At 40.3% G+C, this 72,089-nt stretch overlaps 1 protein-coding gene across 1 annotated transcript; it reads left to right on the top strand.

Annotated features, from left to right (window-relative positions):
- The first annotated feature begins 43,929 nt into the window (after positions 1 to 43,929).
- Positions 43,930 to 56,896, top strand: ufm1 (ubiquitin-fold modifier 1). Its single transcript, XM_084373716.1, has 6 exons — positions 43,930 to 44,029; positions 44,133 to 44,189; positions 47,475 to 47,532; positions 50,431 to 50,470; positions 52,599 to 52,631; positions 56,194 to 56,896. Coding segments are annotated over exons 1-6 (264 nt in total). The 5' UTR covers positions 43,930 to 44,027; the 3' UTR covers positions 56,268 to 56,896.
- Positions 56,897 to 72,089: the final 15,193 nt, after the last annotated feature.

The raw sequence follows: 72,089 nt of genomic DNA, 5'->3' as shown, positions 1-72,089 counted from the left end.
CTACGTTCAGAAAACTCTTCGCTCCATGTGCTGCTCAGAGTCTGCTGTCTAAATGATGGACTGGGCAGATAGTTAAGGCAGCACTGAGGAGCTGGTATTTCTACTTTGTCGCCCTGTATTCTTCAGCGCAGTCTCCAACACATCGCTGATTACTCAGCGTAGCTTCTGAATATAGAAAATAAAAAGAAGCGTTACTCACTTGCCTGATGTTGGGGGATTTGCTACTGACAGAGTTTTAAAAATTGGTTGCAACAGAGAGGAGACAAGCTGACTTTTAGCTCACAGAATGGGTCAAGATTAAAAAATGGTGAAATCCTCAGGCAACAGTAAACATCCAGCGGCATTTAAGACAGATTAAATGACACAGGGCTGCATGTTTTCAAAGGGTCAGTAGTACACCTCATTAAAAATTCAGTTTTTCCACATTTATTATCGACTTCAGTTACTGTGTCAGAATAAATGACATGCAGGGGTGGACTGTGAAAACAATTCAGGCCAGGAATCTAACATCAGTTCAGGCCAGTCTGCACATTTCACAACAGACCGTGTATACTGTAAGTGTTCTGTTGAACATTTCTTTTACATTTAGTTTAATAAAACATCCAAAGTAGTCAAAAAGGGTCAAGTGTCTTAGTCCATTGCACTTCCATAATAAAGGGAACAAGAATGAATATTCATATATATCATTTTTGTGCACATTTGGAGTGACTGTTTTGCAGCTGGCATTTTTTTAGGGCAGTGACTGGACTTATTTCAGGGACCAGTGGCCATATAATAATGTTAACAGTTAACGTTTCTGCAAACCACAGATGCATCCAAGGTTGACACCTGTAGCATGTTCACATTAAATGCTTATTAGCCGACTTCTGCGGATCATACCGGTGTCCAGTTTCTGACCTATTCCTTCATTGACTCATACAAAATACACTCACGCTGTAGATATCATGTTCTCTGAAGAGTAGGTGTGTGCCCCAGCTGGAGTGCTACAGTGTTTCCTCTTTCATTTACACATTTGGTTTAGCATTTTTAACACTGCAGGCAAATCAGCTTGCCCGACCATCAGAGATCTGTTCAGTCAGTCCAGGTCTCTTGATACGTTCAGGCACAATCCACTGCTGGAGAAGCTTTCAGACGGAGTCAGTGTTTGGGTTATTGTGAAAAACAGGAATTGACAGCAACTTTATATCTCTGCTGGCACTGATCTCTGCTATTGGCCTGAGCTTTTGTCTGGTTTGCTATCATATCAGAGCTGCAGCATCAGCATTCAACCGATTTAGCATGGCAGCCTGTGTGACCACAAGGGCGATGTAATCACCCGACCATCTGATAAGTATCAGCCAAACGCTCCCCTTCTCTGGCCACTTTTCCAGTATTTTTTGTTGCAATCCGAGCTGCACAATAATTGACGGTTTTAAGATTTAAAAAGTGACATTTCAGGTAGACACTGTCCTGTAGATGTAATACCATAGCACAGTATTAAGAAGTCAGTATTTATTGTTCATTACGTTGAAAGATCAGGCTGCATTGTATTTATTTCCAACTTCACTTTTAATTTAGTCTTTTGTCTGATCCTGTAATCAATGGTCATTTGTACTCAGTGAACAGTCCGTGAAGGGTCCCGCCCAAGGATACTTTGAGCAGATGCATGGCCACTGACACAAATTAGCCTCTGCCTATATCAAATCCCCATTAGACCTAATTTACTGGGCTTCCTTCCTCCTTCTTTCAAGTCGTCAGTTTCTAGTGGCGGGTCTATCATGTGTCTCCAGCACTGGGGAACCACTGCACAATGCACCACAAGAGAAACCGCTGAAGGGCAGATAATGAAGCTAAGGAACCAATATGCCTTCACTTGAATCAAGCTTCTCCAATGCACTTTCAGGAGTAGCTTTTTTAATTGTTGAGATACAAGCATGACAACTGCACCAGTTGTGCGGCTTCTCTTTCACGTCACGTTTTTGATGTTGTTTAGTTAAATAACACCACCGCTGCAGGTGCGCTGTCTAATCTCATCCGCTGTTGATTCCCCCCCCGAATCTCAAGCATGTAAGTAATGCAAATCAGTGGGTCTGGAGGCTTTTAAAGCACAAATCTGTAATTATCTGTCAGCGTCATCCCTTTAATTGACAGGCAAGCAGTGCCAAATCTCTTCAAGATTCAAGGACAAACTGTAAGACAAGAAAATATACTTTTATAGGGTTTTTTTTATTTAAGAGTGAACAACACCAGAATTCAGAAGATCGTTGGGGGATTTACAGTAAGTGCTTGAAACCAGAGGACAAGGAGAGGTGGACTCTGTGTTGCTAACACACAGTCAGGGTTGATGAACGGTGTTTACCTGATGTCGAACTTTTAACACTAAGAAGCTGACGATATTATCATCACCATCTTGTTGCTGCAGTTTGCATTCATCCTGACACAAAATTTAAAAAAATGCACTACATGTTTTTGCATGCATGTATTGAAATAATTATATATATGTTCTGTGTGTGTGTAGCATGAAGGAGTTCACAAGATTTCATTTCAATATGCAACACTGTGTTGTATGACGACAAATAAATCACCTTGAACCTTGAAAATGATCGACAGAATGTGAAGAAATAACAGTTTTGACGTTGTGTGGATGATTTCTTTGGATTGTGCTGGAGAGATATCTACTGAAGTTAACATGCTAACCAGCTAGCCCCTAGCCAGGTTGTACTAATAGTTCAATATTAACAACACCAACACTCCCTCGGTGCTCTGAGCTCCCAGTCCAGGCAGAGTAAGCTTATATGACTGCTAGCTGCACGCTTAACTGAGCTTACTAGCTAATGGCAGCTACAGTTAGCAGCAGGTAGCATTTACTCATGTGATATTCTGCCCTCGGTTTGTTTGGAGAATTAATTCAACAGTTGTCCAGTCCTACATATTGCACCTTTAAGTAATATTTGCTGTATTTGGTCGAACCGTGTGCTATTGTTTTGTTATCGTTGCATGTTGATAATGGGCTTGAGTCACATAAATAAATCAAATTAAATCAAATTAAAAATATATGGAAGGGAACCGATAAGAGATCTGAATGGGAAAGTGGGAAAAAAAAAAAAAAACATCTTGTAGAATGCACAAAAACATCTCAGAGGAACTCTCAAACTTTGCGAGCTGACTATTATAAATCACCATCAGAACATTATAATTCAAAATTAGCTGCAGAAGCACAGTGGTCGCCCGCAGAGTGTAAATGTCGGGATCTTTGCAAATGTAACGTGCATGTTGTTTGAAAACACTTCAAACAATTGTTCTGAGTGTGATTTGTCAGCATGTGTTCAGACAGAATGTAAAAATGAGGGGAGAAATAACTGGCACAACTCCTGTTGCTAAGGCTACTGTTGTCCCTCGAGATGAAGCTTACTGTGACAGTGTGTGTGTGTGTGTGTGTGTGTGTGTGTGTGTGTGTGTGTGTGTGTGTGTGGGGCTGTGGGGTTATGCCTGTATATATGCTCTCAGCGTCAGTGTGTGCGCGTTTGATTTCGTGACAGATTCTCTCACTTCAGTGAATTAATGTGTGAGCTTCTGTGCCCCAAGGGAGCTGGTGGAGAGCCAGGTGTTGCCCCCTGTCTGACCCTCTCTATCAATGGGGAAGAGCAGATGAAGTGTCTAAAGGCCTCTTTTTTTGGTAGCAGTGCTCCTGAACGATATCAGGGAGGTACCCAGACATGATGAAAGCAGAGGGATTTGAGTTAACCGCTCTGCTTGAGTCTCTATATTGTACACCGCCTTTACACAAGCAGTTTGATGAGGAGGTTTTGGCTTTTGTGTTGCATGCTCTGTGCAATTTGTCACCACCCTCTAACTAACACCAGAACTATTGATTTTTGTGATTGCTCTCTTCCCACCTTCCTTTCAGCTCGTCGGACTCTGATTTTAAGACAACACATCGCTCTATTTTTTAACATCCTTCATTTTCAAGTCACGCGACACTGATTTATGCCAGTCCCACGCCCCGAAGACCAAACAAAGCAGGTTATTGAAATGGACTGTGTTGTTTAAGTGCATTCTTTTGATTTGACTTGGTTGGCGGTCAGCTGTCGATCACAAGGTTTGCTGTTTCAGAGTGGAAATAGAGTCTGTAGTCTGTATTCCTCCAACACATGGAGCATTTCAAAAAAACAATTTCAACGTTTGAGCATTTTCCGCTGATTATTCTCAGAAACTGCATATTGCATGGGGAAAAGGTATACAGCAACCTACAAAACTGGCTAAGGTTCAGAGGATTAGCATGGTTACACACTACAGGAAACCAATCTACTGAAACAACTGCTGTTTGATTTGCATCGCGAGGTGTGAAATCTGCAAACTTGCTTATTTCTGTTGTCATTTTCAGCCGTGACTAAGTTTTATCGAAATATAACATAAAAGGATGATCCGACCTGTCTGATGTTTCTGCTGTGCTTATTTCATGTACACCATTGAAATGACATCATGAAAAATGCAAACAATTTGTATGCAAGCTAGTGTGCAGTGCAGGGGGTTTCTGTCTGGTTTTGACCAGTGGTGGTGCTAGAGGGATAATTAATGGATCACCTAAGGGATGACAATTCAGCCAAGCATATCTGTAATTCATCCAATAGTTGTTGAGGCATTTCACTCAAAACCACGAGGGTTGAGGCTGCAAGAAAAGGGATTAGGCAGTCAAAGTCATTAGAAAACATTGTATATCTGCAAAATGTTATGGCGATCCATCCAGTGGTTATTTACATGTAGATGGGTGAAATTTGAACCTGCTGGTGGCATCATATGAGGGGATTACCAGCGTTAGAAGACTGGATAAGACAGGACCATACATGTCTGTACGCAATTTCTTGGGAATCCATCAAACTGTTGTTAAGTTATTTCAGTCTGGACCAAAGAGCCAAAGCAAACACGGCTCATCAGGATCGAGCTCGTTGAAGACATTCATTTCAAAAACAAAGATAAACTCTTTCCTTCCCTTTTTCAGTCTGGAGTTTGCAAATAAAAAAATCCTGCACAACATTTGGAAGGAGACTCTTGCTCATTTTTTGTTGTTTTGCTCATCAGGTATTTCCCAGCATTGCTTTTGCAGCTGCTTTACTTGTTTACTTTGAAAAAAAAAAAAACAAGGTACCAAAGCTATTTTTAATGCTGGAGTCAGCAGCCACGACTGAGTGAGGGGGAAGAAACTGTGCTCGGAGAAAATGGGGAAATAAATCAGTTTATTCAAATGACTAAGTTTTCAAACTGCTCTTAATTGCATTTTACAACTAAAATGCAATCACTGGTGTTTACACAGTGCTGGTGTTTGCCCAGATTTCTGTCTCTCTGACTGGCTAACACACACAATCTGGTTTGCTGTTGAGATATTCTCACACTAGATCAACAAAGGCTTTCAACTATCCCTGCGAGTCGGGGGTTCAGAACAGGCTGACAGACTAACAAATCCTAGGTTACACCGACGCTTTGCTTTCTGAGACGCAATTTCTTTTGTTTTTGCAAAGACAGTGTTCCTGGAGTCGCTGCCAAAATGTTCCCGTAATTGATGTTGCAGAGAGCTCCTGCTGCACATGGAGCTCATGAAAGCTCTGTTCAAGAAGCAAAACAGTGCCCTAGTTGCGGCTTACTGAGGCATTGCTTTGAATTGTGGTGCTTCTGATTTTAGGTGCTCAACTTTTCCAAACTTTTCAAGCAGGGAGGTAATTGGGCAATAATGAAATATTCATGTCTAAGTTGGTTACTTGATTTTATTAAATAATATATTTGAAAGAACGTAGAATACCTTCCTGACACACTCGTAGGATTTTGAATCATGAAAGGGATTTTTGAAGTGGGGTTGTGTGAGGTATCCATAGTCAGTGTATCACTGACAGTAAATGGTGGTCGGCACGCCCCCAGTTTGAGGAAGCAAACGGGCACTGTATGGATCCAACAATGAAATCTGGATACAGTGTTGGAGGAGGAGTCTCGTCTCACTCAGAGTGATGTGCATTTTGGGGTCACTTGACGTTATAATTACACAAAGCCTGGCGCTCGTCCTGGGGGCTGGGAGCCCTGGTGTAAGGACGCCAGGCAATGTATTGCTGTAGACAGGGTCAGCAGCACATTAGAAAGGCTTGTCAAAAAAAATTGACATCAGTTTAAGTTTACGCAAGGTTGAGAATATTTTCACCACTTGACCTTGTCATCAGACAGCCCTTTTATTTGGAACTATTTTTCTTTTTGGGTCTGAAGAGACACATTTGGTTAATGATTTTAAACAGAGGCTGAACATTAACTTGTGCACGGCGCTGGTGAGCAGTAGCAACTTTTCTTTGTTTGTTTTGATTTATACCACAAAATCCATATATTCCACATTTTAGTAACATCTCTACATCATTTTTTATAGTACTACATATGACGTGAAAGGATTGAAGATGTGTGGAGAAGAACCAAAGAGCCAAACAAATGAAAACAACAAGAAAATAGCAAAACTAACAAATAATAAATACACAACAAAAAACCTTAACAGGTACATTAAAAAAGCTAAAGGGACATTTGGCTTTCTATTTTTTATTACTTTATGTCTTCATGTTTGACATGGCTGATACCCATGGTGGCCATGTATCCAAAAAGTCTCCATTTTCAGCTGTGACGTTCTTCATGATGTACGCCTTGTTTGGGGGTTGTGACTGCAAACATTGGACTGTAATAGGTCTTTTGGCAATTAGAGTAAAGGTCCTTAATAAATACATTTTCTATTTCACCATTTGCCTCTCTGGAGGATAAATCATTTTTATATCCATTTTATATCCAATTTTTATATACCTTTCATAACTATAACTTTTTAGACCAACCCCAGATAAATTAGGCTTAAAAGACACAATACCGAACTGCCAATACGGCAGATTCACAACTTGTTCTAATAACCACCATTTAGAAGACGCGATGAGCAAAAACAAATCCGGTAAAGATCAGGCCGCTAAAGCCCAGTGCTAATCTTTGCTTTTGAGTCTGGACAAGATTCCTTTAAACCTCTCTCAGATACCTGTGAAAGCAGAATACTTGTCCTCTATAAGTGGTGTCTGCACACATGGCTCGTAAATATGATACACTGGCTTGAATTTAGATTTGCTTCCCCTGTGCAGGTCCAGTGAGGACATACTTTGTTGTTGTTTGGATGCTGCTGACACCTGAACTCCTCTCCAAGGGATAATATATTGAGGACTGACTTGAAAAGAATTAATGCAGTGAAGGTCAGATGACAAGTACCTCAAGTTTACACTGAAGGTACTCCCCCTTCATTAGTAGTGCTGCCACAGGGTTGGTAAATAAATCCACTCGCAGTCAGCAGGGATGATGTACTGTAAGACATCTCATCATTTCAGACAACCGTGTAGAAAACACTTGAGCTAGACTTGTTTTTTTTGTTGGCTTCTGTTCTTGTTGTTTAAGCAAAATATTGATTTCCAAAGGAGTAGGACTGATTGTTCCATTTGCTTGAAAATTGCGGCCATACTTGATTGTCGCTCTGTCGATGAATGTAAATGTCACCCGCTGCGATCCCGTGTAGGAAGGCTGTCAGCTGGCGTGGTGATACCACAAATTTGTGTAAACATATCAAAGTTAATCAAATCAATCAAAAGGGCACACGCGCTGGAGTGTTTGTTCGTTCGGCTTTATCAGCCTTAGCTTTAACAATACATGAAGCTGTTCTGGTGCTCTGGAGTAATTTGATTGTGGATGTGATTGTGATCTGTCCATCATGCACACCCACCCCCCACACACATTAACTTTAAGCTATCTCCAGTCATGCTTGCAGTAATGCTTTGGGAGGCTCATGGTAATTACCCTCATCGACCTCTGCAGCTATCAGAGTCGTGGGTTATCAGACCAAGGATCCAATCACAATGCAAATAAAGGTAAGTTGAGCTGACTGATGTAAGTCATGTCTCATGTTTCATTTCTTCTCCCACTTGCCTTGGGTGAAAAAAGCGGGGAAATCCAATTATTAGCTCAAACTGCATTGATTGTGTCCTCTCCTAATAGGGTATTAGGCAAAGCCACAGGGAAAGGGCAGGCAGTGTCTACCTCAAAAATAATAGCCTGCCGAGAGGAAGTGAAAGAACAACAGATCGCCAGCGAGGGCTTTGTCATCTAATCAAACAGACATTCGGTATCCTCCAATGCCCCACTGAACCTTTGATTATCATTCGACATTTGAACCAGTTGAGCGATTATACCCACCACGTGTGAGACAAATCAAACACACCATGTGTGCACAATACAGTAAATCAAACATTTACTGTCAGCCACAAGCAACAAAAAAGCATAAATGAGTCCTAAAGGATGTTTGGTGACATGTGCCGCATGTGAAGATAACAAGCCCCGCGTTGACCACCCACATCAAACACACAGCCCACATAGAAATGAAATGCACATGAATGAGGTACTGCCAGCAACACGTGTGCTGGGTATTAATCAGTTCATCATGGCCGCATGCTATGTATGCTTCTGTGTGATCGTGGACAGAGGGCGAGAGGGAGAATATACAGTGAGGGGCTGCAGTAAGGAGGAGATATTCATGTCCACATATCAGCAACGGAAAAAGAACAAGAGGGGCAGCTGAATATGAATGTCATCTGTTAAATGAAAGATACCATTTGCAAAAAAATGTACATAAACCTGGGTGTATAGAAATTCCTTTTCCCAGGACCTCTTAGTTGCGACAGAGCATGTGTGTAGGTTAAACTATAGGGGTGTAACAATACAGCGACTTGGATCAATATATATATCTGGATATATAATCAATTCATATCGCCACCATCGTTAACATACGTCTTTATTTCCGAGGGCACGTTTGTGTCACCGTTTCCGTCCATGCGCAACTCCTTTCTAAACCGTGCTTTCTTTTTCTTAAAAAGAATAGATTGTTTTCCATTGTAATGTCTGGAACCACTGATTAGAGTTCAATAATAAAATTGTCAAATCCTATTTTAGCTGCTTTTTGTGAATTAATATAAATGTAAACGATTGTGTACGATATCATCTCATATTGATCGCAGAATCGAATGAAAATCATATCGTGGCAGACTTTGTGTATCGGTAAATATTGTATCATTGTCCAAAGAAGCGATATAATATTGTATCGTGATGAAACACCAGTGCGATTTACACCCCTAGTATGTATGAACAAGTCAGCAGCAGTTGTAGCATGGCTGATGCTAGCCACGTTAGCCTCACCTTCTGCAATTTGGCCAGAGGTTTCTGAGGTGGAGGGTTTGTCAAAGTCTCATGCTTGATAAGTTACAAATCAATCCATCGTAGCTCACCAGAGTATCTGCACACTCGGGATAATAATACAGGTAACTGGCCAATATGTTTTAATAATATTCAGTTAGATTACAAGATCCTCGTTATGGATAGATGTCACATAGTGATTTGGTGAATGGTTGGGTTAGCTAGTTCATATGACTGGAATCATGGGTAGAATAACATCATTGTTGGGTAAATTAAATGGCGTTTTTTTACAGTTACACCCTGCCCTGGTGGTCACAGACCAGACGTGTACAGCCTGTAATACAGGCGATCCTCAATACTACATATACAATGACTGTCCTGTGTGTGTAATATTATCATGGGTGTGTTTTATTTGGCTCACTTAGCATGCTCGCTGCATGCTGCATTGAATCAGTGGCTAATTAAGGTACCTGCAACCTTTTCTTTTTGCTTATGCTCTGTCAGGCACAATAATGCTAATTTGAGCCATAGTCATCCTTAATTTTATGGTACTGTTCAGCACCTGCTAGATTTAACCCAGGTGTGACTTCACCTCTTACACCTGCTGACACTCTGTCAGTGAGCATATACAGTGCAGAACATTTCCAACACGTATCTTCATCTGAGTGCAGAGTGTCAACTCTCTGGAGCTCTGCTCTCCTGTGGCAGCGAACACAGCAGCAACTTCTTCTACTTCTCCACTCCAGCTGCTGATTTGGCTCCTTTTCCTCCATTGCATTCTCTGACAGTTTAATGTGACATTTTCATGTGACCTTTGTTGTTTTTACTCTCTATTACAGGTCTGACTTGGAATGTAGCAAAGCACAAGACTTCAGGATATGTAAAATGACGTTGGTACACTAACGAGGATAAACATACTTTGTTAATTCCACGCCATCTATGAACAGACACATGCTTTGTTTTGTAGGAAGCCTGCTGGCGGAAGTCCAGCTGGGACAGATATAACCATGCAGAATGCTATATTGTTAAATCTGACTCTCACTACGCAGTTACAACGTTCTGTGTTTGAATCTTAGCCCACATCTTTTTTTGTGCATCGTTTGTTTGTGTTGTCATGAGGGTTTTCTCCAAACACTCTGGCTTCCTTCCACACCTAAAAACCCCACGTTAAGTATTAGAAATCAACCTACCATAGCATTGGCATCTGACACTGGTGCTGTAAAATGGCTGCACACTTCTCTTAAATAGGTCTGAAGGGGGCAAATCCAAATGATGAACTTCTTCCACCCGGAGCAATTAGCTACAACTGCATTTAGATTACAGGGGTTTACACTTTGGCATTATAGTGCTGACAGACTTGTATTTAGAGTAACATTTAGTGTTATGAGTTTCCCTATTACTGTAATGACTTAGGCGGCAAACGCTGCAGTTCCAGGCTAACAGTGCGGTAATACAAGTAAGTGAAAACAGCTCTGGGTCTGCACTGAAGTTGTGGGTCTGAAACCAATCATTAAAAATCAATCACTGTCCATTTCTCTGTGTGGCTGGGAATTTGTTGTTCCCAATTTCTCATCTGTCCGCTTTGATATTGTTCTATAAAGTACCATAAAGGTTTATAGCCTTTGCTTTATAAGAAGAGCATTTCAGTTTTTCACACTCACACTCTTGTAACACTTTACTGCTCTAGAGAATACAATGTCCTCGAAGGGGCATTATGTAGTCAAACTCTGATATTTAGAATATATATGAGGTATTTATACAAGCTTAGAAATAAAACTGAATAAACTAGCTATTTTCAGAAGAAAATTAGCTAAACCACTGTTTGTTCAGTTAATTCATTCATGAAAACGATTGACGTTTGTTTGTTTGTTTGATTTATGTTTGTTTATTTAGCTTGTTTAGGCATAACAAAATCTGTCCATAAAGATCTTACTATTCTGATTAAAATGTGGTCCTCAAAACTACATTGTGCACCTTTAATATTTTTTTCCAACACTGCAGTATGAGGTGGAGACTTGGTGGGAAATGCAACAGGATACTCCAATAGCTCATTTGACAAAAGGTAAATTGAGGTGACAAAACCTTTTAAATGAAGTGAAAATACCAAAAACCTTTTCTGTGGTGTAGAAAGATAATCCTGAAATTACTCATATTCCCAACACAGAATCTACGTATCCTACAAACTTTTATGAGATTGTGTTGGGGATTAAGTGCCTTGCTTGACAGCACTTTCCTAATAACCTTCCTGACTTGAGCACTTTATAATACAAAGCCTATAATTGGTTACAGAGGAGGTTTACTCAACTTTACACAATTGCTGGTTACATAAGGGATAATAGAAAGAAAATTGGTTCAAAAATAATTAATCAAGACAGAGAACTGAATATAGAGGGGGCTCAGGAGTCCTTAATGACTAGAATGTGAGCAGAAACCACATCCTCCTTAATAATGGTTCAACCTATTCATGTAACTCATTTTCAATTTAACAATTCACAGGAGTCAAGGTTGAGCAGGACAGAGATACCAGCTGAGAATATTAGCATGCCCTGCTGGTTTTACTCCTTTCTTTTCGCACCTCTTCGATTATGCTACTCTGCTTGTTCAGTGTGAGTTGAGGATTTACTCATTTAACTGCACAGCTGGGCTCCTCACGATTCATCCTGCATGGTTTTACTGTGTATTTAATACAGATGGGTACAAAACAACATGTTTAAAAAGTATAATCCAGCACCTCAGGAGGAGCTCGCTTTCAACAGCATCTCAGAGGACACCATCACCATGGAAATGACCAGTCTCTGAAAATAACAGAAATTATCACTGCACTGTGATTATAGGTGTAGAAGCACACCATTATTTACTGTCACTCTGTTTTCTTTTCAGAAGGGCTGTGGATGTATGAGTGATGAGTCAAAGAAAATAACATCACTATTATATATATATTTTTATGAGCTGTGGATAGAATAAATCCCACAGCGCTTTACGAGAATAAACACAACATGAAAACAAGACAGATATAATGACCTATTATTTCATTCTTGTATCGCTTGTTTTGTTAGTATATTATAACATTAATTATACATGCATCCCCTCATTAATCACGAAGCATTGTATACTGCTAGTTTACGTCACCTCTGTGGCTATTAGGGCTGATTCTTTCTTTTTCAGTTGCCGAGGGAACGATCACCAGATAATAGCAGCACTGACAACACGAGAACTTGCTCCAAATGTATCTGACTTAAGGACCGTCCTCACCAAAAACATTAACTATAACAGTAACTATAAATAGATTATTTTAAAAATCGTTCTAACTCAAGTGGATGGTTCACACCACAACTATAACGACAACGACAGAGGGGAATTTTGAGGATAGTTTCCTACAAAATAATGTTGCAGAAGTGTTTATAATATTGGTTTCCAACTGTACCCGACCCCCTTCTTGTAGGCTAATTGATGGTATTTAGGAGACACTTTTTAAATGGTCCTCACTAGTAACTCAGTCTTGGATATTTATCCAACTTATTAAACATTTCTATAATGTATATTAGGCTGCAAATTACATGTAAAATATGTATATAATGTGCTCATGATACCACAAGCTACTACTAATACTACTATTTGCCCTGTCAGCTCTGGAATACCAATCTTTGCTGGCTGATTTCAAATGCATCACTACTGGTACACCAGTGTGGGAAAGTGGACAAGGTCTAAAGACAAGACTTAAAACCTATGCTGCGAAATACAGAGAGATTTATCTGCCAGTAATAGCTCATTCAGCATTGTGCAAGGTTGGTTGGAAAGTTCTTGAATGTGATGGACGTTGATAAGTCTCTTCATGACAACTATAAGCAGTATCCTGAGTAGCCTGCCACTTACAGCGGACCATTATAGCAGTTTCATCCCTATCTTCAGGAAAGTTATCCATCCTGTCAGTGATGATAATTGTGAATGAATCAATAGTGTGAAAATCATCTGGTCTGATGGACACATACAAAAGAGTGTCGTCTGCATAACAATGACGACTAATGATTGCAGATAATGGAAATTCACTGGAAACGATTGAGGGCAGACAATAGAGGAAAACGTGGAGCGAATACACCATGCCTTTTTTGAGGTTCAATTTTCAATCCATTGCTGCCATGAAGCTATATATTGATTTCAATTTGAGGGCTTTTGACACACAAGCGCTTCATGTAAGAGTCAGTGTTCACATTATTTGTTAAGTGTGTATTTCTGTAGCTACCACTCTTAGTTTGTGCAGCAATTGTGGCTTATTCCAGGCACAGCATAAGAATTTCCATTTTGGATGATTATGATTATGATGTTAATACTGTATGCCTTCACTTGATGGTTTCCAACCTCACTAAAGCAGAAAAGATATCATGCTGTGGAAGGCAACGAGCATGTTCGGTTGATGTTGACACTTTTTCTAAAACAGTTTCAGTGCCAAGAAAGCTTTGTATTTACCCCCAACAGTTGATATTTACAACAAGCAGCACACGCCAACATGAAACAGTTATTTTTTTGCTGGGGGTGTGTAGACCATTACATCCATTTGTTTAAAACACTGACACTTTAATTATATTTAATGAAAACCTCTCTTGTTTGAATGATCTGACTGGATAATCATTTGTTTGCAAGTTGATTGCAGGGAAAGCAAGAGATCAACTGCTGGATGAGTTAGACTGAATTTTACACAAAAGGGGGTGTACACCGCGGTGTCAATTCACAGCTTATTTCAACATAAACCATCTATATGCTTTCAATGCAACAGGCCTATCGTGTTGTTTTCTAGGTTCCACTACTCTTAATATGAAATGCATTTGCAGTTGCATGAAGTAAGACAGCGACAACCTCCGTACCGTGACATGCGTGACTTGGATACAGGGCTGGGTCTTTTTCCTCTTTAGAAAAGAAATCATTCTTTAGTCTTCATTGTGTATTTAAATGTTCATTTTAATAAAGGGGCTCTGTGGAAGTCTGAGCACAAGAAAGTCACAACGTTTGGAAAATGTGACCTGATTTTTCACATCTTTGAGGTGTCTTGAGGAGCTTCTTATTTATGCAGTGAAGGAGCTCAGTATCTAGCATGTGTGCATTTATGTGTGATGCTTCCATAGGTAAACACTACAATCACTACAATCCACTCACACAGGCCAGCATTAAAAGTGATTAAAACATGTAAATCAAACTGTTATATAGTGCGTTTTTAATTGAAAATCAAAGTTAAGAAAGGGGATATGTTCTCCAGGTCATTTAGGCTGGGCCAGTCTGGCTAATTCTACCTCTTTCTTCTTCTACTTGCTCCACGTCGTGATGGCCGCTCCCACAGAGTAAAACACATAATCCTCTTAGAGTAGAGCATGTTTCGTTCAGGGGTGACTGCTCGCAGGTCGGATATATATTTAGTTAGTGTTGTGAGTGTTGTGTTGTGTTGTGTTGTAGTCGGCAACTAATTAGACATTGATTACTTAACTTAAAGATATTGCCTGTTGTCACAATGTGTGTATGAGCCTTTAAAAGCAAACTGACTGAAGGGGGCATTGAGGTTTGACTGTTATTACCAATAATGCACTGCACCGAGGTCAATCTATCTCTTTACTTGCCTCAAGGCGAGTACAGGGAGGAGTCATGTAAAATGAACAACTAGCTAAAATGTCATTGAGGCATATGATTACAGATCTTTCACATACCCTGAAATCAACGGTTTATCATGATGACCACCAACGTTAACTAAATAACGGTGATGTAAGAAATGTCTAATTAAGATGTGACAGTGATCTGATAATTGTGCACAGAAGCTGAACTAGAAGTCGCAGCAGTGTCACTCAGAGCTGCTATTAACGGCAGGTTAATGGACTTCGCCTGCAGTGAACGTGGGAACGGGTGAAGAGGGGACAAATGAAAGTAACAGTAAGAAGACAGCCGCTGAGTGAGGTCAGACTAAATGTCTACAAGGCTTTTAATTCTTCAGCTTTAAGAGCGAAAGAAAAAGTCTTAAGCTCCCCGGGGGCTTAGCCGGTGAATGTCACAGCATTTAGCTACACATCCACACACATAGTCTTCAGCCCACATCCCCCTGTCTTTTTTATATACTGTCTGGGCTGTAAAGGGCAAGGTACGCAATCACAGAAACAATACAGAGAAAACAAACAGATTTATTTATAGTCCACTTTTTAATTTCCACTTGAATTATTTCACTTCATCTGTCACATTAGCATGTGGTGATGTTCCAGTTGTCTCAGTGGACTGAAGGTGTTGGAGTGCTCGCCGTGCCCACCGAACCATACGGGACCACTAAGAGCGATTAGGCGAGTAACATAATGGATTTCAGCAGATATAATTTGTTAAAGCACATCAGGGTAATTGTCCTGTGTTCACAAGAAGTTAAGATTATAATAGTGAGATAGAGTAAAGGACGACCGTTAGATATTATTCAGCTGTCAGATGGAGATACAAAGAGAAGCAATCAGCTGAGAGAGAGAAGGAGAAATTAAATTGTTATCATCTGTAATTAAAGTGACCTCATAAATGAGAAAAAGGTCGTCTGTCGTTGACGTAAGTAAAACATGAACTATCTCAATAAAACACGCAGGGAGATGCGCATTCACGTCTTACGTCAGAATTCTGTTATAGATACAAAGAGAGGGAGAGATAGAGAAAGCCCACAGCTTTCTTAGATCCATTAAGGCTGAAAGCATTTCAATCAGAGGACTGAATAAAACCCCACAAGGGAATCTGTGCCCACAACAACAAACAGCCACAGCAAAAGCCACAGAAAAGCAGCATTAGGGCACTTTAAAAATGAAAATGATACTCAAACCTTTTTTTTTTTTTTTCATTTTCTTATGAGGTGTTCGCCCATTAATAGAAATCAGTGTGAACAGATGTTAAATGATCCTGTGTTATTGTTTCCGCGAGTCAGAATCGGCTGTTTATGCCTCCTGTTGAGTTCGACGGCACAGAATTTGACAGGTAGCCAAAGAGTCTGAAAGGAAACATAGAAAACCCAAAAATAAAAAGAAGGACTGAAGTGTCCATCACAAAATCATATCCTCATTACTACCTGCAGTGAGGTCCAGAATAGACCCCATTAGTTTGTGGTGTGGATACAGATAAAGGGACAGAACCAGGATTTTCTTTAACAATGTGTTACATTTTTATTTTATTATTTTTTTTTTTTACATTTTTGCTAATTTCTCACGTAACAACACATGGATCTTGATGAATAAAATCAGGCACATTTAGGTGGCAGGTATCTATGAGTGAGTGCGGATGCAGATCCATGTACAAATCTGGGATTTAAATGTTTTATTTGATATTGGATTAGGTTTGATTAAAGGGGATTGTTGGGGTTGACAGAGGTATGCACAGTGCCATTCTCGTGTTTTTGCACCTTACTTCTTCTGCTGTGTGATCCAAAATGTAACCAGTATGCATTACTCAAATATTGTGTGTGAAATTCAGATGAAGATATTTCATATGGTGGAGGATCTCTTGGCACTTGGTATCAGACTCTCTGCGGGCTCTCTGAAGAATTTAATGTAACTTCAGGTCTTTACCCTCAGCTCGTTTGACTCGGCATATTTAAACACTAAATACTAACAATGGGCAAATCTCCAGCACTGTTACTTGGCATCAGCTGTATGAATTGACTGTTTAGTCCCCTGGTTTGTGATTAATTGTGAACATTTCAGGCTGATACAGTAATGCGATTTTAACACCAGCACTTTTGGCCGCGCCGCTTTTCCATTACCAGTTTTACTTCGCCGTCGATGGACCTGCTCCGGAGTAGGGCCAAGCCGGGCCCACCCCGCCTCCAAGCGTCTCGCGACTGCAGCCAGCCTCTGCCGAGCGCCCGTCTCCCCCTAAGATCAATACACAACTCATGTCTGTGCAGGAAACCTGAGAGAAAGAAGTGTGTGTTCAGCTCTCAGTACTTTTGTAGCTTCTGACTGAATGTCTTTAGTTTCTCTCGTCCTGTTTGTACTTCCAAACATCTGCTGTGTTTGCCTGTTTGGTCATGTTCGCTTTCAGCTGTTTCAGGAGTCGTGTTTAGTTACTGCTGGTGAAAACACAACGTTTCCTGTAATGCTGCTTCATAATAAAAGCTTTTAAATGACTAAATAATGGGACAAGTTTGTAACTGAATGAGCAGAGCCACTTTGTTAGCGGTGATTCTTCAATAGTACTACAGGGATTTGGACAAGGGCGTCATTGGTTTAAGACACACCTTCAAGCAGGTAGACCAGTTGTGGTGGAAATGCAAAATCCCGGCCGTGCTGTGCTGCCTCGCCGAGTCAAACTGAGTAGAGCCAGACCAGCAGATGGAAAAGAAAAATGGCATAAGAGTGACAGTAGTAGTATTGCTGCATCATTTTAAAAAATTGAATTATTCAGAAGTGATTTTCAAGCTTCTTTAAAGTTGCTCCTTGAAATTATTGATTCACAATTTTCCACTATTGTACACATTTCTTTGACCACATCTCTTTTCATGATCATGATAGTAATGCCTTGTTATTGACATTTCACTTTGTGAAAGTGAGCCTTGATGATTTCTCTCAGGCACTAAAGCCTCTCAGCATTAGCCGTCTCTCGTGCAGTATCTAATTGTCCCGGCCATGTTTCAAACTGGCTTTTAAATTCAGTTTGTGTGTCAGCACAGACACACCCTGAGGCGCGACGATCTACAGTCAATGTAGCACAACATAACAAGCTTTGTTTCCTTGTCGGTACCAAAGCCTGACTGAAAACACGTGTCAGAACATCCGCCTTTATGAATCATGGCGACAATGAATCCCCACGTTTTTTTTACAAGGTGTGATGCTAATATTTTGCCCAGGAAGATGATGCAAACAAATGAGAGAAAGCCTTGGTGACTCAAATTGAGATTCACCGTTTACCAGGATGGTTATGCAGTACAGCCGCCTCTCAGAATAGATAATCAATAGGTTAACTGATGAATGCGAGGAAGAAAGAGGCACCACAGGACCCTGACCTCTCTACAGTTCACCCAGAGCTTCATTCTTGTGGTTTAATAGGTTGGCCTTGCTGTGTTCCTCACCTCCCCGCTCTTAAAGAGCACAAACTGCCATCAATTCACACAGTCTCTTATCCAGAGATTCTGGTCAAAGTGTCATCCATCACTGGCTGCATTCATCCTTTTTTTTTTTTTACTTCTACTAACATTTAATCAATATGGAGCCTTCTCATTTATCATCCTCAGGCGCTCATGCAACTGCCCAGAGGCTTTTGATAAAGCCGTCACTGTCTCTTTAGAGGATATCATTCTATTTTGTATTATAATGACAAAAGTGAGCTACAGTACGAAGCAAAAGACAGAAACGCTCACATGTATCTTTTGTTTTCTTAAAAAGGGCTACTTTTATTCTTACAAGGGTAAGCAACGATAAAACTAAGTAAAAATGGCTTGTTTCCTCAGTATGGCATACTGTACCCTAACGTTAACTACCTAGCATTAGTAATGTTAGCATTAGCTAGCACTAGCAACTTAGCTTGGCCAACAAACTGGCAACCATTTGAGGAGGTGTTGTGGCGTGAATGCAACCGAAGGGGGAGGTGGAATGAACATTTGGTGGCTGAGTGTTATAAATAACATCTTTAAAATAGTTAAATGAGAGCACATTTGGAAATAAAAGTCATTTAGAAAAGCAATACCTGTCAGTATTTTATACATGCTATAATAAGCTCACTATACTGTGGTGCAGCTCTTAATAAGAGACGTGGTCAGATCAGGAATCCGTGGGACTTTGCAGCGGAGCGAAAGATATCTGTGATATCAGTCCCCTGTGAAGTAAAGAGAGTGTTATTATGAAAAGGCATGTCTTTTCATCTACCAAAGACCAGCTGGTGTTAGAGTGTATGCTTGAACTATAAAAGGAAAGATTCAATAGAAGGAGATGAAGAGATAAAACGCAGTATAAGAAGATTTTAAAGTTGGTACGCTCATGGATAAGGCTAAATTGGGGGAATAAGCTACTTGCTGGACACACTTGATCTCCCCTCCTGTGTTCTCCAACATCATTATGGCATTACAGTTGACTGGCTGTGTGTAACTTGAGCCCAACCACTTGGAAAACATCCACTCTTGGTCGAGAGAAAACCTCCTGAGGAAGTAATGCCTCGAATTAGATTAGCTCTCCATCCTGCCGCCACATCTTTTAACTCCACACCGCAGAGGGCTATTGTTCGAGACAGTAGGAAATCAATGTCAACCATAAAATTTAACAGGAGATCACCAACGTTTTGTGCTACTTAATGTACGTGTGTGTGAGTGTGTGTGTGTGTGGGATATCACAGAAAACACCTCTCCACTCGCACTAATCATGCCGCTACGTCGTCCTCTCTGGTGAAAAGATACAGAGCAGCAGAAACCTTTGACTCTACAATGAACTGTCTAATCAGAAGATAATGTTTTATATTCATAAGATATCACAAGACTTCTCTGAGCCATAGCGCTTATCATCATCCCCTATGGCTATAATTGCTTTAGAAAAATCCATAATTTAAGATATACACTGGGGAGAAAGAGCCCGGGCCAAGAGGACACACTCAGCTGAGCCGGTCTGACAGTACATGCAGCATGGTGTCGGGAGACGTGTCGAGCTGCCACTAGATTTAATTGGGTTTATTTCCTGTAGGAGAGAAAATGACCCTTTGCTTTTTGTGAGGATAAACTTAAACTTAAGAGTTTAGGGATAAACTCTCTCAACTGCGTAAGCAAAAACTCTGACGTTTCTTAGAGAATTGCACAGAGACGAGCACAGTTTTGATTCGATTTTGATCCATTACTTTCTATCAAGTCAGCATTGATTGACATCGGGATCATGGGAGTTGTTGTCTTCGTTGCTAAACAACCACCATGGCTGAATAAAATCCACCCTCGGCAGTAAATGTTTACTGAAGAGGTCATGTTTAACAGTTTTATTCACTTTACATTTCATTTCCTTCTCCAACTTCCTGCCTCACTCTCCAATGTATCATCTGATGTTTTTTCCAAAACTCATAGCGACAGGTGACAAATGAAACACACCATTACCTTGAATAAACTCACAGATTTCTCTGGGATGGAACATTGTTGGAAACATTCGGGACTCTACTGAACGCTCCCCCACATGGAGAAGAAGCACATAGTGGTTTTCAGTTCTGGTCCTGGTGGGCCCCTACCCTGCATGCTTTCGATGTGTCCCTGCCTCAACACACCTGAATCAGATGATCAGCTTGTCATCAAGCCCTGATAATGACCCATTCATTAGCATTAGGTGTGTTGGAGCAGGGAAGTCTCTAAAACATGCAGGGTAGGGGACCACCAGGACCAGGATTGAAAACACTGGCATAGACCTTCACTGAATAAGAATTTTATAAGAATTGTATTTTTTATGTTTATATTAAGGTTAATATCATGAAGTTAGTAGTAAAGTATATAATCTGCAACAAAAATGTAGATTACAAATGTTCTATGTTGTCTAAAATAAGTGATAGGTGGATTTCAGCCCAGGTCGCAAGGATCTTTCTCCATAATTGATATATGCGTAGTGTTCTCCTCCTCAATATAAGAGATAAGAGGTTCTTGTGCGAATTTTTTTCCACCGCCTGATTGACATGCCACCAGTGGTGGACAGTAACGAAGTAAATTTACTTGAGTACTGTACTTAAGTACAGTTTTTGAGTATCTGTACTTTACTTGAGTATTATTTTGGGGGGATACTTTTACTTTCACTCCACTACATTTGAAGGACAAATATTGTACTTTTACTCCACTACATTTCTATTAATGCTCTCATTACTCGCTACTTTTGATCTTACGTCAGCTGATGATTTTTTTTTTTTTTGCAAAATTCAGAGAAAATAAACTGTTTCTGCTGATTCGCGTATGGTTTGTCTTAGTCGTATTGCCGTACCTGTACTACGTCATGAGCACCCGTGGCCTTATCTCAAACCCATGTTTGAGATTTTTGTCACAAAAACTGATTCGTTTCAGTTTAAATGTTTGTTGTTCTTACCGCGGAGCAATTATATCACGGAGTACAAAGACTCGTCTTCCAACCGGAAAAAGCACGTCGCGGTATGTAAAGTAGCTACTAACGTTAGCTAGCTTAATGTTTGTGAAAGAGAGAGTGTGTGTGTGTGTGTGTGTGTGTGTGTGCGCACGCGCATGTGTCTGTGTGTGTGTGTGTGTGAGTGAGAGAGAGAGAGAGAGAGAGAGAGAGAGAGAGAGAGTGGGTGTGCACGCGTTAGTGAGGTGCGGCTGTCTTTGATGTGGGTTATCCGGCTCATTTTTGGCTGTGATGTATGATATAAGTAAACTAGCCAATAAGTTGTTTATCTGTAAATGTCAATATAAGTTCTTGTAGTGCCTGCATCTACATCTTTTTTATGTAGAGAAAGCATGGATGTCAGATGCAAAAATATACTGAACTGACCGCAGCTGTCTGCAATATATTTCATGTGTTGGTGAATGCAGCTGAGTCTGTGTTCTGAGGCTTCTTGCCTTTATTTGGTTTTTTTTGAGCTATAAACTGTCTGTAGCAGAATCGCATCAGTGTATTGTATAATGACATTAAGCTACTTTCCTTTCCTGTATTTCCTGAGATATTTTTAAAATACTTTTACTTAAGTAATTTTTTAAACAAATACTTTAGTACTTTTACTTAAGTAATATTTTGACTAAGCTACTTTTACTTGTATTGGAGTAATATTTGACAAGGAGTATCTGTACTTTACTCAAGTAGTGAAGTTGTGTACTCTGTCCACCTCTGCATGCCACCACCCAACAGGTGGCATCAGAGAGTGAGTGGCTCCTTATGGGAGCTAGGTGTGACCAACTGGACATCAAGACAGAGGACTTTCTGTTTGAACATTATCAAGTTGTTTTCATAATTGCGTTGTCCTGAATGGTGAATGTTGAAATATGTCGCGCTGGCATTGCAAGGAGAGGACTGTGGCTGATGGCAGGCGTACACCACTGTGCACACCACTGTCACATCAGTGTCCAGGGTTCCAGATGAGTCCCTGGTTATAAGCAGTTTGGTTAAAAGTTAGGAAAATACATTGAGTGATATTGGTTAAAGAGATTATGTCTCTTGTCAGAACAGACCAGTGCTGCCAGTGCCTAAACATGACACATAAACATTTTGATGTGGATAGTGTATTATAAGAATGACTTAAATAAGCTGTCACTGAACATTTCACTGATACTTTCAGTATCAACATTTTTGTGACCTGCCAGGTCATTAACATTTCCTCATTATCTCAGTAGAAACCATAATTTGTCCGCTAATAAGTTTCCCTACAAACATATGTGCTGTTGCAAATTAGAAGTAGATGATGAGGACCTACTGAACCATTCAGTCATTATTGGTTATGAGATGTATATCATCATTTTATGCCCACCATATTGAATCAGTCACAAGCAGCTTGTACAAAGGAAATAAAAGCAAAGTACTCTATTTTGAGACTGCTGTTGCACATGGTGGATAATTTCCACCAGCAAACATCCTTAACATTTCTAATGTAATGTAAATATTGGACTAGAACCGACACACTTCATTGTAAGTGCAAACATTTGTTGAAAAGACCGTAGCTTAGGATGTCCCCAGCTCCTACTGTGGCATCCCATTGGTAAGGTGACCTTTAGTAAAGTCTTTATATGAAACGTCAACTGAGCTCAGTGGCAGACTGATGTTATTTGGTATTTTACTCAAGAGGGAGTCGACTTCTTGAAATGTCCTGTGCTGATAAATATTCAGCCGGTGACATTTTGGAGCTGATACCAGGCACCCAAAAATCCATCATATCAGGTGGCTGACTCCAAATGGCCAAACATTTCAGCACGGTCTACGGGGGAGTTAATGTAGATTTAATGGAGTAGTCTGCAAACAGATGTGCATTATAAAGGGAAAACAGCATCAATCTTCGAGGAGGAAAGGTTGTGGGTTGTTTTACAAACAGGTGTAATTTTCTTTCCTCTGAAGCGAGCGGGTGTATATTGCTGAAGAAGCTAATTGAGCAGGTGGGAGCTCTATTAATCACATTTATCATCAAGGTCCCGGAGGTGAACAATGAAACCGTGCCACCTGCAATATTCCCATCTGTTGTGTGCCACCGCTTGACCACATCAATGATAGATGACCTCACTGTGATATGCTGCTTAAATCTTTTAAAGCTTTTCTTCTGCATAAATTTCACACAGCTTTCTTTGCTGTCATTGCTGCTGATGGCAGAGCAGTTATAACATCCTAATTATCGTTATTAATTTCAACGGGCAACTGTCAGCAGACTGGTCTCAGATCATGACACACACATCTCTCATAGGCAGAATGAGCATGCTGAGAGTCCCATTTTACATTACAAACGGACCAAAATCTGAATAAACAATGTGTCCAAATGTCGGTGTCATAAAGCAGCACAGTCTTTTCAGTTCAGGTATTTGGAACCAGCATAATGGCAGATGATGGATGGTTTTCCGGGGGGACAGAGAATGAAAATCACTGCAATCACAGGGGGTATTGTTTTTCAACATCCTCTCTGACAGAAAGCTGAAAAAAGTGAATTTTATACGCTTTGTGTAGAGAGTGGGAGCGTGGTTATGGGCTGGCTGAGCGCAAGTGTGTGTCTGTGTGCCACTTTCATTTTCCATGCAGTATTTACAGCTTCATAGAGCACAAAGGGATGGATTTGCCTCACTCTGTTCCAGCTATGGTTGTTCACTAAACCCTGGAGTGCCCTTCTGCTTGGCTTGAGGGGGCAAGATGGGGATGCCTTGAGCTTTGTAGACTATGTATCATCAACGCCTTTAGACAGTCTAAACACATTACTTAATCCCCCTGACAAACTACTGACTCACCGGACACGTAACCAATTCCAGTGGGTGAGAAGATGCGGCCTGATGTGGTTTCACAGCACAGAACCTCTGCACTGCCTCCAACCTACACTCTCTTGTTGCACAACATGAGTGGTAATGACTGTTGGCTCTGTTAAGACATGTTTAATTTCTGATATGAGATGTTATGGAAATTAAATGTCAAAGAATGTAAGTGAATCTTAAAATCAATCCTTAACTTGAACCATTTGTGTCCACATGTTTTTGCACATCCAGTACCCAACTCATTTTTATTTTAAAAGCCTTTAACCAACAGTCAACAGTTTTAAACACATGGTGATATATTTGCTTGGATCAGATCTGCAGCATACATTATTTGCAACCTAAAAATCCAATAAAGTTTCATGCCTGGAAGAATACATTTTGTTTCCAGTGAGGTATTATTGAGCTTGTAATGGTTTTGCTGCTCTAGAAACAAGATATTCAAAACATTCGATCACACACCTGTTCTGAATTCGCTCTTCTTTAAAGCAACATTATGCAGAAATGTCGTAGTAGTAAATACAAATCCCAGGTCTGTAACAATTCGTCAGATGTAATGTAGGTGCTGCTACTGTAACTACAAACAAAACTCATTAACTCATAACAATGTTATGTGTTGTAAACTTGTATGTTGAAGTGAACATGTATGTAACACTGTGATCCTACCCTCTCACTGAAGTTACACAGTGCAGAAACAAGTGATAGGAGGGCGGTGTGGCTGAGACAGAGACTACATTCACCCTGTTACAAGACACTGTACCATCAACATGATTTGAAAGCTGTTATTTTAAAACAGTAGTAGCAGAGTAGTAGTATTGCTAATATCCTAATGATGCTGATCCCTATTTAAATGTTAACTAACATCAACATAATTTGAAGCCATCTTCCCTCCCCACTTTTCCCTCACAGCAGCCAGCTTGCACCAGAAGCACAGACGTCTTAAAACAATTAAATGAAATGGGCTTCCGAGTGACCTTTAAATTCAGAGTGCAGCAAAAACAATTTATAGTTGCACTTTATTTTCTGAGTGGTAGCTCTGATTAGTGCTAACTTCGATTCCACACCTTGAAAAAGATTAATAAACGATGATATGTTCGATACCACGGGGAAAAAAAGACATAACACAGAGTGCATAAAATGTAAGATTTACATAAAAAAAGTGTGTGCTTGTGTTCTGTGTGTTAAGCACAACAGCACTTAAGGTAATTTACCTCTGATCATAGTCAGAAGAGTGGGAGGACGCAGGACACTGCAGCTGTGTGTGTCATCTTGCTGACAGAGAGAAGAAAGAGTGAGAAAGCACAGATGGTATCAGGATCAATACTGTGGAAAATGACTATTCATATGCAATTTGAATATTTCAAAATTCTGAATCAATATATTTTTCAATATTTCAATTATTTTTGACAACAGTAGTTCTAATCGAGACTCAATGCAGTTCTTGTTTTGTCATTCTCTTATGATGTTATGTATATTAATAGACATTTGAGTCCAGCCTACAAAATGGGCTGAATACATATACAGTATCTTACTGACGTAATGTTCGCCTCTGTGAGGTAAAAATGTCAGTGCCTGCAGTTGTGCGATGGTGCATGTGGAAACAAAGTGTAAACTTACAGAGAGTAAATATCATGTCCTATAGATTTCTTTAGCTGACCTTCACACAGAGCAGTTATTTCTTCCGGGATGGGAACCAAAATGTTACAAAACTGAGTGATGGTTCCTTGGTGATATACAGTGTGAGCAGTGAAAATATATAAGATGATATGACAGAGAAGTAGTTTACATGACACTTATGCTGAGTAATATTTATGTTCATGAGCTCTTTTCCACAGAGGTTTAGAGTACTGATGGTGCGCTCCATCATACAAAGTACAGGTGCGTCTCCTTTAAGTGGTCACATTATATCCGACATTTCCAACTCATCCTGCATCACTTATTATGATGAGTTCCCAAATCCATCTTTCACTTCTCTCACTTCCTCTCATATTCTCTTTCATCTCCTGGGGTGACCGCTGAATATACTGTACGGTAAAATTATTCATCCTCAGACAAATGAGCCAAAACTTGTCTCCATGGTTACCAGGTGTGCTACGGATAATGTCAATAGCTGGCTGGTGTCTCATTTCTAAGCTGTCTTAATTGTGTGATCCCTCCCTCCCTGTCTGTCTGTCTGCCTGTCCCTCTCTGCCTCCAATTACCTGCAGTACACAGGGTGCAGTGACGGGTGCACTGCGGTATCGACCAGGTCTGATCTCTCCATAGTGTACCCATGCGTTTCGGTTGTATGATGAGTTATTGCCTCGTGGGAATGGCGTCTCATGAAGGGAGTCTATCCATAAGAAGGATTGGTAGATGGTAAATGAGCTTTGTTCACAATCCATATGTGCTCTCTGCCTCTCTACGTACATTATCTACTGCAATATCCATTAACGTCCACTCAAACCCTGAGGCACACACATATACATACACTCCCTAATCTGTGGTTCCTCTCAAGTGATTGTTAGTCTTCCCACAGGGCATGCGACATATAGTAGCACGTTATATTGCGGTGCTCCTTATGTTTGAGCTTTTTGTGTGTTTGAAAAAGGGACGAACGCTGAACTCAGGCACTGTGACGATGTGAACAAAACTCGGTTGGCAAAAGCCTCAGGAGGCCCTAGGGTATTGGGGATCTTTTAAGCTTTCGTAAGGAAGCTTGGAAGAATCCAAACATGTTTAGACAGAAATATGACAAACAGGCAGGAGGAGAGGCACTGCAGAACATGCAGAATAGTGGATTAAAATGAACAGGTAAGAGCATTCAAAATACTGGATGGTACAAGTACACAAGTGATTCGCAAACCATTAGCATAACTGAATATTTACAAAGCGCGTTGGTGAGGAAAATAGCAGCGTCCTCGAGGGTCATACACCATCACTGTGCTGAGCAGGCACCTTAAGACAAATTCATGATCAAAAACCTCTTGGAAGACAGCAGCCGCTTAGCCTAACAATCAGAAACTTGCTCATAATGTGACTGAACAGCTGCACACATTGCTCTTTTATCTCTATGAACACAATGTTGTGACTCATTGATCTAGATCTGGCAGCTAAAATTACATCATTTCCCATTGAGAATAAAACACCTCTTTTCTTTACGGGATGATAAAATTAATAACCCAATCCAACATTGATTTAACAAGTTTCGCACAGTCTGCCTGCACATCACTACTAAAGTGAAATAGGAACAATTTATCATCATCAAGGCCATATTATTGTAATAAGTGACTGTAGCTTTCAGTTCTTGAGTTTATTACTTTAATAAGCCAGCTGGGGGGACCAGAGGGCCAAGGTTTGGAGAATCATGTAATAATAACTGCTGCTAGTTATGGAGGGAAGTGTTGTTTTTGTTTTAGAGCACTAACACTCAGAGCACTCATTTTATTTCTCATTTAAATGAAAGGTAGCTCGTTGCTAATGAGGAACATGCCATTTATAATTCATAATACCTCACAGATACAAATCGGTAAAACTGCATTTCAATAGGTTCTATAGGGTCTGTGATTGTGCATCACTGAAGAGATGCATGAGATTTACCTCCTCCGAAGTCTCTCCCAAGATGAAACTGATACCCTTGTGCTGGATGAGCAGAAAAAACACAAGCTAATATATGACTTCTAAAATTAAATTAGTTTAGGGAGGAAAAGGAACACTGTTGTTTACTGAGCTACTCTGCTCCTAGGAGAACTGTTGCCCAGAGTCAGAAATGGTTGGTTTATATTAGAGCCAAACAGATGCAGTGGTGAACCGCAGTGACAGCTTTGCTACAGGAATAGCACGTCTGCCATAAGTCTCATAACAACTGCAGGGTACTGGCACCTCCACTCCATGCAATATATACAACATGGTGCATGACGGTAGTTCTACCGTTGACATTCATTCATACAGCCACATCTAGTCAGAATGAGTAGATCATTTTTTATGCTCTGCTTGAAGCTAAGTTGCAATCCAATTAAAACTGCCTAAGATACAGTGTCATGAACACCAAGAGCTTTTTATAAGAATCCGCCTTAAATTGGCATCCGGCTCTGAAGCAAACTCCAAGTGGCCCAGTATATATAAATCTGCATAAATCTTATATGACAAAATATGTACATTATATAACACTCTGAACTGGAATGGCAATCAGAAGAGCGCCACCTAAATATGTCAGATTGTTTTCATCATGCAGTTTTTCCGTGAAAAATTTAAAAAGTCCTAGCTCTATCCCGTTTTCAGGATTTTTTCAGAAACTGAAGATGGTGGTAGCTAACGAGTGATCCATCTGGCTTATTTCTTATCTCTGTCGAGAGTTGCACATCACTGTACCAATCGGGCAGGATGCCTTTCATCATGTGACACATTTCTGACCACGCTTAGTAGTTTTTTCAATACCTCTGGCCATTGACACTAGTGGGGAAGCGCTCTGCTGAAACATAAAATTTGCAAAGAAAAACATTGGTGTAACTTGCCTGGAATGTCAAGCACATGTTAATTTGGATGCCATATCCACAGTCCTTCACTCAGTCGACAGCTACATCAGAATGTTGATGATTTTGATTCTGCATTTCATACATTCTCACCCATGAAGCTGATTGGAAAACTTCACATTCTGGGCTTGAGTACCACTGTCACACCTCCTCTACATTAGTGCTCAACACCAGAGCCCCCCAGGGCTGTGTGCTGAGCCCCCTCCTGTTCACACAGTACACCCATGACTGCACTCCCAGACATCAAAACAACACCATGATCGGCCGAATTACAAACAACGATGGGAGTTCATATCGGGAGGAAATCAACAACCTTGCAGAGTGGTGCACAAGGAAAAATCTCCTGCTCAACGTCAGCAAAACCAAGAAGGTGATTGTTGATTTTAGAAAAAAGGAGGCAAAGACTGAACTCGTAATCGAATAGCTCTGCAATAGGATCTGGTTAGACAAGGGTTACTTGCTAAAGCCATGAAATGTCATAGGCCTTGACAGCGTTTGTGGCATGGGTCTGAATGAGCAGCTAGGCATCGAAAGCACAAATTGTGGACTTTCAGGTTGTCAACAGAATGTGCGCGCATCCAAACAAAATACCATCATCCACAGTGCCAAAATGCAGCCTTCCACCATGTGCTGTGCAAATAACGCCCAATTTTCTCTGAGAGATCACATTTTCTACCAGAGACCAAAGGCGTTTGAAATACAAGCCCTCTGTGTGTATGTCTGCAATACAAGCCCTCTGTGTGTGTCTATATGTGTGAGACAGGCACATCCTCAGTCAGAACTCCATCACTTCAGAATAGCCCCTGCAGTTACCCAGGCCAGTCATCCATTAAGCCACTGATTGCTGAAGGAGGCCCTGGGTACACTCTGTGCTGACACCCCGGTGCCAGAAACAGCAGGCTGATCTTCACCAGCTTCACAGCCTGTGAACTGTTTGTCATGCACTCACCATCTCTCTCTCTTACTAATATGGTTACATTTCTGTCTGAGTATTTTATCATGCTTTTTCCTGCATTAGATCACGGCTTGGTGTGCATTCAGAGGACACACCAAACAAGAGAAAAGTATGAAAATGGATTGATGTTACAGCTGAACTAGAAGCATGACAGTTTAATCAAGAAGAAACCTCCGTTATGCAGAACGAATTACATCTCAACTCGAACCCTTCAAATGAGTTTTTATGTGTTTTGTGAATAAAACGAACGAGGATTTGCTGTTATATTCGGAAATGCACTTAAAATAGAGCAAGCAGATAATGTAGAGTCAGTCAACTTAAAATCCCTGCCCCAGTGGTACAAGGCATTTAAAAGGCAGCACACTAATAACATCAGTGCTTTGCTCCTGTCATATATTATTGTATATATTACATACATACATATTACTGTCAGGACAGCTAGGCTGGCCTTTTTGTTGTTGTTGTTCACAAATAAAAATCTCATCCATATGCAACATCCTCCTCCTCAACTGAATCAGATCTACAGCTCCTAAATCCTTCTCCTCTACCCCCTGTGAAATAAAACATCCTGAGCTACATGTTACAATGAGGGACCTAACTGCTGATATAAAAGCAGCTCACAGCTGGATACCTTTTGATTTGCTCATTACTTGGTTGCTAGTCAGGCATTGCACATCTTATTATATACCTTATTTCACAGTGTAACTCTGTCCTGTCCTATTTTGATGTGTACTTTAAAATCTTTACTTCATATCTGCTACTTGAGTTAAACTGATTGAGGTATCGCTGTCTTGGTAAGATAGCTATTTGCTATACAGTGGTGGAATGTAACAAACTGCATTAACGCACTGTACTTAAGTACAAAAATAAGGTGAAAGCAATTTAATTTGATAGCAGTGTTTCCACTGTATGCATCTGTACAATTCGACGAAACTACATCTCTCAGGTATATCATAGTTTTTGCTCCACTACATTTTAGTTTAAAGAGCTTAAGTCACTAGTTACATTTCAAATAAAACATTTCCCACCATTCTTTTCCATTGAAAACCATGTATGTACAAACTGGGTGAATGTGAATTTTCCAGATAAACTGAAGGATTAAAGGGGAATTCCAGTATATTTATACCTGTGCCCAATATTCACATGTAATGGAGTCTAAATGATTGATGCTAACCAAAAGTATGAGAGGTACAGTAAGTTATTGCAGTAGGATGGTTGAATCTTAAGTCATAGTTGAAGAGAGGGGTTTGCAGGTTACTTAGAGAAACGTCCAGCAAGAATTTATTTCCAAAGTCATGGCCGAATATTTAACTGATTAAAGGATTACATTGCAGCCATTGCAGCTCTGTTGCAAATGCCAGCTGAGATCTACTGAACTGATTCCAAAACTTTTGGCGAATATGAATCATTTGCACACCAAAACATGTAAATATAGGGCATATGTTCAAAAATACCAGAATTCCCCAGTAAGTGGTCCCTTATTGGTTGAGAAATTTCTAGTACTATTTTAAAAAAACCCTTGGATAAGCTGGAGGCATTGTGAGGCATTCTAAGGCATTGTAAAAAAGCTTTTCTGAGTTCAGGAAAAGTTGACTTTTTTAGAGAATCAATATATGATCTTATCTTACATCTTATAGTGAACGATGCATTGCTATGGATAAACAACGCAACAGTATATAAAGTCGTTTAAAAGCTCAACCTTAAATATTTAAAGCAGTAATATTTACTTCTATGTATTGTGTTGTTTTAGGTATTGTACATATGCTCTGTGTTTTATTGTTTGTCTGCCCAGGGACAAAAGATGCAAATCAGCTGCAAGCTAACTCTTGTGCAATTACTTTTAATTGCACTGAGCCTGTAAAAATAAACAATGAAACTAAAAAAAAAAGAAAGCCTGCTTAAAGTGAAACTCTCGCCAAAATGCAACCTAGGCTTTTTTTTGTGAAGGAACCTGAGTCAAACCTTCGTGTAAAAGCATAATTACGACAAAAAAGCCACTTTTAAGATTCACCGTATTTTAGTTTTCGGGTCAAAATCATTTTCAATGGCGTGCTAGGGGCAACATTACGATAGCATCAAAATCGCTATTTTTAAAACACTACGAAGACTCAACATAACATGAAACTTTGCTCGTCGAGTGGATCCCCGAGTGCAACACTTTAGGAGCTTTCCACCTTTACTCTCCTCCATGTTATGTCGCACTCGGGGAGCGACGCTTTTCGACTGGCAGGACAGCTACTGCTACTGCTAACATGAGTTGTTCAAAAACCTTTTTAGTAAACTCTGTGTACACAAACAATGTTCTCAATGCTCGTGTTCATGTGTAGAGACCCTGGTGATACTACGAGCAAAGTTTCATGTTGTGTCGAGTCTTCCTAGTGTTTTAAAAATAGCGATTTTGATGCTACCGTAAAGTTGCCCCTAGCACGCCACTGAAAATGATTTTGACCCGAAAACGAAATTACGGTAAATCTTAAAAGTGGCTTTTTCGTCGTAATTATGCATTTACACGAAGGTTTGACTCGGGTTCCTTCAAAAAAAGCCTAGGTTGCATTTTGGCGAGAGTTTCACTTTAAGTACTTAAGTAAGGTTTGAATGCAGATTTTGTTCTTGTAGTGGAATATTTTTATTCCAGGTATTTCTACTTTTGCTTAAGTAAATGATCTGACTATTTCCACAGCTGACTATACATGTAAAATATTTTCACTTCTGTCCAGCAGCGGGGTCCGATGAGACATGTTGTTTCATGAGCAGGATACAGCCATGGATCAGTTCATATTTTGATACACTTTTGGTGCTTTGTGCTATTTTAAGTCGCTGTTTCCATCAAAATGTTTTGATGTGCACTTTGCACGACTGTGCTGCAGGACCGACCCGGCCTTTCATCTCCGTTTCATCCTCTATATTCGCCGGAACAAAAGGAGCTCTGCTTTCATACGTTTCTAATTTTGTCTGTTAAATCAAAATTCACCAAAGCAACACCAGAACTGTCATTCACAGCTCTGAATTCACAATAAAGCAGATTACCTGTTGGAAGACATGGCATAAAGATGAGTTTCCCCCTCTCTGGGCTGTATCTATCTACTGCATCACATTATCTCTGACAGGGCTTCAGCTCAAGCTCTTCTCACCTGAAAAATCTGTAGTTCTGCCACATAACTCCTGTCAAGTAATACATTCCATGACAGGCTCTGATAAGTCCCTTCCCCACTCTAACAATTTGGTACATTTGTGTCCTACATGAACCATATTAACATTATATGTCAAACACAATAAGTGTGCATTAAATGTGCCTTGGTTGCACCGGTGCAGAAACACATTAGTGGCATAGCAGCACATACTGAAATAAGGGACAACCAGAAATAGTAGACAGCAATCAAAATAAATGATAGGCCGCACACATTACATATACATTCAGCATTCAATATCTGTGTGCATTCAAGCATGGGCGTGTAATAAGGCTGCAGCCAAGAGTAACAGGCGGTCGACTGAGCAGAATGACATCCGTGAAATTAATTATGACCACGACAGCATCATGAAAATAATTCCTCACGCTAATGAGTGGTAGAAATGCATGTGCTTATATGATTTGTGCGTGTGTGTGTGTGTGATATTTGGAGTGTGTGACAGGACATTGGCCATCTGCAATGACTGGCTGGTGTTTTTTGTGGCAGAAGATGGAGAGATTTCAGTGCCAGACAGATTAGAGCTAAACACAGACACTTAGCCATAAGACGCTGTCACCAGTTCATCACCACAAAGGCTGGACTGAGAATCCATCTGACCATGAGCACATGACCACAAACATAATTCATCTGTTAATACCCATTTCCCAAACATGTCATTCCTGTCCAAATCCTATTCCAATTTGACAAACTGGAGATCCACCAATACACAGTTAATTAGCCCGACACAGTTCTGTACACATATCCCATCCATTTGTTTATCTGATAATGCTGCAGTTCACGCACATTTCCATGCTTGAACACATTTTTTTTATGTATTTTCTTCAAAGCAAAGAGGCGAGAATAAACAATTCTGCACGTCCTCTTTGTACATTTTCAAATCCTGCTTATACATGTCCTGACTTATTGTAAATATGTGTTGAGATGGAGATTCGCCAAATCTCTGAGACAAATAGGATTTTCTTACTCAATGACACGGTCGACTTACTGTTTTGCTTAAGTTTTCGTATTTTTTCACCCTTTTCTTTGCTGCTGCAACAAACCTACATTTTTCCACAAGAACACAGTTACTCTTTTCATCAGATCTGAGTCCTGCGCCCTTCACACATGACTGATGATGAGCTTGCATAATAATATGCATCACACAAACGCGCTGCAATTTTATCAAGTCAATCTGTTTTCTTGAAGTAAGAGAGTTTAAATGTTTTAGACACAGACCTTTTTCTGCATCAGAATAATATTCAATAAATTGTCACAGTTTACACCAAAAGGGACCCAAACGCAAGACACTCACAGAGGCAGGCAGTTAAAGGGACAAACTGATGACTTAATGCTGGTAACCAAAGTCCGATTCCAAAAAAGCACGCAGCAGGCAGGCAAAGGAAAGTCCAAGGGAAAAAACTACGGGACAAATCAGAAAACCACAGGGAACAAATCAGGGGCACAGGCAACACACAAGGAACCGAGAACAGGCCCAGGAGCACAGGAGACACAGGATGATAACAGACGAACCAATGATGAGTAAAGGCATGTGTCCACATGATCCACCATTTTTATGCGTCCCATTCATTGTCTATGTAGGAAACCATGCAATGCATTCTGGGAGAAATGCGTTGTGTTTCGAGAGATGGGGTATCGCATTGCATCACATACCGTGACACAAAGATATTTAGGCTGCTGGGTTTGAGTGTTTTTTTGCTGATAACCTGCCTTTTTGTCGCTGGACTCAAACTTTCACTCAAAACCTACAGATTCCTTCACAGCTGCTCAGTAATTCTCCATTCATCAAGCGAAACGTCACCGAAATGTGTTGGATGACTGAAACGTCCTTGCACGTCGAAGGAGGTAGACTGATAATGGAAGGTGAGCTGTTAATCAATCTATTTTCACTTTAAATGCCACTGACATCCTGCGGAGGAGACTGCCCTTTGCTTGGGCTTCCACAGTTAGTTGTTTAATTAAAAGTTAAAATCTGCAGAGCAGATTAGGCAGGTTTTGTTACCTTTATAACTGTGGCCAATAAGCCATGCAGAACTTAGTTTTTTGATTAAACAAAGCTGTTTTAAACTTAAAAAGCTCCTTGCAGTATAACAAATGATACCCACTAAGCAGGTTAGCATCGATTCCACAAAGGCTAGCCACTCTCAAATTAATCTGGTCAAACGAGTCAGGTGGGGATAAAAACAGTGGTGGTGCAACTCCTATTGATTTTCTTCATTTAACATAAATTGAAGGATCGTGTGTGTGTGTGTGTGTGTGTGTGTGTGTGTGTAGGCAGAATCCTGCAACCCTTGAGCTCATGGACGCCTTTCAAAACCCAGTGAGAAACTGGAAAATTTCACTTTGGCTTCACACTTACCTTGTTAGAGATGCCAACTATGCACATCCCAGACTGATTGTGGTTCAGTGTTCTCTGGCAGAAACACTGATTCTCCTGCTCTAAATATAGTTGGCTGTGTCTGAAAGTGTGTGTGTGTGTGTGTGTGTGTGTGTGTGTGTGTGATGGCAGAAGAAAGGGATTGAGCGGTAATCATAGACACTCTAATTAGTGCTTAAGGCCTCATCTTCTGTAGTGTAGGCAGCTGAGGCAGAAATAGACGTTACACACACAGACACACACACGTACATGCTATAGTTTTTGAGGAATAACCATGATGGGTAGGCAGCTGCACAAACATCTAGTACTGGAGGGTTTAGAGTTTAAAAGGTTGATAACGATAACGATCAATTTGTGTGTTTCCACTACTTCTCCAAACCTCTGAGAGCTATCTGCCACAAATAATGGTCTTATTTTGTATTGATTCAACGCTTGCCAATGCTTTGGGTCGCCCTTTCCAGAATTTAAGGAGGAGGAAGCCACCAGTAAAGCCACCTTAACGCCGTTATGCTTGACTGCAACGGGAGGCCGCTTTGACTGTCAGCAGCACAGCCGATTCAATCTTTGAGGAAGGACAAGGGTGACAGAAAAGCGGGTAAATGACAAATTGGATGCAGAGTTGTAAAGATGAACAGAGACAGGAGAGGAGAGTGATGCTATATCTGGAAAGCTGTGGTGATGCATCGGTGAGGGAGAGGAGCTGAAAGGGAGGGTGGTGGTGAAGGATAAAGCAAGTGGAAGATCATTTTTAATTTTTTTTTTTGTACTGGAAAATGTTGGTGTAACATGTAATTTTCATTCATTCATCTATGTGAAGAGCTGTGCCAAGTATTATGAGAATCGATTCATCGTTTTAGTCGTTTTCAAGCAAAAATAAATAGAAATTGCTCGTTGCAGCTTTTTCAAAGTAAGGAATTCCTGTTTTTTTGGGCATTTATCATAGAGAAATGATAAATGAAGAGTCTTTGGGTTTGGGGCTGTTGGTTGGACAAAAGAGGCAATTTGAAAATGTCACTCTGGGCCCTGGTAAAGCATTTTACACAATAAGAAACAAACCACTCGGGCAGGATGTCTTTTCTCATGTTGTGCATTTCTGAGCGCACTTAGTAGCTGTTCAAAACATTTGGCCATTGACAGTCACAAGTGGGGAAATGCGCAACGGTAAATATATCTCTGTCAATCCTGAAACATAAAACTACCAAAATCGTTGGAGCAACCTCGCCTGGACTGGCAGGTACTTGGTTATTTTGATGCCATATTAACTGTCTTCCATTCAGTCTTCATACACACCTTGAAAATAACGAAGGCTACGTCAGAATGCTGATGACTTTTTTCCAGCATTTAATACAATCTCGCCCATGAAGCTGGAAAACTTCACACTCTGGGCTTGGGTATCACTCTGCATGGGATATTGGACTTGCTCACAGACCCCAGGCAGTTAAAATTGGCTGTCACACCTCCTTTATGCTAGTGTTCAGTAAAAATGGCTATGAAAACCTTGCCTGGACCGGCAAATACTTATACTCATTTTATCATTAGTCATCTTCAAAAGCAAAACCAATGTGTTTAGAGGTTTCCATATCCACTTTCCTCCACTCAGTCTTCACACACCACTAAAAAGAAACAACAGCTACATCACACACACACATTCGTACACATCATTCCAGATTTGCCACATTTCCCCCACCCTTCTTGTCGCTGATTTCTGACTTCTGCCTTCTGTTTGCGTCTCTTTTCTGTCTTCTCTCCTCATGCTGCTCTTCTGTTTACGCTGCACGAGCTTCGCACTGTTCTCCATCTCCATCAGTCTTCTCGTTACTTTTATGTACCCAGGCGTTCCTTCCTTCCGCACTGGTCGGGAGCTTTTCCTAACAACATCGATCCATTCTGAATGAAGGATGTGATTAAAACGGATGCTCGTCTGCTCTTGGCACTTGCCCTTTGATGTGCTCCCATCTTGACATCTACTCTCCTGCTACCTGAGCGCCAGTCTGTCAGGAGAAGTGAAATGCGGTTGACTGGAGATTACAAATATGCACTGCGCATGATAAGGAGAGGTCACGCTGGGAGATAAGTTGTACATTGTAAACAGAGAAGTGTCAGCCATCAAGGGGAATACATGAGATTATGAATGTAAAATGGTGTTTGAACTGAAATATTAAATGAATAAAAAGATGATTTTACACCCATTTGGTTTGCATTTCCTAAACCCACAGTGCGTACACATAACTACATCATTCTGTCAAGCATCATTAGATTTTGGAGACTGTGTCTGTGTGTTTGTGTGTATGTTTATCGAAGACTGTTTAAAAAATATATATGTGTGGCCTATTACTTTCACTTGTGATATATTTTGTTTGGCTCAGTGTACACCAGGATAATGACTTGTCTCCTGAAGAGCATCTGGGGAATGCATTAACAAGATGGGAGGTTAAATAGCTCTATCAATAATATTAATAGCAGTAAGAGACTGTGGAGCAGTGTGGTATATCTGGGAGTTATTCACTGTATACAAACAACATGCCCTGTAACTGTGTCACTGCAAAATGTCCCCCTCGAACACATTTTTGGAAAAGCTGCTTTGGTGCTCTGCTTATCATGCCCTCTCCATGTTAACACAGCCCCGGCAACATATCCCTCCGCTGAAATTTAATTACAACTCACTGTGCTGGGGATTATGCAAAGTAAGTAAACATTAAGAGTGACACCCGGGATGTCTCCTGAGGTCTCTTTGCACTAGTTCTCACAGATCATTATTCATCATCATGTTTCATAATAACCTTACCAAACATGGTCACCTGTTTTGTATGGATGAGCGTCGTTCCAAAGTGTTCCATGCCTGATTATCAGTGCCAATTTCAGAGCGGTACTTTGTGGATACCTTCCAACAAAACTGAATGTTTTAACAAGATAAAGTCTCAAATATATTAGTTATATGAGATCTCTCCTTGTATAGAATATACAATGGGAACCAAATGTATGAGACCACTTGGTATCCCCCTCTTGTCTTAATGGCAGCATGTCAGCTGGCATGGACTCCACAAGCCTGTGCAAAACCTGATGACTCATGTTATCCCAGCACGATTTGACAGTGTTCCAGAGAGCCACTTCTGAATGTTTGGCTTCAGTCTTCAAGTGCCTCCATAAATGTTCACTGGGGTTGAGGTCAGGTGGACTGTGGAAGTCGATGACAATCCAGACTCCTTGGACTTACACACATTTGTAGAGTCCTTGCCAGCTCGGGTGATCTCTGTCATCAAAGCAAAAGGGGGACATCAAGTACTACGATATTCTGTCTTTTTTCAAGTATTTAACTTTTCACTCAAATTGTTCAGCAAAGCAAAATAGAAGTACTTTTCACGAATGGTCACAGACTTTTTGACCCTACTGTATGTAACAAATCTATAATTATATCCAACAAAAGCCAATATAAAAAATACTGTATGTTGCCAGGTTTTGGTATTGACTCAGGCTCCTGAGTCTTGCTACGACTTGGCTAAACACACAGCTTGAATTGTAGGTGTTTGACTCAGTGGTGCAACAAGTAAAAGTGGTATCTTCACAGGACAGCTTTAGAGGATTAGGTGTTTTTTTTTAAAGTGTCAAGTCAAACAGATGATACAAATGCAAACTGCATATGGATTAAAAAAAAATGAACACTGGCATTATGACAGCTGTGAGAAGATAATCCGCTCTAGCTTTGGTTATGTGAGCCTTTCAGACAACAGATAACAATACTCAAATCTTTCAGTTGCACTGTGAGCTTGTTATTGACAGAAAGTGGCACGTGTGGAAAACATGTCACATTGTTATCACTGGGAAAAATACTTGTGGAAAGATTTTAGAGATACTGTCAGTAAGCCAGCATGAAGAACAGTGTATCACATGTATTAACTGCAAGTATAATGTACCTATTGTACTGGATTGTACAGACAGGAGTTTGCTGCATTGTTTGCTGCACATTCATTTCCTTGTGACAGGACAACACTGACTCTCGGTGTAAGGTCTCATAATAGACCTTTTGTATGCTGTCTTCGAAGGTTAATTACCAGGGGCCGTTCTATTATGTGGGTTGTATTATATTATCAAGGGGATACACTGCAATTGAACAATATGTTGTTGCTTTGAACAAAACAACAAACAGGATAGCTCCACTTCTGTCCACCTGTAGTATCCTGCCCACACACACACACACACACACACACACACACACACACAAACACACACACACACACACATACAGAGCAACAGACTATTGATTTAATCATATAACTAGATGCCGAAGGCAAAGATGGCTTCCTGTTCAATCAAATGAGAACTGCTCGCCTGGTGCGTACACCCCCCCCCCCAAAAAAAAGTAGCAGTGTTTCTTCTGCTGGGCCCACCCGCCAATTTCTGCTCAGCCTATAGACCTTGCATTGTGATGACATGACACAATTTTAAATATAAAACCTCCATTAATCAAAAATTCATAATAGACAGTCATATTGACCTTGTCTGCAGATTGAAGTGTCCTGTCAACAACAACAGACGTCTCTTTGAAAGATAGTGCTCTATAGGGAAACACTTACATGTAGCTATCGTATCCAAGTCTATAATACATTCATGCAACAGACTCATTGAGCGGCTAACGTTAGCACAAAGCACACAGCCCCTGAGCCAAAGAACAGAGCCGCTGTGTCAGCAACAGCCTCGTTCAGTGGCTAACCCGGTTAGCACAAAGCACACACACAGCAGTACATTTCATCCAGCTGGTCAGCAGGAGCTATGGGGCAGTTGGGATTTGTATAGTCGCAGACAGTGCATGTTCATGTGTTTTGGAGGAGTGGCTCTGGAGGCTGTGAGGGATGATTTTGGTTGGATACTTTATATCAACATGTAATACTGAATGTGACGCAAATGTCAAGCAGCAGAGAGAGGCCATGATAGGGAAACTCAAAAATACCTCAGTGATGGACACTTATGTCTCTTTTAACATATTAGGTCTATGAAGTATGAAATGGATAACTCTTCTAATTACCCTCTGCTTCAGTATTGCAGATGCTGTTTGATTAGCTAAGCCCAGGCTTTAAGTCATATCTCAACCCCAGCACCCTGCTATCAAAAATAGTAGGGTGCTAAGAGGCTATCGGCTCTTTATTAATGCAGTAATTACGATTAACCTATCTATCTAGAGCAGCAGATGTTGCTGGAAAATCAAATTAAATTTGTTTTATTTCAAACCAATACAAGCCAGCAATATGCAGCATACTGTTATCTTATTTTCTAGCAATATCAGCAGTCAGTGTGGAGATGGTTGAGGTCAGGAGATGAATGGATGGAAAGTTTAGTCTTTTCAGACATCTATATTGCATCTTAAATTTTGAATACTGATATATCTCCCCGGTCGACCACACAGCTTTTAAACCGATATACATAAGCCATGCTGGCTGCTATTGTGTGGCGAGAAGAAATACAAAACAAGCAGCAATATAAAACCTCTGAATCAAAGAAGGCACACACAAATCAGACAACTTGGAACTCAAAGGGATTGCTGAGGGGGAGTTGCAGAGTATTTGTAGAAGCAGAATGTCCTACATATAAATAGAGAACAATATGCGTTTGTCAGAGTTCTCCAACACTGACTTTCATTTACACACAGCTAACCAGTGATGCTCACCTTGCTCTGTTTTTTTTTTTGCTCAGGTTTTAACTGGATCACCATGATAACTGTTGCCCTTTCCCTGAGGCTGAGCATTGTGATTATGTCAATTTTTCAGTTGATTTAGTGAAGAATAATACAAATGGCTCATCTTTAACCTTTCAGATCAGCAAAAGTCTGGCTGTTGCGTGCACTTAAGCACATGTATTATGCATGTGCTGTACACCTATAGGTGCACGCTTACATAAACAGTGGCTGTATTAGCATTGATTACTGTTCTTCTGCAGGTAATTGGCATTTTTCTCCCTCTACACATGGGACCTGCTTTTGGTATGTTAATAAGCTCTGTCAATGGACGCTGCTCAATGTGCTGAATGCAGCGGTTGTGTTTTGCATATTGAATGCACTCAGGCCCCGTCCAAGAGGATGATGAACATGTGTCATATTTTCCATCGTATTCTCCCCGCTTCAAGCCAAATATTCCTTCTTTGCCACAATGATGGATTCAGACAATCCATGAAAAATCTGACTCTATGTTGAAACCTCTTCCTGGTTATGTAATTCTCTTTATGATCAAGGAGAATAAGATGAGGCAAGAAACTTCAATCTGACTACTTAATTAAAATGCTGTGCTGTGTCCTGAATATGCTGAATTAAATCCCTATTTTCATGCCAGTTTAAGATTACATTAAACATAAATGTGTCAGGGATCTTGTCTGCTTTTGAGATTTTCAATGTCTAGACTTTATCTATAAAAATAGTTTACCTGCGAAAATGTGTTTTCCCTTTGCTTACATGCCACATCCCTCCACATTCCTCTTTTCATATGTTACCATAAATGTTGTCATCCTTTGTTCTTTTTCCAGCCTTACCACATCTTCCCCTGCATTTCTACTTCTTTCTCAGAGGTGTGTGCCTTAGTGTCTGCACTGTAACTCTGAGTCATCATAATAAGTCTGCTCCCATTCCCTTTGCCGGTTGTCGTTGTACTGCCTACGCTGCATCACTCTCCCTCTCCCTCTGTGTCTCCAGTTCTGTCTCATGCTCTCTGTTGATGGCACAGCACAGTTGAACTCACTAGGGCTGCAACTGTTGATTCTTTTCATTGTTAATTAAATTTGACAATTAGTTGTTTGGTCTACAAATGTCAGAAAATGGAGAAAAAGAACAATCAGTATTTCCCAAAAGCCAAGAAGACGTCCTAAAATGTCTTGTTTTGTCCACAACCCAAAGATATTCAGTTTAGTGTCATAGAGGAGTTAAGAAACGAGGAAATATTCACATTTAAGGAGCTGGAATCTGAGATTTTTTACTTACTTTTTTCTTAAAAAATACTCAAACCAATTCATCGCTGTGAAAACTAGCTGTTTAATCAATTAGGTGTTGCAGTGCTATAACTTAAATGGGCAATGTCTTTGAGACAATGACTTGTAAGAGTGATTTGTGATTTGTAAGAGTTTTTTAAAGCAACATTATGTAGAAATTGCCATTTTGTGTGATTTAGTCTCTGAGTGCAACAACACTGTCGTGAATACAAGAGGGTGGAGTGGCTGAGACAGGGACAGCATTCACCCTATTAGAAGACACTGTACCATCAACATGATTCTGAAGCTGTTATTTAAGGTGAAAAAGTTACATAATGTTCACTTACTAGCTTTCAGAAGTTTCAGCTGCATCTCCCGGTCTCCGTCAGCGGATAAAGCTCGGTCTGGTGTCATCATGTGACATGCGACATTCTTCTTTGATCCTTCTCCCTTCCTCCACTGACAGCTGGGTGGATCGATGGACGCTGGGGTCAGTTTTCTATTGATGTTCTCACAGAACAGCCAACTAAGGGAGTCCCGTTGAGATGTTCCTGGTGGTCCCCACTGATTTAGCTGTATCAGTCTCTGTGTCCAAATCGGCTTGTGTGTCTCCTCTTCCCCTCCTTAGGACAAAGAATGAATAAATACTTCATTCTTTTACAGTCTGCAGTGCACTACTTATAATAAGACATGAGACAGTTTATTTTCATTGTAGGCGCACAACAAAATTATGTTTGGTAACTCTCAGATACAAGCAGAAATAAAAGCACACTTTGAAAACGATAAGTATGATAGTATGATGATATAAAATAAATAAAGGTACTTGAATGAGGCAGGTTACTGTGATGCAATCAATGCAGTATTAAAAGGTATTATACAACAAATTGTATCAATAAAAGACACTTAACGCATGGAAGGTGAATCGTAACAGAGCTACTGTATATAAAATGGATTGCATGACGAGTGAGGTACTTACTTCCAGGATACAGTACATCCACCCATCCATTACCAGCTACTAAGACCTGGGCCACGTTATTCAGCTGCAATATTATTTTGCATTCTGTTCCATTGTTTAATGTTTGAACTAATCATAGAGGACCATGCTTTAGTGTTGTAACTCAATTGCTGCAAATCATGTGTAGCTTAGCAACACAGCCACTTAAACATTATAAATGTGAACATGAAAGCATTCATGCATTAATGCATACAGTAACAAGTGTGGGTTTTCAGAAAACCAATCCTGAAACACAATCAATATCCAATTATGCAAACTGTGAAATAAAGCAGTAAAGTTCATAGCCTATTTCATTTAAGAAGAAAAAAGAGCTGATTTGTAAAAGTTTCAAGTAGAAACCCTCTATCTAATTTACACCACAGCACATGAATAAACAGTTTTGGCAACTTTATAAATATATATATTTACATTCAGTTACATTACCATGCAGTAATTTACTTAACTTTTCCCCAAAATAAAACATGACACATTCACATTGCCTAGAAGTTTTTTCAAATGTCAGCATGCAGGTTTTCACACTTCCATACAGTCAATATCTTGCCAGTTGAAAGTTGAAATAAAAACAGTACTTAAAGTTTACCTCAATGTCAGTGAGGAGTGTCTTTTAGTGTCTTTTGTCCATCTTTATTTAAAGACTCGCCCCAGAAAATTTAAGTGCGCCACATGGAAGTGTGCGCGTTTTGTTGTCATTTACGGCGGACGTTAGTCGTCTGATGCGAATGCCTGTCAAAAATTAGCACAAAATATACCTTCGCTCTTTTATCATACTGCACTATTTTTAGCACGAAAAGTCAGAATTTTCAAAACATAATAAAAAACCCACGAAAACAGCAAACAGGCATAGATATGGATCAAAAACAGAGCTAGACGGATGACGTGTGCGTAAAGGTCCTTCGGACTTCCGGGTGTGCATAAACAGACGGCAAGCGGCATTTCCTCTCTGTAAAGATGTGAGTTTCTAGCTTGTTTTTGTGTAATTTATCCCTGAATATATACGATATTTATTAGCCAGCATCGCTGTGCTAATAACGCTCATGTTGTCCTCTTCATTAGGTCTAAAGTAACGTTTAAAATCACCCTGACGTCGGACCCCCGGCTCCCATACAAAGTGTGAGTAACGTTACACTGACAGCTCATCATTTACAGCTTCACCGTTACACCCTGACACCTTTCAATGTCTCAACCATTCACTTTACATTTTATCTTACTGCTATCGCACATTTCGGCACTGATACTGTTGTGGAAAGCTCTGTTGATGTATGTAACCGGAGCCACTTCAAAATGTGTTCAGGGAGAGAACATCTGTCAGTGTACAGCTGTGAGTCACATGCTCAAGTCACAGCAGCCTTAAGTAATGATACATCACCATTACCTTTAACTTTTTATACAGCTAACAGTTTATACAGCTAGCTTTGCAGCTTATTGTGATTTATGTTAGGAAGTAAATGGACCTGGCAGCCTACTCTCTCTGATTAATGAAAACAATGCCACTTTGTCATTCAGCTCATTTATATAAAAGAAAATAACTGCCACAAATTAGCTTCACTTTTAGTAGATGTCCTCAGATCAGAGCAGAAATTACAAGGAGTAGACCGTTTATCAGTTTCTTTTTTTTTTCTTTCAGTCAGATTTCTGATAAAATAAACTAATTTAAAAATGTGCTACTTTGGCTCTAATGCCGCATCCTCTCACACAATGTCCCGTCCACAACACTATCTGATTGATAACACGTCACAGTAAATAGCCTGAAACACTGAATAATCTGAATCTGCAGTGAATCTGAAGTGAATGAATAAATGTAGTGGAGAGAAAGTATAAAGAAGCAGAAAATGGAAATACTCAAATAAAGTACCTCAAAATTGTACTTAAGAACAGTACTTGAATAAATTGTACTTAGGTGTATTTCATCTCTTGTGCAAGACAGCGACAGCGTCAAAAGTGGCATGTTAAAGTTCATTGTTCAGCAGTTTAAACTCTCTCAGTGAGGCTATGAGCTACACATTTTCTCTAGTTAGATTAACAAGTTATTACTGTGACATGCATTTGGTGTTAGCAGGCTGGCGGTAAAATCACAGACAGTAATAACTTTACTTAAGGGCTATTCCTTTATGCGCAGGACCAGTGATTTATAGGAGTGGCACTGTTTGCACACCATAATCCATGTCTGCTGTGTTTCATCACACTAGAGCACAGACGTGTTTAAAGACATATGATTTATATATAATTTGCGTCAGAAACAGTTTTTCCACCAAAAAGAGGAAAGTAAAACGGAACATGTAAAAGAAAGCATACATCTTAAAATGACATTCTATTTACTTACTCTACCTTATTCCCTATCTATTTATTGTGTGTACTGTGTTTTTGTACTGTGCCAGTATGCAAGCTGCTGAAAACAATTGCCCCTGGTGGTATTAATAAAGTTGTCTGAGTCTGATTTCCTCTTCTTCCACTGCTGGCTTCAGATTACCACTCCAGAATAGCCTTTTAAACTAGCTGTGCTTGTGATGTCATAAAGTTGTGCTTGTACATGTCTTCAACTCAGTTTTAAGGTGAGCACAAACAAAGTTTTCCCTTTTGAGCAGATGAATTTGAAAACTGCCTTTTAGTGTCAAACTCTGCACATACTGTACATCACACTGGTCAAATAACAACTGAATTGCTTTAAACCGATTGTTGTCACTCCAGATTAGGTCAATTTACTTTGAAGATTCACAACTATTTTCAGGTTACCACTTACAGCAATGTGTATGTGGTCCAAAGAAGTGGAGCCGCTTTTATGCACTAACCTTTTGTACAGTATAAAGAAACTGTCACACCAAACTTAAAATATCTGGCAATTAAAGTGTGAACTCCAAAAACTTGCCAAAGGGCAGAAAATCTTCTTGATCTATATCTTTAGGAGCCGCTGTGTGATTGACCATACATAGTGTTCTTGAGGCAGCTGTGACTTTAATAAGGTATCGATTTATTTTCAGTAATAAATTCATTCTAAATGTGGACTAGATATGTTCTTATGGTGAATTTGTGTACAATTCAAAAATTAATTTGAGTAGTATTTAATGGTGTGCATAACTAAGGCTTTAATTATTTAGTTTTTTTTAATCATACCTTGAAATGAGCTACTGTACTATTTTAGAGAGGAATTATGTTCTGTTCACAATTTTTCTTCAAAAGCACAAAAACAGTAGCAAAATAAATAATGCTAAAATAACCCAGTGATACACCCACTTAAAAAGCTACTTATTTTGCATTATGTTTGGATTGACATGTTTTGGATCCCTTTAATTTCTATCTTTGTCCTGTGCACAGTGCTAGAGAGAGCCATGTTGGTGCAGGCAACAGCATATCTGCCATAGGTCAAACCGATATTAACTAGAGTGATGAAAATCAGACACAAAATATCAATTTAACTTTTGAAAAAAATGCATAATGCATGGTCAAATTTCCCTGCAGGGAAACATGGAATTCTGATTTGAGCCACCCCAATAAATTGTTGCATATTGAGGACATGCAGACTTTTCTCGCCTTTAGTGTTGACAGCGATTCGAGTCTCTAATGAGGTCAGACAAGGTCTCGCTGTAACTGCTAATGTCTTAACATGAACAGAGAGATTATAATGATAGTAAATGAGGCATCGTATCAAGTCTGGCAGAGGAGTGAACCTGGGCACGCCACCTGTCTTTTCAGCCTTCTTTCATAATCACCAGCTACATTCAAACAAGTTCGCACTCACTGTCAGTTAAGATAGTCAGGTGGTCTTATAATCTGACAAGCTTTCACTCTCACTCATCATGCTGAATGCTCTTCTCCCTGCTTCTCACTGCTGTACTGACTATGTCCATTGATTTTGCCCTCAATCACCTCAGCTCCTTTTGCATTTCCTTACTTGGAGATTGCATCTCTAACCTTGTTGTTTTTATAATCTCGCATCTCAACAAAATAACCCTGGGGGGCGGGGAGGGGGGATCGGTTCCACTTTTACGCTGAAAAAGCTGCACTGCGGCATTCATTGGGGAAGCATCCAACTGGAAGTGTACAACTATTCATGCCGTAAATGGTTTTTTATCCTCTGACAGAAACAACTCTAAAAGAAGTAACGTTACACTCAATTGAGCCCCGTGAGGAAATGTTCCTTTTGTTCTTTTCTCCATGGAAGTCAAAATGAACAGTCAGCTACAGACTGGCAGCACGTCTGGAGCTGTTAAGCTGTAAGGACTTGCTTTACAACAGTTTAGCAGCCAAGGTACTTGTCGATCAAAGCTCAGGCCAATAGGCTACGAGGTGATATTTAACGGTGTGCTATCCCTGCTTCAAAAGTAAAACGTGGGGGAATGAAAGAAAGTCTGGCTTTTGTGGTGTTTTAAAAAATCTGTTCAATGCTTTGTTTTGTTACAGACTAAGTGTCCCTGATAGCACACCATTCACAGCAGTTTTGAAGTTCGCAGCTGAGGAGGTAAGTTTAACACTATACTTTAAATAAGTAGTCACCAACAGAGAGTGAAACCAACTATAGTCCAAGTCTTTTGATATCAGCTTCATGTGGGACTACACTGCACCAGTTGCATTTAGCCTTAACATCCTGTAGTTGCATTAATGGATGTTCGGTACATGTGTAAGTACGTCTGAGTTCATTTACGAATGTTGTCACAATTGCACATTTTTTCCCCCGGAGAGCACTGACAAGTTTATTTTTCATCTACTCAAGTTTCACAATTCTTCTTTAAACCTTTTTTAACTTATTTATTATTCAACATAAATTTAAAAAAAGCTTAAAAAGGTGGTTTGTATGGATGAAGAGGCTGGACAAATACAATTGCAGACAAGGTTAAAATAACCAGAGTAAAAAAGCATGTGTACTGGTATAAAAACTCTGAAGATAATAGTCTTCCCCCTGCAGAGATCACATATGGATATACTAAAGCAGGGTTCTTTAATCCTGCGCCTCGTGGCCCCCTGCACTGCATGTTTTCGATGTTTCTCTGCTCCAACTCATATAAATGGGTCGTTATCAGGCTTCAGCAGAACTTGATGATGAGCTGATCATTCGATTCAGGGGCCCTCAGGAGCAGGATTGAAAAACACTGTGCCAGCAGATGTTAATGTACTGAACTTTCTCTCAGAAAACACACACTTTCCTTATCAGGAAAGTTTGTTTATTTGTTTATGATGAGAAAAGAGCAGCAGCCAATAAAGAAACTTTCAAATATCAATATCAGTATTGCCCTTAAAAAACTAGTATTGGTCAGGCTCTTGCCTTTATATCACCTGCATAGTTTACTAATCAGGCAAATCTTGTATCAGCAATCACACATGACTGTTATTTAACTAGAATTCAGTCAGTACTATATTTTTAAGAAGCGGGATGCTTATATATTCATCAATACAGCTACACAGGCCATTAGTATAAAAAAATATTGAAATATTGATACATATAGCCTTTCTGAGAATTTGGTTTCAATTCTTTTACTCAATATTTTTTTGCAGTATCCATACAAAATAACAAGCTGCATTTTTTCACTCTCCTCTCCGACAGCGAGTTGACTCATGCACAGCTGCAGGGCCCACATAGCCCCACCACCTCCAGATGTAAATTAATTAGATGCTGCTTTTCTTAAAACACAGTAGACAGGACTTGTAATATTATCTTAGAAATAGTTTTTCGGTGGTGTTGAACACGGCATCAAATATCGAAGTCAGAAATCTGAGTGCCATGACAACACAGCAGGCCATTTTTCACCCATTAGTCTGCAGTCAGTAAAATGTCAAACGATGTAAACAATGCACATCACAATTTCCCAGAGCCCAAAATGATGCCTTCATGTTGCTTCTTTTGTTCAAAACCCAAATACTCTTCATTAACGATGATTAATGACAAAGAAAAGCAGCAAATCCAAATGTTTAAGAGGCTGGAACCAGCGACTTTTCTGCCTCTTTTTGCTTGAAACAAGACTGAAAGGAGTATTTAATTATGAAAATCATTGGCAATTAATTTTCTTTCAATCAACTAATCTACTAATCTAATGCAGCTCTACTTGCATGTCACGCACACCTCACTCACACAACTGTGACCTCTTTATTCAGGTTCCAAGTCTATTTTCCTCTATTTTATGCACCTTAATGCACCACAGTACTGTGGCTGAACACATAGTGACGGAGGACTGGAGCAGCTGATGATGAGGTGCTGATGTGCCGCTCTTAGCATGTAGAAAGGGTGTTAAGTTGCTTCTATTACAAAACACCATACTGACAGAACATAATCATCAGGTCTGACTTTATACAGTTAAGTCTTGGCTGCTTCATGAAGCCAACAGAGTGAGCCCGCTGAGTTGGATTTTGTTAATCATTTATTAAAACGAAAAAAAAAAAATTAAAAAGTCGACTGTTTAACACAGTATCAACCTGGGAATAGTCTTATTTTGCCAAAGGCTTACATAGCAAAGTGGTTTGTAGAATTAACTGTAATTAGTTACAGCCAATTTTGACCTGAAATTAAACTGGGGTGTATTTTAAGCCTCCTTCTTAAGTGTAGTCGATGTGTTGGACAGAGAGAAAACACAAGATGAATTCAAAGCCAACAGATTCAAACCCAGGGATGTGGAGGAACTGGCGTTCTCACCGTAATCCCTCATAACCTGCATTTTATCCAGCAATTTTATGCTACATGAAACAAAGATCACTACTTCCTGATGTGAACTGAATTTCATATGTGATACCTGGCAGCAGTTTGGTGAGCAGCACTTTTTTCAAACCTTATCTCCCCGGCGACAGACTGCTCCCTCCCTCCAGCCCGTTCACCGCAAATCTCAGCGAGCGCACATCCTCTTCTGTCGAACCCTGAAGTAGGACATGTATTGTGACCATGCTGAGTGATTTTCTTCCAGAAATTCAAGCGTGGCTATCTTTGCCTCAGGCTCTCTCCTAACTGTTCGCATGAGTGTGTGTGTGTGTGTGTGTGTGCGTGTGCGTGTGTGGAAGTCTGAATTTGTGTGAAAACCCATGTGTGTCTGTCAAGCGTAACAGTTGGCAGACAAAAGAGTGAAAAGAAAACACACTACACAGCGTTTTCTTTTTGCTTGTTTCACCAAGTTTGTTTCGGATGCTCCTATTTTGAAGTTGTCACCCGACAAAGTCAGTGAATATCATTGCGCTGACTCGGTGGGTGAAGCTTTCTTTCTTGATGATTTATTTAAACTGTGTCTTCAGGCCAAGTGGAATTGGAGCCCTGATTATTCAACCAAAATATTTTGATGATGTGAAAATATATGAAATGTCAAACGGTAGCCTCTGTTTTGAGTTCCTCTAATGGGGATCTGAGTGTGATCATTTTTCTCTGCTTCATTTTCCTTCACAGTTCAAAGTGCCATCAGCAACCAGTGCAATTATAACAAATGGTGAGTTTGGCAAACTGCGTGCTAAAGTGGCATGTTTACCAGCTTGACAGCTCTGAAGAGCGATCTCACTTCAGAGAGCGTGTCATTCTTTTACGCACCATATGTTGTGACAGATGTGTTTGGAAACTCAGCCGAGTTTCCAAACCTCAAAAACCAGAACAGAAGATCTGAAGCTCTAACTAAATGATGCTGGAAATAAGTTGACGAATGAAAAAAATACTGTCAAGTCACATAATGATCAATGAAAGCTCTGTACAAACCTACAAATTGTCACTTCAAAGTCCTGTCATATTCATTTGCACATTTGTACGTATTACAGCCGAGTGTCAAAATGTTTTACTTGAAGCAACATTATGTAACTTTTTCACCTTAAAATAACAGCTTCAGAATCATGTTGATGCTACAGTGTCTTGTAACAGGATGAATGGTGTCTCTGTCTCTATCACTTGTTTCTGCACTGTGTAACTTCAGTGAGAGGGTCGGATCACAGCGTTACATACATGTTTACTTTAAGATACTTCAAGTTTTCAACACATAATATTGTTATGATGTAATGAGTTTTGTTTGTAGTAGCGCCTACATTACGTCTGACAAGTTGTTACAGACCTAGGACAGCGGCGTCGCATTCAGAAACTGTGGGGGGGCGCCGAATTGTACAAAATGCCAATTTATACTAAATGTTGCTTTAAAATCTACAAAATGTCTGACACACTGCCAAATCCAAGTGGAATAACTTGGTTCATTTGTAATGAGAAAACTTGTTTGCCCTGTTTTCTAGAGTGAGACTGGAGAAACAAACCTTAAATGTTGTCCAAGATTTTACTTTCTGGTGTTAGTTCATTGCAACGTCCTGTCCTTGGAGTGGCTGAGACAGAGACACCATTCACCCTGTTACAAGACACTGTGCCATCAAAATTATATTGAAGCTGTTATTGTAAGGTAAAAAGTTCAATAATGTTGCTTTAAATGTATGAGGATTTATACGTTACACAAGCACCAATGTGGAACACGTTGCGAGTTAATTGATTTCTTTTGAGTCCATTTCCTGAGGTTTCAAAGGAGAAAACTGCTGTTTCTTTCACTTTAAAGAAGCCGTGTTGAACCCACACAGTACAAGCAGTACTCTGTTTCTGCTTTTAATGCTGCTTTAGAGACGTCAAGTAATCTGTGGCCTCTATTTTCTGTATTGACGCCCAACAGAAACTAAAAGAACACTGATCCCACTTAAGTCAGCCTACTTAAATCCACTTACACACATTGGCCTATCATTTTTTAAGTTTTATAGCCACATTAGAGGCAAGAAAGTTAGGTAATTACAGCCTTGATACAGCAGAAATCGTTATCAATGGTCATTATTATCTCATAATTCAGTTTAAAGATGATTATTTGAGTTGATTTCTTCACTTGAAACATGAGTATTAAGACTGAAATTAAACTAAATTTAAGCAGTTTTAACTCAACAAACAACCACCCATCAGAAAAGAGTTGCAGTCTACCACCCAAGAGGTGCATGTCTAAAATAACCCTGAGAATGTCAGATGTAAACAATATTCAGCTGGTTTCATCCTCGTGCAGAACACTTGTAACCGCTGTCACAGTAATCACCAGAACAAATTACATTAAAATGGTCTTTGTGGCTGTTAGTGGGGAAATTGTGGGCTCATTGTTGTTCCCCATAATTAGACTGAGCAGCGCCACATAAAAACTGATGATGTTTTTGTTTACCTCTGCCTTGTTAGGAAATTGAGGGAACATTCACAATCAGTATGCCGGATGCATTTCCACACGCGCTGCCACTTAGTCAGAAAAGGATGGCATTTTTACGCTGGTGTGGGAAAGTTTCTGACATATGAGCGCTGCCAAATAACACCGAGATGAGATTTGTGACAGCCATATCAAACACGAGTTTTAGTTGCATCAGTGCAGAATTAGTGGCTTTTCTGTTATTATTCCAGATGGAATTGCCTGCTGCTGAGGCACGCTTTGATTTTTGTCGCCTAGTGCAACATTATTGCGGACAAACTGGCAATATTGTTAATTATCTTTCCTCGTTTCTGTGCTGCTCATTTGCATGACAATCTTTCCGCTCCTCAATGTGATGTTTTGTTTTTTCATGCTTGCCTTGCAGACGGAATAGGAATCAACCCTGCCCAGACAGCAGGTGAGTTGTTCTGTTGTTTTGTAGTCCATGTCTTAGATAATCTGTTAAAAGCTACTTTTTCCACAAAAAACACATTTTCAAATGACATTTTAGGTGTTCTTAACCCTCCACAAAAGCCACTCTTCATGATGTAACATGCTGTTTTTCCTTCCATTTAAATGTTTTAAGGTGCTGGGCAGCATAATAGACCTTGGTGCTTTCTTTTAAGCACTTTGCCACTTGTCATTCGCCTTCATCCGAGCATTCATTACCCAAGGCATTAATACAGAACTTGAATAAATCATGTTTCATAATGCACTTTGGTAATGCTGGTGGCATTGTGTTAATAGTCGAAAAAATTAATTTGTCAAAGCCCCCAGAAGCAGAGACTTCTGTGGGTGGTTCCACAAGGCAACGTAAGGCTCTGTATGAAAAGATTTATGGTGATGAGACAAATCAATCTGCGGTCAAGCAGTTCCAGCTAATATAATCAATATATAACTCCATAACTCTATAACTTTGAACAGTAGAATTAAATAGGTGTTATGATGCAAAGCAAGGACAATTGATTAAGATTGTAAAGGAGAGAAATGTATGATAAGTACAGAGGAAAAAACGATAGACGATATTGTAGATTTGTAATGTGCACTGATGCTGACATAGGCCTTAGTTCATACCACCCAAGGCGAGGATTGAACTTGTCTACTAAAGCCTGGTGTCACCCAGCCTCATCTTTTCTCTCTCTGCACTCTGAATTGTCTTGCAAAGTGGAAATGCCAAGTTATTTTTTTTTTTTAGAAGTGCTGAAGTGAGAGACCAGGCAGCATCATGAGCCTGGTAGTGTTGAAAATCCTTCTCCTTAGGGTAAAAGCTGTTTCCCACCAGTGCAATGCGATAATGTCATCATTGTCGTATGGCCTGGCTCAGGTAAAACCTTGCAGAGAACAACTGCCCTACAATATTTTTTTATCTATTTTGACAGTCGGTCATAACCGAAAAAGAACAAATAAAGACATCATGGAATAAATAACAATTCCTTTAAAAACAGTTTAAGCAAAGCCACTTTTTTAATAGAACAGTTTAAAACAGTAGTCCAACAGCAAGTTAAATGAATCTAGGAAATGTTGACGGTGATACTGTGTCCACGCAGTGTGAAGACTCAGCAAAGGCATGGGGCACACATCAGACGTCCAGATGTCAGTAGTAAAGCTGATTGCCTGCACGTCTTTCAGCCTACAGGAAATGTTTGTAAATTGTTCAACCCACAGAAGTCCCTGTTAAACAATTTATACATATATTTTTTGGTGGAGAATCAGAGTTAAATAATAGTTGTGTTGGAGAATAGTAGCCCTGGTCAAAGTAAGAGTTGAGTCGCTACAATAATCCTAACTAAACTGCCATCTTTGTGCTGGAGCAGCCCTCGCACTTGTTTGTATGCAAATTGTGTTTACTCATTCATGAATAAAGATGCGGCGCCCTGAAAGGCAGGGATTTAATGTTAAATTAATTTTAAAAATGACCTCTGCCTGGAGGCGAACCAGAGCGTTTTAGTCAGAAATCACTTAACTATACATTCCAACATTATTGTGGTGAGTCACTTTTCCTCCGTGTCAGCCTCTGTGGCGTTTTCCCTGAGGTTCATACTGAATGTGTATCCCACCTCTTCTTATGTAAGTCATCATCCTCAACAAAGAGGGGTAACGGATCACCGGCTTTTCTGCATAGAGAAGAATAACGCGACGCCCGCTTTGACTGAAGGCAAAGATTTGGTCTTTTCTGCTAAGAAAGGAAAGCGTGGTGGGCATTTGCACTGGCTTTTTATCTGCGTAACGTTCGTGCTGTGTGCTGCCAAGAATAGCCTCAGTTCAGACACCTCTGTCAGACTGCCTTTTTTCACCCAATGCAGCCACTCTGCCTCATGTTCACAGCGTTGAGTACACGGTAGAAATTGAGTCGATGTAATTTTACAATCACTCTGTCTCCACACATCTTTATAAGCCCAGTGTTATATACCTTTCCTGTGGCATATCACCAGTACACTTACGTTGAGGATTTTGGTTGATGATTGCTGAGTGAATGAATAAATTGGTTCCATAATGCGGCGTTATAAATTATTCAAATGAGCTCACTATGTGTGAGATCCCGAAAATCCACCTGATGTCTGAACAACAGGCCACTGCAGAGGGAAAGATGGTGTGAAAAAAAGGCGTCAGGAAATTATTTTATCTCTCGGTTCAGACGTGTTTGACCTTGTTTTGAAATCTTAACAATGCGAATATCTGTGCAACCACCCAACTTGTCCGCATCTTTATTAATGATATAGATATATATCTTCTATCTTTATATTCAAGGCTGGGTTTAAATCGACTGTTTCAAATCGCTCCTCATGTGAATGATCCACACATATTAAAGATACGATCGATCTTTAATAATTTAATATATGTGTCTTTTTCCATTTAGCAAGTAGATCTCTGAAGGTCACACGCCAAACAGCCAAAATAGTCATCATTCACAACTATGCTGAGTCTCTACTGCGTTTTGGTGTCATATACGAGTTTGGCACTTTTGTCCTCTGCTGTCTGCCTGTGCTGGGGTTTCACAAACACAGCACAGGGACGGGGACTTCAAAGTGCATTCAAGTGCACTCCTTAAACTCAGACATCTAAACCTGAATGGCCACAAAGGTTGTTTAAAATGGGAAAGTTACAATCATTTTTCTTTTGTTGAAATGCATAGGCCTACATTGGTCATTACTGTCTTGTTTTTTCACTGAAGCAATTTTACTAATTAGATGCAAAATCATCTCAACCCACCTTATATCCCAACCATTTTCCTAAAGGCAGATGTAAACCACAAATCTCTGAAACCATTAAATTGAATTCTGAAAGTAATCATACATTTTTTTTCAATTATGCACCAGGTTAGAGGGTTTCTGGCAGTGGCGCCCCCAAGGGGGGGTCAGGGGTGACCATGGCCCCCCTGATACAGTTGTTAATATGCTTCTATCTGATATTTAACATTGGGTCCTGTTATTTACAGCAAAACAATGATGACAATAAGATGAAAATGAGAAATGCATACCCAGCGAGCCAAATTTGACCAACCGCTTTTTGCTAGCCACCCCAAGATTTTCAGTGGCCCCTTCTGCCCCCCTATAAGACAATCCTGGGGCACCCCTGGTTCCCTGTACAATTCACAGCTTTAGTTCTCTCAGAATTTCTTTCATATCCAGGAATAATTGCTTTTGTAACTGAAATATCCCTACCTGGATCGATATTAAGGTATTAAGAATAACTATAATATGTTATAACAATAACCAATCATTTTGCTGGTAGTCCCTTTTGCTTATGTTGGTCATATAGAGGCATCAGTATTAAATCAAGAATGTTTCAAAACCAGTTAAAAGTTCCTTGTCTGAGAGTAGAAATAGTCTCTTTTAAGACTTAAGTCCAAGTTTCCTCCCAGCTGGTGAGTTGACAGGTTGTTTGCAGCATATCAGCTTTATTGACAGTAAAACCCCTTATTAACCACCACAGATTATAAACTGTGATCTTTTATGTGGCGCTCTGTCCTGTGTTTGCAGGGAACGTGTTTCTAAAACACGGCTCAGAGCTTCGCATCATTCCCAGAGACAGAGTGGGAGGACAAGGAGACTGACGCTGCGTTTCCTCTTCGACGGCTAAATGACTCACCCCCGGCAGACACGTATAACACTTGAGACCCAGGAAACACCTCGGCGTGTGTCATATTTATTTTCTGGCCCGTAACTGACAGTGACTCACATGAGGATTTGTATATTTAAACTTGACGATGACATGCTCTCACACTTGCATGCTCACTGCTTCTTCATTCTCAGTCAAGTTTTTTTTTTTTCTCCTCTAAGTGTAGTTGCATCAAAAGATTGGAGTGACATCAAGCGTACCCGGAGGTACTGAGTAATTAATACACGCAAACACAGCAGCGGCATCCTGGGAAATATCTCATTTCAAGTTAAACAAACAACTGAGTCAACAGCTAGAGCTTTTGTATCTTTGTAAATGACAATAAACTATCAGTATGACTAACAACAACGCATCCCTGTTTGCAATGTTTGTCTTTATAACCCTTATGAATGTGGTAATGTGAGAGGTGATTTCAAAAAACATGTACAACCTGCTTTTAAGGATCATTGTTACAGTAAATGGCCGTCAATATGCAGGTAAAATGTCTGTTCACGTTAGATTTATTTTTTTTCATGTCGGACAAATTGTCAGATGAATAAAGTTGGATCATGGATCTGTACTAAACTTGTGTTATGGACCATATTTTAGCTAAGTAAGGAAATATTCATCCGTCAAACTGTGCAGGGATGTGGATCTTTGCTGCCCTCTGTCAGGGTACATTTTAACATCAGCTTGTACTCACCCTAAAGCCTTTCCTCTGTATTTCAAGCCATGTATCATGCCTCATCGTCACACAATAAATATAGAAAGATTAGCTTGAGGAATATTAACTTTTCAATATGCACTGCTAGCTTAAAGGTGCACTATGTAGATTAACAAACTAAATAAACAACTCAAGTACAACTAAATTTCATAGGGTTTATATTTGGCGGACCCTGCCACCTTTCCAGCATATTGTTATGGAAACAATCAATATTTTTGAGTTTATATTATTACCTCATTAATATTGTAAATATTCAAATTCTGAGTGTGAATTTCTTTCATTTCTTCAAAACACAATCAGGACCAGACCAGTAGTTTCTTCTGAAATGTGCTTTTATTGTTTCTCTGACTGATAAATGGGGGAAAGCGGTTCTTATCTCCTCCACATTAATCATTATCATCTGAGAAGGTCTGAATCATTTGTTTCTGAATTGGTTCTCTTTCTCCTCCCTCGCAAAGCAAGAAATGCACGCTCGGTAAAGAAAAAAAAAATAGGCTGGAGAGAATAATGGAGCGTGCATGCTTTAATACACAAGAGAAAGCACACCGTTGTGCCTCACCATCCATTAGGATGCAGACTCAGAAGGAGGGAGGGGGGGAGGGTGCCATCACAAATGGATTTTCTCATTTATTTTAATCAAAGTCACTGCTGGGCACATTCGCCAGAAATTTACTTCTGAAATGGGTAAACGACCACAGAGTGCAGTGGAGGCAGATGATGTTGCATTGTTGGCCTAAAAATGCGTAATTACTGCAGCTATTTGACAAACAATAGATATTTAAAATCACTATCTGGTTGAAATGGCCACTCTTGATCCAAAAAATCTTTTTAGGTCAATGGCTGATGGTTGTTTTCAGGCCGGCATAAATATTTGAATGCAGACTGAGTACAAGCAAGAAGATAAAACATGGATTCATTAAAAAGAAGGAAATGAGCTCATCTCATCACATCCTCTGATTTTGCGCTCTTTTAGGCGTGAAATTAAAATTTCACACTTAAACAAAAACGAGTGCTGCGGTTCAATCTTGACGAGCAACGAGGTAGAAAGATGCTTCATAATCACATTTCAGGTTGAGCTCTCGGTCCTGAGCACACTGGAGGATGAGCAGTCTGCACAGCCAGACCTGGATGCCTGGATGAAGTCCTGACTGGGACTCACACAAGAGGAGAATTTCTTCTGATCCAACAGCTGATCAGCTGCAGCACCATTCCAGGCCTCAGCAGGTCCATCATGGCTCCCAGGAAACATCTTTTCAGGCAGCTTCCAGGGAGACTAATGATAAAACTGTCGTCTGCTGGCTCTGCTGAGTCTGTCTGAGTCTCTGCATCAACTGTGGGAGTCTTAGTTCATGAGTTCAGACAATGCACAGAGAACGTGAGTGTAGCTGTGAGGTGATTCAACATTTGTGATGATAAATGGAGGGAAAAAAAGATGCTTTAGTACTGATCAATTGGGCTGCATTTAAGTGAGCGTGGTAAGGGCTGTCCTCCACTGCTCTCAACCCTTCTGTATTTGTCTTAATAATCACCAGCTCTCCTCAAAGTGCAGCAGTGTGGGTGGATGTGTCCCCCCGCACAGCCTCAGGTATTTTAACATGCACTGTGAGATACTGTGTTTAAATATTACTTTGGTCAAAGTGAAAGTCATCCATATGAATACAACTTGAGTAAAGCTCTGAAAGTATCTGATGTTAAAGTACCAAAAGTTATTTTCTGGCAATAACTTAAGTATCAGAAGCAGAATTATAAGAAAGTTATACATATATTTACATGCATGTATATACTAAACACTGACTGACCGACTGATTATCGGCCTGGCTGATTATCAGATCCAATATTCAGCGTTTTTCTGATTATTTTTTTTTATATGATTGAGATGAGACCAGCCACCTAAATACACCTGGTTTTTGTGAACCACAGTGTGAACCAGAGGCCACCTGTTGAAACACTTGCTCAGTTTGTGGCTTTACTCAAATTGATTGATTTGATGCTTCAATATTTGGCTTTATTTATAAACGGTGTCTAATGACACCAGGAAATGATCTTGGGGGACTTGGATTACACAAGACTAGCTGCATGGAGCCATTTCATGTTTTCTTTCGGTTGTTTTTTTTACGTTTCAGTGGTTTAGGAGAACGCTGAAATGCTGATTCGCTGTGAAGCTCCAGAAATGATTTGTCGACTACAAAACTTCACCTGCATTTCCATCGGCATGGAGGTGAGAACATGATGACTACCTCTTTCATTTTTGGGTGAACTCTTACTTTAAGACGGTTAAAGAACAGTTTGAAGACGACAGGACATGCAGAGAAACGGGAAGCGAGCTGCTGACATGAGAATGACACAGTGCTGTTGACTGATCGAAGCAGGTGCACATGCAGCTGTGCGTGTGTGAGCAAAAGATAGAGGAATCAAGGCCTGCTTGCTTTAAAATTGTTTTTCCCATGGACTCCTCCGTCTTCTTTGTGCCCCCGCTGCTTTATAAATGACATGTTGAGCGTGCTCTTTGGCCTCCCATTAAAGGTGGGCAATCTAAAATGAGATCTGCTGGTCCTCCACAGACGCAGCGCAGATAAGACCAGCGCCACAGGTCAGTGAGCTAGATAAAGAAATAGGGAACAGGGGAATGGAAACAGCCCTCCTCTGACAGCCCATCCAACTCATTTTCAATCCGTTCTCACACGTCCGTCACTCAAGCATGTGCAGCACTTCACAGGTCCATTTGTGTGTGCAAAACGGTGTCTCAAATGAGCTGGAACCTCAAGTCACCACTAGCACACAGCCAGGTGGTATCACACCTTAAGGAGACTGGTAAATGTAGAGAAGCCATGTGAGGCTCCTCTTTAAGATTATTTAATTATATGAGTGACCTAATTCTGCCCCCTTCTGTCTTAAAATTAGAATGGCAGCTGGAGGAAAAGCCAATGGAGGCGCACATACAACACTGGACTGCTTTGATTTCAGGATCTTGTAGCTCTTTCTCTGCAGAACATCAACTAGGAATTTATCTTGACTGAGTATACAGTAGATATTTAGGCACAAAGCTTATTTAGACATGCTGCAATTCATCTTCTTTGCCGCTGATGCTCTTTCAAATATTAAAATACACACAAACCCATGTTTTATCACTCTAATAAAGTCTTTATACAAATGTTTGCATTGTTTAAGATGCTTAAAAGCATACGATGCAGGGTTTGTTGGTTGCTGTTTGTTAACACAAGATTCAAAGGTGCAGTGAGCGATTCTGGAGAAGGATAGTTGATGGTCGAGTCTCATTCCCAGGTCGTCAAATACTGTCGCTTTGTGAAGCAGAACTTAACGCATGTCACAAACACAGCAAAATACTAAGGAAATAAGAGGATACAGGAGAGGAGAGGTTCTCTGCAGACACACACTGCCACACACTTCTAGTGGGTCATAAGTGGTGATTAAGAAAGATTGTTTTTGTTTCAGTTCTTTGGGTATTTTTCCTTCCTCTAATAATTTAAGTTTTGATATAACATAACTTTTACTGTAATAAATAAATGATGTCAAATGCAAATTAATTTGTGACTTCCTTGTATTTTGATATCCAATCAACATGTACAGTACAGTAAATGATACGAAAGCCCATTTCCATCAGTTAAAGCTTGATTAAAAACATGATGGTTTCTATTGATCGCCCAGAAAACCTGATGCTGGCCCAAAAAAAACAGTATTGTGTAAAAAGAATATAAAGTTTTTATATATATAAAAGGTTTCATTGATTTGAGCTGCTAAGTGTTGGTTTGTATTTGCTCGTAGAACACAAAGTTGAATTCCCACACATAAAACTCACCTCTGCACCACCTTGCACCCCACCCTCTCTGCAGGACATCCACCACCGCAGAGTCCACAGAGGAGCCTGCTCTATAATCAAGGACTCCACTCACCCCCAGTGCAGACTTTTCATACTTGTGCCCTCTGGTAGGAGGTACACAAGTGTGAAATGCAGGAGCTCCAGACAAAAGAGAGTGTTTCTATCAGAAAGATCAACAGATCGAACCCACTGCCCCTTGTACTTTTTATATTTTTCAAACTTTTAACCTGCGATTTGCTCTATAAACAGCATATATAGTGGATGGCAATGGAAGATTCCAATTGTACAGGGAAACTTGTTTCTTTAACTGTGCATAAGACCATGGTCACTTTTGACCTGACTAGTGTTTTTTATTGAAATGAGAATGTTAATATTTCAGGTCAATTTGAAGACTGCCAACGGTTTGCATGATCTACATTTTTACCCTAATGCAGCGTGGGATGCTGGTCTGGTCTTGGTCCTGACATGTTCTCATTTTAGGTGGTATTGACTACAACCCTGCCTGCCCACATGTAATATATAAGACAACTTGCAGACAAAAAACATCCACATAGACACCTCATATTCACTCCCTCTTACCGCCTTGCTCTTTTCCTGCTACTGCTGTTTTTCTGATGGCTTTTTTAAGACTCTAAAATTACATCTAAGAGCTGAATGTCACCTTTTAGTTTATTGAATGAATCACCCTTTATGCATCTGGAGAGCCTTTTTTTAGTTTTCGTAGTGCACAGACCTTCCTTTTGTGATTCGACTGTTCACCTTGGTTACAAGCACCCGGGGCTCTTCTTAGTTTATAGCAGATATTGTCGAGCTACTCGACACGTGTAGCCTGCTGTTCCAGTTTTGTACTGATGTATCTGAACCTATGAACTTATTAAGCAGCACTGACAAGATGTACGACGGCAACTTCAGCTCACATTATGTAGCTTAAGGTTAATGTCTTCTTCAACAGAGGCCGATGATCCACAACAATGGATTACAATAAACTGCTAATTCATTGGATGTACTCCAGCTTGCATCAAATGAGAAGAATGTGCTGCGAGTTTACAGCATCTGTATGTTTTTCAACCACAGAAGAGAAACTGAAGAAGTTTTCAAAGCGTTGGAAAGTCGCCTCACTAAACAGTTTTCTCCTTTGAGTTAAAGTGGTCTCCTAAATCTGCTGAGGCACTCCTAGAGCTAATCTTTTATAATCCGCTCTTTCTTTGTGTCCTCTCTCTCTGTGCACTAACTTTCTCTACTAATGTTTTTTAAGGGCTGGTGGGAGAAGTAATAATAAACCGCTTGGAGAGTGTGTTTTAAGGACAGCCACGGGCTGAGTTTAGCTTGTTTGTGCTGCATCCACAATGCCCGGTCGAAAGAGAAAGAGTAAAGACTTAGGAGCTCTACTTTTACCAACAACAGCTCATTTTCTCTCAGTGATGGCATGCCGTGTGTGGAGGGATATGCTGTAGAGCTTTACTTTCTAGCGCTGTCTTGTTGTGCTGTCTTCTTTTGCTGAAATATCTCGACTTCTAAAGTTATTGAACATTCATGGTCCCCAAACAATGAATCCTACCGACTCTGGTGATCCCCTGACTTTTCTCTGGAACAACAATGAAGCTGTCATTGAATGGACTGTTAGTGAGACATGTTGACAGCAATTTAAAGATAAAACATTTAGGAATTCTGCATTAAAATGTCTGAAAGCAACATTGTATTTTGTTGAGTTGTGTACTTACGTTATCAAAAATGTTTCCACCAATTCTCAAACCCAGAGAAATCCACAAGTGTACTTAAAGGATAACTACCGTTTTTTACAACCTGGACCTTATTTCTGGCAAAATATATGGTCATTTACTCACCCAGATAACTTTGGTGTCATTCGGCGTCGTTCGGACGAAATTAGATCCAGTGTAGCGGCGATATATCCATATAATGGGAGAGACGGGGCAGCGACACACAGCCTCTATATAACGCATTATCTGCCACGAAACTAGTTCATTTCATCAATATTTTGTTATGAAATGCTAGCGCTATTAGCCTCTGAGTCCGGGCTCGTCTATTGTCAACATCCGGGGTCTGTAGGCTGATCTACTACCTCTGACCTGGAAGATGTCGTCTCTGAGCTGCGCGCGCACCCGCGACAGCGCGCCTTGTTTACCTGTAGCTGCTGCTGCTAGTTTGACCCCAGATGTTGATAACAGACGAGCCCGGACTCAGAGGGGAATAGCGCTAGCATTTCATAACAAAATATTGATGAAATTAACTAGTTTCGTGGCAGATAATGCGTTATATAGAGGCTGTGTGTCGCTGCCCCGTCTCTCCCATTATATGGATATATCGCCGCTACACTGGATCTAATTTCGTCCGAACGACGCCGAATGACACCAAAGTTATCTGGGTGAGTAAATTATCATATATTTTGCCAGAAAAAAGGTCCAGGTTGTAAAAAACGGTAGTTATCCTTTAAGGTAACGGTGCACTTTATGTGGTCGGTGTGGTGCTACCTCTGAGACAGGGAATTCAGCAAACTTAACGCGGATGAAACTTGAAAACATGACCTCATCTGTGAATATCTGTGCCTGAGTCCTGTCAATACTAAAGCTACTAATAATACTAATAAAAAATATTAACAGTTACGATAATAGTAATTGTTAGACATGACTTTGAGCTTCAAACTCACACCTTTTTACTCTCCCTGCAGTCTAGAAATCAGATCTAAATTTAAATGCTATCCTCTGTATCCTACAGATTATATACTGTATATATTTCTGGACTGGCTGCGTATCAAAGTCAGTTGATGGGAACGTGTCCAAGGACTGAACATGTTGTTCTCCAGTTGGAGCCAAGGTGTCGTTCTCAAAGTGTCACTCGCAAATAAACTTTAGCAACCGTTATAAATCATCCTCCTAAAACTTTTTTCATTGATAGCATTTTTCAATAACTTGATGGGGTCAGTTAAAGTGCCACTGCAGGGAATTCACACCTGAAGTTCAGTTTACTTACAAGAGTATTATTCAGCCTGTGAAACCAGGTGTGTAATGTCTCCTTTGGTTTTGGAAGGAGCTGTCTATAGCCTGAGAAACCAACCTGATGGTGCATTCAAGAAAAAATGACCAAGAGAAATAGGTGTTTAGGAGGCAGGATGGATTGAATGAAAGACATTTTTCAGCTGTATCAGGGGAATTGCAGAATGTAGCAGATTTGTGACTTGACCCATTGGAGAGACTATTAAAGTCGTGATGTCTCAGTCTCGGCTGCTTCCAATTTCACTACTATTTCTTTTTAATCTGACTCTTGTAAGTTCCCCAACTTTGTGGAAGTGCAGTAGTAAACGGTTGGAGTTATCCTTTGAAGTCTTTTTTCACAGACTTTCATGCTTTCCTTCATCATCATCCCCAGTTAGGTCAGTTCCTCTGGGAGGCTCACCTTTCTGCCAGTTGGTGTCTGAGGTTAGTGGTAGGAGGTAGGATAGCTTTGTATGGTTGGCCATCTTGTGTCTTTTGCTTCTTTTAAATGTAGAAAGAATGTTAACATCACATTAAAATGTATTTTTGATTGTATTTTTGTCTCCACAATCACAGTCTGGAAATTATAACCTACATGTGCAAATCTCGTGTGAGAATGAACATTTTCTCATGTGGAATTGTTCGTTCATGTAACACAGCCAACACTTATGAAATGTTCAGTTCACATGTCACAGTATTCTGTTTTCACATATTCAAAATTAAGTGTAAAAAATATCCGATCGCAGGTAAAAACTTTGGAATACGATGCACATTTCATGTGATTTCATGTGCCATGTTTTGTTTTCACTTGTTGAATATCAAATCACGGTTTGAAAAAAAAAAGCCAATCACACATGAGTGACTATAATCTACATGTGAAAATGTTAAAAATGTCTGCTTTACTCCTCAAAGGAACAATTCATGAGAATATAGACTCCATATCTCTATTTCTCAAATTCCACTGTGGCTTCAACACTTGCAAACACTCTCCTTGACTAACCCTGGAAACCCCCCTTTTTCTTTCCTCTCTCTTTTTTCCAAAAACAAAAGTTTCTGGACATTGTACTATTGTTTTGTTTTCATGTATGCATGTTTCTGTAACTATGATCCATGATGGTTGTGCAGACCGATGTTGTGTTGAGCTGTTTGTTATTGTTGTTTGTTAGAAAAAAAGAAAAAAAGTTAATAAAATTTTTCATTCATGTGTGAAAAAAGCTATTCACTTGTGAAAATCTCCTGTTCACATGGGACATTGTTTCCTATTTAACATGTTGAAACTTTAGTTCACATGTGGAAAAAAAGCAAATTACATGTAAAAATATTCAATTATTAACGCCCGACCGATACTCAGATGCAGATACCAATATTAGGGAGTCAAAATTTTGATTCACACAACTTTGCAATGATCTCTCAAATGTGTTCATTTGTGACAAAGATATGTGCACCAAAACAGTAAACTTCACTTAGAGTTCACTGCGCGACAAGAATTTAAGAATTAAAAATGTACCCCTAGGGTTGTAACCCTAACCCTGTAGCCTGCATTATAATTTTAAAAACGACCCAAAGTTTTCATGTCAGCTCATATCAGACAACATATACGCCAGTATCAATCCATCTGTGATAACGCTGGTCGACTGATATCAGTCGGGCTCCGGAAGTTGTGATGTTCACATGTGAAAAGGCGACCGTCACATGTGACAGTTTCGTAAGGAATTCACCGAGTGGTACAACCTTCACACAGGTGAGTCCATTTGTCGCGCAGTGAACTCTAATGTGACTGCTGATAAGATAAAAGCCCTGAAGTTACTGCTCTGAGCGGTTATCCTTCAGTATAAGAGAGCTCACTGATGCACTGATATTAAATGTCTGTGTGTGTGTGTGTGTGTGTGTGTGTGTGTGTGTGTGTGCGTGTGCCTGTGCAGCAGCTGTTGATGGACATGGAACAGCTCGTTGTCGCAGAGGAAAGGACAGAGTAAGAGTTAAAGGACGGGGAGTCATACAGACGGTTGTTAACCTTCAAACCAGCTGCACTCTTTGTTCCGACTCTGACGGCTGAAACTTAATTTGGCACTGACACTCTCTCCCTCTCTCTTTTCCTTTCCGCCTGCCTTTTAAACTGCAGCTTTCACACAGTTTCTGCGTAGGATTTATCTCTGCGGGGTGCACTTCTACAATATATCTTTCTTAATACTTCACTGTACTTGCAGAGAGAGTGGTACCCCTCTAATTCTGTTTACCGCTCCCAGCCTTGAGCCAGCAAAAACTTGCTGTGTCACGATCAGAGGAAATAAATCACCGGCACACAACATTAGCATGCCTGACAGGACCCGAGACCAGCCAAGAAAAATCTCAGTTGTAATGCTGAAGGCATTGCTGCATGATGCAGGTGCAACTTGACATACATCCATACATACGTCGACCTGATAACCTTTCAGCACTCGAGCTGATTCCTGGACTGCTGCTGCCGCTCCTCACCACCAGAGAGCAGTAGCCCATTAAAAAATAATAACACCATTTCTTTTCCTCGACCATTCAGATGGAAATAATGGGTGCATTTACATAATTGATCTGCTGTATTCAAACAGAGAGGAGTGGGGGTGTTTCTTTTCTTGAACTGAAATCCTTTGCAGCCTCTGTTGCATCTGCCGTGTAAGTAGCTGTAAGTAAGTTTCTTCTTTCTCCTCAGGAATATTTCTTTCCCCCAGAATAAAGACAGCTTAATTTGTTCTCCTCTGTGGGCCTTCTATTCTTATCTGCACTACGCTCCCAAGGTTTGTGCAAAAATAGTAAACAATCAGAGGGGAAGTCTCGAAATAAAGATGGAAAGAAGAAGCACATGATGTTTCATTGACTGAAAACGTCTTCTCTTCTCTTCTCTTCTCTTCTCTTCTCTTCTCTTCTCTTCTCTTCTCTTCTAATGTGCTGCAAAAGTGCTGCAAGAAATGTTCACCTCCCAACAAGCCACGAGAGCTGTCAACAACCGTTGCAAATTGACACTGCCTGCGGGGCTGAGGGCTTTGTCTGACGTCTGATGTCAAGTGTGGCAGCCTCGTCCCTTATTAGACCCATCACCTCTGTGAAATCACACGCAATAGAGAGAATATTGCTCCGTAAGGGGCATGTCACAAAGCCAACCAGCCGGAAAAAGGTTTCACACACAAGCTGTAAACAAGTCATTAATTCCCAGCAGATCAGAAGCTCGTCTGGATTTAATGTAAAAGGCCCACCAGAGGATATTAACCTGATGGGAAACCTGGGAAAGAAACGTGAGTGCTTTTTAAGAGCCGGGGCAGAGTGGTTTGTAGAAGGTCTCTTTTATCACAATTTCCAGGGAAATTAATTTAAAAACAGATTCAAAGACGCAACAGATATTTACCCAATTCCCCTCTAATTCCAAATAACAGCCTTGTTCCTCTAACTGAAGGGCAGGAGCATTGTCATCTGCAATGTAAATGAGACGCAGGAACAAACTGGCAGTTTCACCAGACGGTAAACGTTTACCAGAACAGCACTTTGTGTAAACTCACACGGTCATTGTATCGATGATTACAGAGCAGCGGCGGAGCACAAATGCCTGTCTGGAAAGAAAAAAAAGAGTTCCTGGTGTGTCCTCTGAATGCCTACTTTTTTCACTGCTGTAATATGGGAACAAAGAAGGACCAGATGTGAATATGTCCTTGTGTAAATGTGTGTGTGTGTGTGTGTGCAGCAGGGGGTGAGGAGGGGGTTTTCCCATTACGCTGTTAGCTGACCCGAACGAGATGTAATTGCAGGTTGGTTCTGCAGTGAGGTGAAATCAGTGGTTTTGCATGTCGAGCTGTTGCTTTCATGCGCAGGTTTCCTCAAGAAGCAACAGGTTCTGGAGACGGCGAGGACAGAGCGGAGAGTGACAGGAGGAAGGCTCCTTTCATTGATGTGGTGCGTTGAAAGCCTGAGAGTAACAGCTGTGTGATGGATACGCAGGAGGACGAGGAGGAGGAGGAGGGGGGGGGTGGAAGAAGCATTCAGATCCTCTGCTTGAGTAAATGTACTGATAGCACAATGTACAATTATGAGTACAATTTTTGACTCCAGTGAAAGTAGAAATTTATCAGTAAAATGTGCTTTACTATCAGAAGTAATGGTATACTCATGAAGAATGGTCCATATCACTTTATTGGATTATTATTATTCATGATGCATTAATATGTAAACTGCATTTTAATGTTGTAGAGGGTCAAGTAGAAACTAATTCTGACTACTTTATATGATTTGAAGAGTTTAAATCATATCAGTACATCTTGTCTTAGAATTATCACATCTTTGTATTTAAAATATTCATGTTACTATATCTGCTCAAACATGGAGCGGAATAAAAGTGTCTCATTTCCATCGGAGCTGTACTTAAACTGGCAATAGACAAGTTGGACAAGTTTTTTTCTCTTTTTGCTCTAATGTGTCAGTATGAGGCAAATGTTGATTGCACAACGTAATGGCTGTAGAATAATGAAAGCATTGGCTTTTCAGATTGTTTCGCTTTCGCTGTGCAATTTTGTTCCGCCACCGGGCACGAAATCTCCCAGGAAATGAAGGCTGACTGGGGAGGCAGCCATGCTGGCAGCCTGGCACCATTTCTATCTGTTTCATGTCTCCGAGTTTTGTCCTGTTTTGTCCTCTTGTCTTGTCCAACAATATTAACAACACTTGGAAATATTGGGAGGTACAAATAACCCAAACATGTACTTGATTTATTTCTACCACTGCGTGTATGCATAGGAAATTGTTCGCTGTATGAATAAATTACAGAAAGTGCATTATTCATTAGTGTTAGGGGTCATTAATTTAAAAAAGAATGAGTGATGCTCTCCCACAGCAACACAACAGACCCACTGCAATAAAAGTGCAAAACATGGAGCTTTTCCTTGGATGATGAACTGTGCAAGGACTCTTGCTGGACATCTGAAACAAGCATATGAAACCAATCAGAAGCATAAAAAGTGCTGTGAAAAAAAAACAAAAAACGACAGTATATTTCTTCTGTCACACTGAGCTCTGTTAAAGCATCACAGATTAAAACTCCTACCTCCTAATTCTGTTGGGACAAAGGTGTGTGGGTGGTGAGTGTCTACAAACAAATTTTCTCAGAGCTGTTCTCAGTCACATTTTCAGGGGGGCTCAGTCGTACACTGAGGATCTGTAATGTTATATTGTTTGTTTGATGGCTTATTAACACTTCCTCCTCCTTGTACCCAGACAAAACCATTTTACCGAACATTACAGAACCTGATGTATACTTTCACAGTGCAAACAACAATCTTACGACATTTTTATACTGACTTTAATTAGAAAATTAGCATCACTGCAGCTGCTGTTAGCGTATTTGCTCATCTAGCCATGCAGCTCGCGGTCCGGACTGGGAGCTTTGGACCTGGACAGACCTGGGCTAGCTAGTTAGCATGCTAACTTCGTAGATATCTCTGTCACACAATAGTGTCAAAACTGCAATATGCAGGAACTGACCACCTGTCAAAATCACACTTAAAACAAATAAAAGGCAGGATATCACCAGAGTAACCGCTAACTGCTGCTAACTGTAGCTAACTGTAGCTGCTAACTGTGGCTGCTGTTACTTAGTTTGCTCATTTAGCAGTGCAGCTTCTGGTCCAGAACGGGAACTCGGAGTCGCAGGTGAGTGTTGTTGTTTACAACCGCTAACACAGGAGCTTTTGACTGAGATAGACCAGGGCTAGCTTGTTAGCATGCTAACTTCATTAGATAATTAGTGCCCGAGCACTGACCTGTGTGAGGACCCTATTGAAAGTGAATTATTATTTTTCTCCTTCTTCTGCCAAAAGAATCTCATTTTTGAGGGCCAAAACATGCTCAAAAACTCATGAAACTTTACACAATAGTTTAAAGTGTTGGAAATGTATGTAGTTATGGTTGTTGACCATGGGCCGGGCAAAATGGCTTGCCAGTGCCCCCTAAAACGCAGCCCCCGGGACTACTTTCACCTACGTGTTTGAAATTTGTTACACGTGTATCGCTCAGAGGCCTACAAAAAAGTCTCCGTGGCCTAGACCTTAAGCCAACAGGAAGTTGGCCATTTTTAATTAGTGCTCGTGTTGTACTAGTACAGCTTAAACCCGACTGACAGTGCCACATAGAGGACACAAGAAGTTACACTGACCTCCTTTGTGTCCAAAACACATGGAAATTCAGAGACGTGTCAAACAGTCACAGTCTGTTAGTTGTAGTTAATTTCTGAGTGTTTTCAACTAATATTCTAACATATTGCACCTTCAAAACTGACACAAATATGTCAATTTGTGTTCGACAAATCTGCTCTAGTGTGCTCCCGCTGCTGAATAACAATGTGTGCTACATAGGTGAATATTCATTTGGCTTTTAATAGTGAATGTGGATCCAGCTCATCACAAAATGTCTATTCAAATAAATCAGCTTTTATGATAAGCAGGCAATGTTTTTGTGGCATGCGTGCGTGCCAAGGTGATATGCAAATACAACAATCTGATGACTGCCTAACCCTCTTCCTGTCTCATTACCTGACCATTTTGAATCTTTCACCACCCCATATAGGCTCAAACCCCAGAATCTCCATGTGTGGCCTTATCACAGCGGAGCAGCTGCTGTGCAGAAGGAGCCCCATATCCCCCGCCGTATGAATATGTCATGAATCCAAAGCTGGACTTTCCAAAAGTTTCAGCACGCTTGGTGGGGGATTGAAATGGGCTGCAGGGATGAGCCGGAGTTTCAGTGCTAATTAGTCCGATGGGAGCAGAACAAATGTTTGTGAAATAGACATCCACGGAGTCAGAATTGTGGGAATCACTTGTGAACGGGCCCTCATCATGCCATAATCACTTTACCTCATGTTTTCATTTTGTGGGAAACAAACGTCGTGGCTTAAAGTTCCAGGTGAAAATGTTCGCTAGCCTCTAATTATGCCGACATAATAATGATCTTTACATCCCTCCTTTGTTCCCCATCATCCCCTCTGTCTCCCATCAGACTTTCGCGTTCGGTATAATCTCTTTAAATGTACTGACGTCTCACAGTGCAGATCTGACACACATGTATCTGAATGCCTTCTCTCATGTAAAGACACAAGAAGAATGTTCCAGCAACATATAAAGTAGTATGACAGCTGGAAAAGCCCGGGCTGCCATGTACTTAGAAATAACAAGGCACTGGAAGCCCTCTAATCACCTGCCGTTTTTAAACGTGGGTGGTGCTGCTGCTGCTGATGGTGGTGAGCCAAGAACAAAAAGTAGTCACTAGTAGTGCTTTACGGTTCAGGCTTACAGTATGCATGATTTTAAGGACTCGCGGCTGTCCGGGGTCGTAAGAACAGCGTGGAACTTTTCAAATATTCATGTTGGAAACTTGTAACCAGCTTCATGGTGATAGAAAGATCCTTCTACAGGATTAAAGGAAGTGTGGTGTTCATGAATTGTTGCATATTCACGCAGACGCTGTGACAAACTCATATAAGTTCCAGGAAAAACTGTTTCTGATGGAAAATGTTTGCACAAACGTCCGACTGACTTGTATTTGATTAATGACCACCACGTTTAGCTTTTTTTTTTATCTGATTGCAAGTTTGCCAAAGCCGCCGCAAATCTCTCTCTAAATGCTAAATGTCAAATAAAAAATTCCACAAAAAGGTTTCAATGGCACAAAATTGATCACATCAAAAAGTCAGTTTGCAGAGCAGGGGGAGCAAAGAGGGTTTATTCTCTCATGACTTACATTAACCCTGACAGATGTTCCAACTTGCTGCACAAATTTCCCCCTAGGACCCTCCAAGGTCTAGCAGGATAGATTTTTAGTCTTAAGAAACCATTTGCCAGCATTTTTTTTCCAGTCCCAAAGCTGCTACTGCTGCTTATGGCAATATTTTGGACTGGATTTTGTTTTTGCATTATTATATTTTACTGATCTCGACCATCAAGGACAGCTCGGTTCTACTCTCCGGCCTGCTGGACAATCGGAGGCTTGCACAGCGTCTATTTATTGCTTGAGGGAAGGTCAATGTGTTTTTAGAGGCCTGCGTTCGAGCACTTAATCACCACAGAAATAAACAGAAAAATGAATAAATGGATGAACGCATTCATGAATAGGAACTAAGCGACCCGGTCTTTCACTTCTGCCAACTTATTCAAACTGAAGGAAATTAGGAGGAACGTTAGAGAGGATGATTACACCAGCGAGCAGACTAATCAC

The sequence above is a fragment of the Pagrus pagrus genome, assembly GCF_965226575.1.
Source record: "Pagrus pagrus genome assembly, chromosome: 14".
In the NCBI taxonomy this organism is placed as follows: Eukaryota; Metazoa; Chordata; class Actinopteri; order Spariformes; family Sparidae; genus Pagrus; species Pagrus pagrus.
Note: the sequence above shows the minus strand (reverse complement) of the source record. Positions and strands in the feature narration are given on the sequence as shown.

Bases quoted from the DNA above. Each gene is read 5' to 3' on its own strand.
- ufm1 (XM_084373716.1), top strand. The intron at 47,533-50,430 runs GTAAGTTTAACA...TTTCCTTCACAG, and splicing joins TGAAGTTCGCAGCTGAGGAG to TTCAAAGTGCCATCAGCAAC. The intron at 50,471-52,598 runs GTGAGTTTGGCA...CTTGCCTTGCAG, and splicing joins CAGTGCAATTATAACAAATG to ACGGAATAGGAATCAACCCT.